The sequence below is a fragment of the Acanthochromis polyacanthus genome, chromosome 20 (genome assembly GCF_021347895.1).
Source record: "Acanthochromis polyacanthus isolate Apoly-LR-REF ecotype Palm Island chromosome 20, KAUST_Apoly_ChrSc, whole genome shotgun sequence".
NCBI classification, from domain to species: Eukaryota; Metazoa; Chordata; class Actinopteri; family Pomacentridae; genus Acanthochromis; species Acanthochromis polyacanthus.
The window spans coordinates 22,590,433-22,662,052 of NC_067132.1; the positions used below are offsets into that span (position 1 = coordinate 22,590,433).

The following is a 71,620-nucleotide window of genomic DNA, read 5'->3' on the forward strand; positions in this document are numbered from 1 at the left end:
GATTATTCAAACATATATAAAACAGCTCTCACCAATGAATCTCCATCAACAACATTATACTTGATTATTCTTGAGGCTCGAACATGTGGAGACTCTTCTATATTACTGTGAATAATTTATGAGTATCGGTGCTATTAATCCCCATCAGCCGGATTCATATTGTTTAAGACCTTTTGGGGCCAAAGGCTGTGCCAGCTGCTCTTTAGGCTAATGGAGGCGACAGCCAGCAAGCACCGTCACATTAATGGTCATCAGGTTGACAGCAGCCTGCTAATGGCCACTGCCTGGCTGACCTTATATGCTCCAAACCACACGCCCGAGGGAATTATAGGACTTATCATTTTATCCAGAATATGTGAAAAACATTCATCAGAGGAATAATTCTTAAAAAAGCCCTTCAGGACGACAGCAAATTGACATCTTTAATAAATGCATTTGTGAAAGCTTTCTCTGCGCTCAGGGCTCATAAAAATGATGTTTATCAACTTCATGGATCAGCCCAAGTAATGAATGTGAATTTAAGTGGCTCTGAAATAACAGATTAGGGTGAGAGATATTTAGGTGTGACGGCTATTGAAAAGAAAAGGCAGGATTTTTAAAGGAATGTGCTTAGATTCTGTCATGAAACAGTGTTAAACCCAGCTTTTCACCAAGAAAACAAAAGCACAGTACTTTAATCCAACATGTAGCATATAAATAATCATATATGACATTAGGTAAAGACGCATATGAAATAAAGTGTTGCAAAAATTACAAAAATGTATCCAATATGTGGAATAACATCAGCAAAGTTCCACAAACTACTGCACATTGCTCATTATATAAATTACACATATTTAATTAAATATTATCACCCATTTCTCCTCCGTTTCTTTTCTGAAAAAAGAAGATTTTGTCTTTAAAACTGTGGAATCACCTTTTAGCTGAAAACTTTAAGGATGTGGATCCATCGTATGCAGTCTGGCGCATTATTTTTTGCTACTGTTATGTTCAATTTAAAGGTAAACGTGCATTTATAAACTGTAAATTCAAACATTTGACATGCAATATGTAGCTTGCCCCTAAATATGTTGAGTTGTTGTCTATTAATGACAAAAATCAATTCAAGAGTGAGAAAAATGATCAAATTAAGATTAAAACAAATCAAAAATACCCTGGCAAAACCTAAATACAACAATTAAATGCTAAATTCTACATGTTTTATCAAGTAAATAAAGTATAAAGACTACATTTGAGCACGTTGGGTGGATATTCTGGAAAAATGTGCACAGTAAGGTGTAGAATTGTCTGTGGATGTTAAGCAGGATTACTTACATAGTGGAAATACATACACATGTTCATAATTTGAAAATATGTTAATGCAAATAAAAGTCCAGTTGAGCTCTTATGAAGGGAAAAACTGATGCCTTAGGAACACGTCAGTAACACAACGATGGACATTATCCAGAGACAGATTCTTTTAAACGTGTTTCATTGAAATACAGCATTAAAACTAATTATAACCTCAGTGCTAAAATCACAGTTTGACTAACACCTCTATGACTGAACACTACAGGCCTCACAAAAAGGATTTGGCGTGCAAAAATCACATATTTACAGCCACTTTCAGCTCATTTGTGGACTTCCTAGAGTTAATTTTTCAGTTTCAAGTACATTTTGTTTCACAGATTCATCTCACGAAAACTCGAGAAGCAGGAAAATTCCCATTTCAGAGCCTGTATTCTGTGGACTATGACTGTGTGCCCCACTGAATCAACACCAGCTGGTGTTTTTGCTCGCTTCAGCGCAGAGGAGGGTTTATTTTTTAGCCTCAACAAGAAAAGTGGTGGGCTGACGGCTGTTCAGAAGAGGCTGATATAATCCAGAACGAGTGACCCCCCCTGACAATTTACAAAACAGAAACTGTACTCTTAACCACGGCAGAGCTTTCACAGCCTGTAAAATCCCCGCAGGCATATGCATTAGCTCAATTTTAGAATTTGGAGAGGAAGGTAAAAAGCGTTCGCGTGTTTATCCCCTCCGATGTGTCACCCAGCCTGCAGCAGAGCGCAAGTCTCGTGTGTTGTAACTTTCCTGTAATGTCAGCCCCAAATAATCACATGAGGTTCATTCAGGCGTAAACTAACCGTGACGTCACCCGTTGGTTTCAACGCCGAGAAAATGAAGCCCGGATTTTGCTACTTCCTGGTCGCCGTTTTGGATTTTTTGGAGCCAGTGACATAAAAAGCGTCATCAAACAGACTGGACCGGAGAGCAACTCGGGGCAGGATTGGCTGAGGACTCTCTTATCCCGCCCACGTTTTACCGCAGAGGCTTCTGTTGCTGTCTATCAAGTATAGCCACGCCCCCTGGCTCCGCCAACTTTAACGATTTATTTAAAATTCAGTATTGATTTATTTTAAGATCGGCCACCTGATCTCTCATTCTGACCATGAAAACTAACGGGAAAAAAATCCTGAGCTGTAGAAAATCAGTCTATCAAATTTTATTTTCTCCAAAAATGAATTGGGGTCTATGGAGAAAAAGTTTCTTGGAGCCAATCCTAGCGGACGGCGTGATATTGCAAGTTTTTGACACTTCCGGGTTGGCTTCAATTCTGGAGCCAGATGCTACGTCCACTATATATGCAGTCTATGGGTTCATTCTACAGGCATTGCATGGGACAAATGAAAATACTGATCTTTTTATTGTTTCCTCTATCTGTGTGTTTCTGATAATACTGTATTTATGTTACGACACAAAGGCTGCATCCATATCTCCACCCTCTGGACTTGCAGACTGAGCCCTCGCGGACTTCAGTCATACGTAATGTGACGTCTATTCCGTCATCACGTAAAGTCTGCAAGAGCGGGAGTCTACAGCATTATGAATGGAGCTAATAGACAGACTTGGAGTCCGTTTCAGTCGTTTCCGTGACACTGTTTGAAAAACTATCATGTATACACTATAATATTAATTAATTTGGGTATTACTTACATTGGAGGACTTGCTTTCGTCCTTTTTCCGCCATTATTTTTCTCAGCTCATGATTTCGGCTTCAGACTGCACAGCTTTAATAGGCCAGACGCAATAAAAAAATCGAAAAATTTAAACGTCACGTCCGTATTGCAATGAATTGTGGGTAATCAAACTGGTGAAGTCTGCAGAAGTCTGCACCCCAAGCAGACTCTCTGGTAGTCTGCAGAAAGTCCGCTTGAGGCCCCTTGTGGACGGGATGAATTGTGGATTTGGACAGCCCTCAGCACTCCCGGACTTCCCGTGAACGCGCCCGCAAAGTCCGCGAGTTCGCAAGTGCGGTGAAGTCCAGAGATTTGGATTCAGCCTAAGTCCTGTCGAGGAAGGGAAATGTCCCTGAAAGATGCCGGTTGGTTTGTTGACTTTGTGCAGCTGATATACAGGATTGTTTTGCACCAGATAAATACCATAAATCCTTTACTAACATTGCATTTAAAGTGCCTCTGGGTGTTTTGCAAGGTTAAGAATCACCGTACAATAATTGCTTCACTACTCAGTTGAACGATGTTGTATTTGCTCCAGTGTAAGATAAGATCAAAACAAGCAGTTTAGATTGACTATATTAGAAAAAACAGGCCCCATAGTAGGAACTTAATGCAGTAAATGTCTTTCTTTACTTAAATTCAAACCTTGTAGGTTTTCTGCCATTCTTAAGAGATGAGAATCTTTTGTTGTTCTTTGTTGAGAGGGTTGTGTCGTTCCACTTCAACCCTTGTGTTGTTCCACTTCAACCATTGTGTTGTTCTGCAGGTCAAATTGACCCATTTTAAAGTTTGAAAATGTGGGGGGGAAAAAAATTCACAGTAAAAATTCTGATGTCCACATCTTCAACATTTTTGGGAAATTTTTGAACATTTTTTGGTGGAAAATAAGAAATGCTAAAAATTGTTTCTTAAGAACATTGACAAAAAAATGATTTTATCATGAACATTCTCAAAGAAAACAAAAGTTTCACTGATATATATGTAATCACTTTACATATGTTTTAAGATTTTTTTGAAGATTTTTACTTATTTTTTGAAAAAATTTACAAGAATTTTCTTGCCAAATTTGGGGGATTTTTTAAAATAAAACTTTTAAGGGAATCTTTTAAGGAATTATTGGAATTTTCTTCCTGAAGGTTTTGCAAATTTTCTGAAATTTGGGGGTGTTTTTTCTGAAGTTTTGGATTTTTTTCAGACAAGAAAACAATATTTTTTGGTGCCCAATAAAGAAGACAACAGGAAGGTTAAAATATCCCACAGGTGTTCTATTGGATTCAGGGCTAGCACTACTTAGACAAATAGAATTGTGTTGTTTGTGTGTCTCTGTTTCATGTCTGAAATTGTTTAAAAAGCACAGAAAAATGTTCCAAAACCCTAACTGCTGCACTCCCTCGACCCTTTCAATCAAGCTGTTAATGTCAGAGGGATTTTCTGTCTTTGAACTATGGTCAGTGCAAAATAAGAAAATCTTAATTAACCAGACATTCAAAAACATGAATTATTCACAGCCTGGCCTGACTCGCTCTCTGCCGGTATGATTGCATTTGGAGTCACCAGACAAATATCTCAATCAGCAGTGCATTATTTATTACTTTCTGACAAGAAACTCATCAGATGTTGACTCAGACGCACAAGCTTCCTTTTTTTTTGTTACTCTGGGCTTTTATCTTTGCTGCTCCAAAGGTTGTGGCCAGAATACTGAAAAATCCTATTTACTTTTCACCTTTTTCTTCTGAATCATGTTTCCCCTCAAGGCTCGAATGTGCTCTGGAAGACAGACCAGCTCTTTACTGGAAACAACAATGAACCCTAACGCACAATCTACCAAGTCAGTCTCGCTGCAAAGAAAACAATTATTAAACTGAGTTCTGGCTTCTCAAAGGCAGGTTAATTACACCATCTCCATCCTGCCTCGAGGTTCCCTGGATCATGCTCAGCTGTTGTCAGTCATGTCGGCTCATTTAGAAGTGATTGAAGCTGACATCCTGTGTGTGTAGGATAAATCACCTTTTCCCTACCATGAGCGAGAAGAAAAGCAAACCGCTATTGCTGCGCCAGATGAAAGAGCAGGGGCTTTAAACGCATCAGATAGCTTCACTTGTTGGCTTCCTCACATGGGACGCCAAAAGTAGTTCAGCAGAGGTTAACTAGAAGCTTTAGAAGTATGAGTCGTGCTTTAGAGAGGACGCTTTGAGGATTGTCGCTCAGTTTATGATACAACGCTGCAACCTTAGATGAGAAATGTTTAAATTCAGTGTGAAGATGATTGTAGCTTTCAAAAAACTAGAAAAGAAACTCAGAGAGCACAGTACTGCACCAAGGCTGCTCAGTTGTTGTACGACTTCCAACGGATGAAATCTTTATTAAGAAATGACCTTGCATTGAGCACAGGAGTGTGTTATGCATGTGTACATTATATATGGATATCGAATCGTGTGATCTAAATATGTAGCGTGCAGCGGGACTTGATGGGGCTCAGAAACACCCCCACAATTTAATCAGTTGTTCCTGATATCATTTTCTATGGATAAGTCCTCTAAGTCCGGATAGCAATCATGTGATCGTCAGCAGGCAGCTGAAGTAGCATTCACTTGTCATTATTAAGCTGTGCTGCTATCTGGCAATACAGAAATCTTTAACAAAACCGTGGATACAGACTTTAAGCCGCATCACTGCCAAAACCTAACGAGGTTGTCCTTATGTCATTTCTGACCTTCCCTGAAAATTTCATCCGAATCTTTTAGTCCATTTTTGAGTAATGTTGCTGACAGACAAACATATGGCGATCGTCACATAACTCCACTGAATTCCCTTGGCGGAGTAATAAACACATGGCATCCCATGAGTGCAAAATACTAACTTTCAGCTGTGACCACAAACTTTCAAATATTAACAAGTGATTTTAGTATCAGTTCACCAACAGAGACGATTATATAGTTAACTTTGAGCTCTCTAGTGTCACAAAAAAATCATTTCTTTTAGGCAGGATTGCACCCCATGATGGTCAACTAACCTGCTGGAGGGTAAGGTAAGTTCACAGGATCAACATCATACAAAAAGGAACAAGTCTACACTTCCAGCTCTAAAAAAAAACAAAACAAAAAACAACTTTTTGCTTTTTATATAGTATTTAACCAGGAAGTCTCTTGAGATTTATTTAAACAAATACACCTGTACAAAATATCAATGTAGATTTAGGTTATTTTTGCAATAACAACAATATTTCCTGCTTTTTGCATAGTATTGTTATTGTAGCAGTTTGTTCTTTTTAACACATTTCATATATTTTTAATTTAATTTTTATGAATTTAGTTTTCTCTTCTCTATGGAGTCACAGGAGTTCCAAATCAAAATATAAATAAATAAATGTGGAAATATAAAGAGAAATAAATAAATAAATGTGGAAATATACAGAGAAATAAATAAACAAATAGGAACATTTTGTCTTTGCTTTTACCTTTTCTGTTTTTTCCTTTTATGTATTTATTTCTCTAAATATTTCCACATTTATTTATTTCTCTTTATATTTCCATATTTATTTATTTATTTATTTATTTATTTATCTTTATATTTCCACATTTATTTATTTATCTTTATATTTCCACATTTATTTATTTATTTATTTATTTATATTTTTGATTTGGCACTCCTGTGACTCCATATTCTTCTTGCCATAGTTTTTTTTTAAAATTTTTTATCCTCTTTCCTTATTTTTAGGGTGACACCAACACCTGGAACCATAATGCTTGTATGTTGTGTACGTACTTGGCCATTAAAGCGGATTTTGACATTTTAATATTGTCTGCACTCGCAGTAAAGAATATTCTACATGTTTAATCGAGAACACTGCTATATTACTTTTCCTGTGCACCCCAGGAAATGTTGAATCCAAATTAAGAAACCAATAAACAAATAACAAATAAAACAGAGGGAACAGGAATACTAACACATTCAGAATCTCAATGAAAGCACCGACTGATAAAGGAGTTCTTTAAAGGGAAAGAGATTAAAAAGCACAAACTTCTAGGAGATATTCCAAGAAAAGTTTGGCTGCCAGTGTGCAGCTTAAATTCATTTTGGCTGCAGGCTCATTTCTTTGTAATGCTGAAGATCACAGCCTAAGACGATGGTAAAATATCTCTATGTTTACACTTTAAGGAGTTTATTTAAATGTTCTGCAAGTCTTGTAATCTCCCATTTTAAAAAGTATTAAAAAAAATACAGACAAAAAGGAAAGAAATGTATAAAATGTCAACCTGCATTGACTGATTTCTGATCTCATTCAGCTGATACGATCAAAAATTTACACTTTGACCAAAAAAAATTGCGCTCGCTTCTTGATGAAGTCCAATCTCTACTCGACTCCAATGATTCCTGAGGGAAATACTGTGGCTCTTTAGATGCCTAATGCTCCACAATGTTTACCAGCTATGGCTGCTAACTTCAACTACTACAGCTTGAAATAGAAGCCAATAAAGAAGTCACGTTTAACTGTAAATACAACTCAGCATCATTAGGCTCAAAAGGCTCCACTGATTCCCAAAGATCCCACAGACTCCCATCCAAAAAGCATCGACTTCTCATGAAATACAAACTAAATAATTTTCTCCTTCACGTCATGACGATTCATCGACCAAATCTCCTTCCTCTGATCAGTGTGCAGCTGTAATTTTTTTTAATTTAATGACTCATTTTGTCATCGTTCGTTGGTTGAGAAGGCAACACATTTTTGCAGTTGTTGGCTTGTTTTAGTCAATTTTCAGTTCACTGCAATTAATACTGGTTTGTTAATTGAGCCAATAGACTCTCAAGGGATTCTATGGAGCTTTTTATGCAGTTAATGGGAATTTTAAATGCACTTTAAATGATAATTTTAGCTTAAAGAAGAACGTGTGCAATGCATCTAACATACTGATTAATCTGCATGTGCTAGATTTGTGTTCCGATCAGGTTTCAAAGGTTGGTCTCCCTGCTCAACCCATGGCTCTTAAATGGTCCAAAAAGATTTCTAAGCCTTAGTTTAGTGACTAGAGAACACAAAATAACAGATTCTGTTTGAAGAGCAACACGAAGCTGCACAATATCTGTCTGAATGTCACAACTGAGGTATATTAAAGGAATTAAAACATCACTGAATGTGACAATTAGCTTGATCCTGTCTGTTTTACATATACTGTACATACACACATAAATATATTTTTATATATTTAAATTAGGGATGGGATATTAAAACATTAATTACAATTAATTACTTACAGAAAAAAATAACGCATTTGATCACACCCTTCTCAGTTCCCTAATTTCTTGCACACCGGTAACACTGATGGACACTCCAGCCCAGTAGGTGGCAGTAATGCGCCTAAAGTCTGTTTGCCAGCTGCAAAGAAGATGCACAGGACGCGATCAGCGCAGAAATGTCGGACCCACATGTCGGCTGGGTCGCAAACTTTTTCTCTTTTATTAAGAAAACTGTTCAGCAAGAAACAAGCTGCTGAATCTGTCCTCGTTTTAGTTTAACGACAGCTAGTTTAGACGTTTAATAAAAATGTTGCGATGTGTCGGACCTCTGCTTCTGCATGAATTAAACTACTTTATGTAAATGAGCTCCGGGGCGACGCACCGTATGTTCACTATGACAGTCCTGGCACAGGCAAACAGCAGCCATCCCATAATAGACACTTTTCATAACATTCAAAGTGCTTTAGTTTACAACCAGTCTCAAAATGTTGAATATAGTCGCTATAATTGCTCTTTGGGTTTGCAGTAAACTGAATGTAGTAGACGGATGAAAAATTGAGATAAATACAAATTAAACATTTTTGTTGTTTAAGTTCACATGTATGTCTATTCAGCGATTCAGTCGTCAACCAAAATGTATTTGAATTGAAAAACTTTGCTTGTTGTGTTTAATTACAAAGCCTCTACTTAGATTACTTTTTTAAATTGCATCCCACCACTTGTTTTTGTTTTCTTCTTTTGTCAGTGCCTTTCTCATTTTCTTTAGTCCATTTAATACATTTCAGTTTTATTGTTTCTAAATTTATCTGCCTCTTTTCATTTGTTTTTCTTGAAATCCACCATCCTCTGTGCTTCGGTAGAATTGTGAACCTGACATTTATGCCAATAAAGCACATTAAATTGCTTTCTACTGTTGATCAGGTTTGCCTGCTGCAGCTGAAAACAACACTGAGAGCAATGAGACTTTAAGCAGTCATTGAAACTACGGTTCATTTATTAGCATACAAATAAAATCACTTTCTAGTAATGTTCAATGATTTGTACTGTTAGAGTACAGCTGGATTATTTTTTTATGCGTTTCAGCAGCAGAGAAGCCTCCAAATGTCCACATTATGCAGTCCCAAAAACCAGAAAGTCATCTGGGAGCAAGCAGAACGTGTCAAAATGTTTCTGGGTGAGAAGCTGTCATTGGAATTAATGATCCACCAAGTTTTTCACTCAGTGTTCAGCAAATCCACAGAATGAGCTCACAAAGGCACACCGGGCGAGAGTGAGTTAGCAGAGCCCAGACTGCAGCATCGCAGATTTCTAGTCCCAAAGTCTAAGCAGGCCTCACTGATTACATTTTAAATTAGAAATCAGTCGATTGGGTGACTCTTGGTAATTAGTTTAGAAGCTTCTTAAACTCTAAAAACACTTCTTCAGCTCTTTTTTTTTAACCTCAGCCTATTTTCCCACATTTATGAGCTGTGATAAAACTTCAAAATAAGATTCAAATGAGCTCCACATGTTTGCTTACACCACATCATGCCCATTAGATTGAAACTGCATGTTTTGCTTCAACTGATTTAACATCCAAGGCGGTGTAAAATTCAATTACAAGTAAGACAGCGATGAAGACGTATTACTTCACCTTTTCCTATAACGAGGTTGTCGTACAACAAAGCTGATGTGTTCTTTGTACTGAGACATGTCCGGAAATTTCCATCTTCTCCTCTATTACTTTCTACGATGTAATCCTGACGCAGCAGCTGTTATTTTCCTGCTTTGATGTAAATCGTCACAAGCAGGTCAGTCTGATCGCTCGCCTTGATTGAAAGACAAGGCAGTGATTTAAATGACAAACAAATGCATACAGGTAGTCTGAAGGAAGAGGTCGATCATTTTCATGTGACTCATCGCCTTGAGTTGCTAGTTTGAAACAAACCTCAATCCATCAGTCACCAGAGAGGCCTGATGTAGATCATCAAAGCAGAGCTCATCGGACAGATCCACCGGACAGAAAGGACTCGGCACCGCGAAGACAGAAGATCAAAAACGCCCCGATTACAGGTTTAAGATATCAAAGGTTCAGATTAGACAGTCACTGGAGATATTTTTCTGCCCTTTTATAACAGACAAAAAGAGGAAGGTAAAGCATATGTAGAGCAGTAATAAATATGGGTTTGTTTCTTTGCAGCTGTTGACTAAGTTGCCTGCTACAACAAGCTAAACAAACAAGTGACTCCATCCACAGGCAGTAAATTATGCATAAATCTCAGCTGTCTCTAACGAAGGTCTGTAAAACTACCTGTATGAAATGGTCCCAGTAGAGGAAGCCGTTGGTGGTGATCTTCAGCTGTCCATCAATGTGAGTTTTCACAAAATCAACCCAGGTTGTCTTCATCTCATCTTTCCTATAAAGTTCATATAAGGAGATTGAGCTGTTCTGCAAATTCTGGCATCCAGAGAAGAAGACATATCTAACAAGCAAACTATTGGCTTTGCAGGTGTAGAAACTCACAATCAAACAGGAGAACTACTGATACTAATGTGCATTAAGTGTTTCATTTAATAGTAAAGGACATAAAAGGTCATGTAAACTACGGCTCCAATGCACGATTGACTCTTGATTTCTGGCTTCCCTCAAAAACCCCTAGAAACACTGTTTCACTATGTAACTCTACAACTCAGTACTAAAGAGTTCACAGACTTTTTGTATTTTTTCAGTATTTTGTGACATTTACAACTTTAAGCAAGACAGTATTGTTTGTAGTCAAATTAATCCAAATTCTCAAAACAAACAACAGTACATCACTGAAACAGTTTTCAATTGATTCATTCTGTTCAAAGATTGGCCAATTACTGCTGCACTCAGTAAACAGGGATCATTACTCACTAAACATATATCTTCCCCATTAAACCAACACCTGTCCACAGATTTAACGACAGAAATGTGTCAGTTTAACATTACAAAATCATAATCACATTTTACACGCAACAGTTCTCTAAAAACTTCAATTAAATTCAACCTGGAACCAGCTCAACAACATCATGTTTATTTACAACTTTGACTTCATCTTCTTTTGGACTTTGTTGTTTTTCTGTTGCGTTTCTCCTCTTTTATATTATTCTCTTACAACATGGATGTAGTCTAGGAGGATTCAGTTTAATTAATATCAAATCTAATATGATTTCTAATTTGCTTTTTTGTGCTCTGCTCTTGTGGGATATATTAACTATGCTTGACTCATTTGAGAAGGGTATTTTTACTGACATTTTATCAATATAAATCCTACCTTATTATAGCTGGTTTGACTAGATTTCTTTCACCTTTTTTGCATTCTGGCACTTTTCCAATTTACTTTCATAGCTGATCAGCAAAAAAATAAGTAAAAATAATGAGAAAAAGCTGCTCAGTTATTGTCGCTTTTAGAGACAACACGCACAGTGTATTTCTCCAAGGATGCTGTATAAAACCAGCCTTATTAGGGCAGATTGTTCTCCTCTTGTGTTTTTATAGCTCACATTAAAAACCAGAGCAGTAAAAATCTGAGTGGATACAATAATTTGAAGTCGGGGACAAATACGCCACTGGCTGTGGCAGTATTTTTAGCCGGTGTGCACTCAGTCCTAACAGGTGTCCAGTAAAACAGACAGTCATCAGATCAGATCTGCTCTGACGGCTCCTCAGACTCTCCCAGGTGTGATGAATTATTACTGCGAGATTTGACTCATCGCTCTCATTTGCTATTGTGTTTAGAGGATTGTTAAAAGCAGCGAGCATTTGAGACACTTTCATTAGGGAGTCATTGGGGAACGAGAATTGCTTTGCAAAATTTCATCGCAGGCTGTAAATCAGTTGTTGAGACTGCCATTAATACAACCACACAAAAGAATAATCAGTTCAAAGGTTGCATTTCTAGAATAGCAGAAGTTTCTCAAAGCTAATAAGGAATTACATTTTTTTTTAGCGTTATTTTAAATTTAAACAACCAAAAAAGAAAGTTGTACGTATAAGACGAATCTGGAACCCTTCCTGGTCATTTCTTTCTCGTATTTTATGTTTATTTTCTTGTCTCTTCCTGTATTTTTGTTATTCTTGTCTGTCTCTGACATTTGCCTCTTGTGTAGTTTGTCTTCTTTCGTGATGGAGAGGAGGTTGTGAGGCTCAGATGTTTTTAGAGGCACCTGGAAATCGCAGCATGTCTATCTCAAATCCACTGTGCAGACTAAAATTAATAATTTATGATTCTGAGGGTTTGTTCAGTTTTTTCCCAGTTAAACATTTTTGTGGGTGTTTTTTGTCCATCCAACTCAAGGGTCTGGATAGAGCATGATGCCTGCTGTAGACTGACTGTAAACACTGCAGAAACAAAAACTCACAGAGGCACATTTGTGAGTCAGGCTTCATAAAAAATAAAAAAAAAACTTGACAGAGAAAATGTGATGAAGTGAAGAAGATGGTGACGTCTTACGCAAAGTTGTGAACAAAGGTTTGCATACATTTGTAAAGACCAAGTACATCATGGCAGTCTTGAGTTTCCAGTGACTCCTAGAACTCTTTCTGCTCAATTACTATATTTATTGCAGGTCTTTTGTAAACAGGACAAAGTCTGCTGGATCAGAAATATCGTCAGTGAGGTCGAGAAGCATGTGGTTTTCACTCAATCAATCAGCGAAGATCCCACTACGTTACAGCACACTACATTGTGTCATTTGACCAATCAGCAGAGGTCTGAGAAGTACCAAACTTACTCTTTTCTGCGACGTTGGAAAAATATGGACTTGCCACTTTGCCCTGAAATATTTGCGGTCGAAACTTAACATTTTATGGTTGAGTAGCTGTGCTAAGTTAGGATATATACATTTTTTTGAATTTGAAATTTTTTTTAACCACTAACAGGCAAGGAACCATATATGGTAACTTTACTGATGTTGAATTTCAACATGAAAATTAAACATTTTGAAAAATGTCACAAAAGTAAAAAAAACAAACAAAAAGTCTTACATCATTCAATAACACTAAATTTTGAATTTCTAAGTATTTCAAAGAGTGAGACGGTAAAACAGTTTTGACTACCGAAGAAGCCGGTCATGAATTGTTTGAGATGAATGTCGGGTTACACTAGCCTTGGAGCAATAAATGCACAGATTACTGAAAGGCAAGCTGTTGTCTCGGGCCTCTCTTCACCAGATTCGGTAATGTTTGTCGGCTCATCAATTATTTAAGTCCTGGTGAAGCGTCTCAGTGGCTCCAAGCATTGTCTTAGCCTCTACAGCAGCAATTCTGTCAAGAAATGGTGTCAAAGATGCAACCAGAAGCACAAAAGGTTGGTTAAGGTCAAAGAAAGGCCAAGGGACATTTAATCAAACATTAGCATTTCTGTATGTATACTTTCGACCCAGCAGACTTCAAATAAATGCATACAAGAACCATAATACATTGTTTTTTGTGACAATGGAGCATGGGTTTAAAGAATCCCATCATAGAAAATTACAGAGGACACTGGAAACTCAAGACTGCCATGATATACATGACCTTTACAAGTGTAAGTCAATTTTTGTTAAGAACTTTACATGCCTGATTTGTGAATGTAAATGTGACACTTGAACCTGCAAGTCCTTATTCCTATAGCAGGGTTTCCCTCAGTGCTTTATAGGCCTGGCAGGCCGCCAGGCTTTTCTTGCCCCCCCCCGCCAGGCTAAGCGTTGCTTGTTTATTTATTGTAAACCACTGCCTGTCTTTACCTGTCTGCACGCTAACAACTTTTACGTGACATGTCACGGAGAAAGGGTCAAAAAACGTTGGACACTTTCTTTTTCCGAAGTCGGAGGAGCACAGGAGGAGACGATGAGGCTGCTTGTTCACCCCCAGGCCAAGGGGGGTGCGTACACGGTGAGCCGACCAAGCCGCGGCTCAATGATGAGGCAGAGCCGGTGCGAGTTAGCACGGATGTTAGCACGTCGTCAGAGCAGCCTTCTGCAACCCACGAAGGTAAACATGGAACTAGCGGATTTAATCCAAAATGGTTAGCTGTCCCTAAATTTAGCGGATGGCTCTACAAAACCAAGTATGGTAAGCATGTTTTGTACTATATTAAAATATTAACAATATTATGCTCGCTAATTTCAAGCTGGTTTAGCAAATTTTGCTATTACATTCAGCACTAGATAAGTCACAGCTGGAGGTAATGCAGGAGCTGGCCTCTGACTTTGATGAGCTGAAGCTCCTGTACCCAAACCTGGCCCAGCTCTCTGCCATTGCACTGACAATTCCTGTGTCAAGTGTCAACTGTGAGAGAGATTTCTCTGCTATGAACAGGGTGAGTATTTTTTCACCTTTTTGCTAGCAGTTTAAGTAGGTACACATTTGTTTAATGTCAGTTATGTGATTATTTTTCAATAGATCAAGACAGACCTCAGGAACAGGCTGCAGGGGAAACGCCTAACTGCCTGCCTCCGCATCAAAATAAATGGTCCCTCTGTGTCTGAGCTTGACTACAATAAGGCTCTGGAAGAGTTATTTGAAAAGCCCAGACAGATTACTTGCACTGATCCAACCTGCACCATGTGCAGCAAAAAGTAGACGAGGTCACACAGTCCAGCCTATACCTCTTCAGCCTCTGAGTTCCCTGTTTTTACCCCTTGGTCATGTTTGCACTTTTTATTTATGTTAATTTATTTTACTTTTAAATGTGAACAGCAATGGCTTGTTTTAAGACTCACTAGGATTTAACTTAAGTGAAAACAATTGATATTATTTATTTTAATTGTATTTTTTTTGTGTTTGTTAAAACTGTATTTTAAGATTGTGCCTTTTTGTAAGACTATATTTAAGTATTGTTAATAAATGGCTTACAATAACACAAAATAGTCATAATTTCAAAATTTCTGTCAACTTTTAACTTTTTTTTTTTTTTACATAAACACAGTGGGCTTCTCTAGTAGCCCAACCACCAGGCTTAGCAAGTTTTCTGGGGGAAACCCTGCTATAGTGCAACAAAACTAAGTCTTTATATATAAAAAAAAAAACATGTATCTTTTTGCCCATAATCATCCTTCATACATAAAAACCTACATTCTTGTAAGATCAGACAATCATTGCTGACAGATTTCTACTCATAGCGGTTTAAAAACAGTCATCACTGGGGACAAAGCTACTTTCTCTGGTTTGGTTGGAGCAGACACGTATTTTTTGGACATGACTGCAGTATTTCTCTGGGCAAAATGTTATGTTGTGCGTTATCACGCTGCACATGTTGCAACAACGAGAAGAGTTTGGAACCCGTCACTCTGTAGGCAGAAATCTTGGCTGCTTTCTTTAATTTAAAAAAAATCACCTCATCCGTTTTACAATGAGTACACTTCTCTTTTGTTTATCTGCTTATCTTGCTTGTACTAATTAAACACCAACTAACTTCTCTTTGTGTTCCTCAGCGGTGAGATACACTGCCTTTGACCTTTTCCATCAGTTTTCACAGCTGTGTTTGAACATTAAAAAAAAACATCTTGTGTAATAGCAAACTTGTGTACTTGTCTTATCTTTTTCACACCTTCAGTAATAGACAGGCAGGCTGCTACAGGGGCTTCTGCATTCATGTACTTTACAGATATGAAACATGGGGTTGTAAAGCAGTTCATGTTCATCTTGGGGCTTTGAATAGAGCTAATTGGAAGACCAACTACCAACGCAAAACGAGTGACCTTTTTAACCTGAATTCCAACAAAAAAGAAAAACAGTCTGAAGAGTCTACTTGAAACAATTCCAAGTGCATTTATTTCTCGCGCTGGTCTCCAGCTCTGACTCATCTCGAGGTCATTGATTCCCCTTAAATGTCTTCAGCATACACAAGGCTTTCACTCTGAGCTCAATCACAAGGTTATTCAACTGAACAAAGACCAGAGGACTGTAGAAAAAGCAACTTCCAGCCTCAACGACCGTATAGGTAACCTCTCCTACCACCTCGTATGGGAATCAGGAAGTGATACGCCACAGATATACTTTGCTATAGTTCACGCTATAGTGTTATATTTACAAAACAACTGCAGAGAAAGATCATACTGTGGTTTAAAGTAAGCTTTTCATTCGGGTTACAGTTATAGAAATATATTTCTTAATTTGTGTATCTCTCTGTGTATGAGTCATCGGTCCTGTTGTACTATTGAATATTTGCTGGTGGATCTGCATAAAACCTCCCAACAAATAAAGCTTAACTAACTAAATCGTCATCATCTCCAGAGAAGAAAAACATTTTAGACCTATTTTTTCATCTGTCAACTGAAATTACAGCGCGTGCATGCAGTAAATGCAGATAGAGAGTTTTTAAAATGGCTATTAATCACAAAAACTCTCAGATGACATTTAAACATTTAAGACCTTAAAGTTCTGGAACTAAAGGAGCAAAGCTTCAAGAAAGATACAGCCGGTTTCAGTCAAATTTTCAAAAAAAAAAAAGATCTTCTACACTGAATATGAGTCGCTCTGACTCAGTGTGGGGGATTTAAACACAAACAATCATGACACCTGACTTCTGCATGCAAAAAAAAAAAAAAAAAAAAGACGTGAAAAGCTTTGAAGTGAAACATTAAGTTGCATCCCTGGGTCATCGCAAAACACAGCCTCTTGCTTTGAATCTCTCTTTAGAGTTTACCTCTTCTACTTCTTGAGGAAAGTTAAAGGGGGAAGATTGATTTAAACCTCAGCAGCAGGAGTAATCCTTTTGCTTTGGGGAGCTGTAAAACTGAAATGTAATTTGTGCCATTTTCATTGGTGACACTCAAAGGGAGTTACAGAATCAGCAAATGCTTCTTTAAAAAATTATATAAAAAAGCTGCTTTTGTAACTTTACAGACATTCCTGTTGTGATGTTAAGATTATGGGCCACCGAGGAGTAAATGACCCGTTGTATGTGTGTGGGCAAGTATCTGCCACCCAGAGTCCCTCTGCTCCTTCTGTCATCAACAAACGGCTGAAAATACAAGGAAAATGCCGACGGTGTTGGCTGTGAATTACCTGCTGTGATGTGGGCACTCACGATGAGGCAACGAGGCAGTTTTCCAGGCAGGAGAATAAAGGATCAGAAGAGCGGTAGGAGCAGTCTTTGTTCCCAGCACTACAGAAGAAAACAGATGAAGAGAAAAAGGTACACATTATTTCCATGTGAAGCACAGAGCAGTAGCTGCATATCTGGCAGATGAAACACATCATGATCTATAAATGTACAATGCTAATGACAAAATGTGCTGAAATAAACAAAGTCTGGTTTAGAAATGTGTGCTTGTACAGAAACAGCCACATAAAAAGTTGTAGCGGTAGGCCTATACAGGGTTCTCGCCAGGAATTTTTTCAGCGTAACGGCAGGGCCTCCTGCACGCGCATGCGCAATAGACGGGAACGGGTCAATCGACAGGAAAGTACGGCTGAGGTGGGGAGACATAAATTAATCTAGATAGGCACCCAGTTGATAAAAACAAACGCACATGGCGTTCTCTGTCAAAATAACAGCGCAGCGGCCCTAATCACAGTGTTAACCCTTCCTGTTCGGCCCCCGACCGTGGTTAGGAAGCCCGGGGTTAACCCCCTTCACTTCATCAGCAGCCGTAGAGGTAAAGACACAGGAGCCCTGCCGTATCGAAGAACACTGCAGCCTTTATTGTCTATAAACAGTGGCTGAACCGCACAGTACCGCCAACCAGCAACTACTCACCTTCTCTCTTCCTCCGACTGCCCGTCTGTCTCACTCGCTCGCTCCCCCCCATCACACACACACGCTGCTCTCTCTCCCTCTCTCATGACGGAGCCACACACACTCATAACAACAGCGTAATCTTTGAAATGCGCTGGCGTCGCGGCCCTAATCACAGTGTAATCTTTTAAACTGAGCGTAACGGGCCGTTACACTGAAATGCGCTGGCGAGAACCCTGCTATATCAGGCACTAACTAGCAGGTATGATAGCCACAGCTAGCTCTAAAGCTAAAGGTCACATCCCTTACTTCAAATCAAAAATATGCATTTTGACGGCAAATTTGGGTAATTCACTTCGTCTTTCCACAGAATAAAAGAGACAGCTGCTAGAATTGTTGCTAGAAGGGTGTAGGAAGGCTTGTGAGCCATGTGGAGGACAAACAATGTGTTTGAAAATCGGACGCCGTTTGTTTGCAATTTTTGAACAAACAGCACATCTCCTGAAGGATGAAAAAGAAGCAAATAAATAGCAAGAGAAAGAAAACTTACAAAGCAACTTTCATAGCTTGCATTCAGCACTCAGCAATGCTGCCTTCTGAACAAAACATTCCCTCAATTCTCTCCCAGAACACCCATACATACCGGGCTTTGCAAAAGTTCTGTTACACTCGGTTTCATGATCTTTAGAGACGTTTACATGTCGGAGTGAAAAATTCCATTAAATAAACTGAAAGTTCTACCTTATAGGCAGGTGTCCTTAATACAAACTTTTTTCTCCGGTGAAGTTGTATCAAGATGGAAGTCAAAAGAGTTGAGACATCTGCTCTCCTTCATGCTGAACATCAGCCGGATGACCGTCCACAGAGTCACGGAGAGGCTAAAGAATGGTGAAGATCTTTCAGGTCTTCACCATTCTTTAAAGATTATCTGAAAGATCTTCATCATTCTTGAGCCTCTCCGCGACTCTGTGGACGGTCATCCGGCTGATGTTCAGCTGCTTGGCTCTGTCAGACTTGTTGTGGCCAGCATGAAGGAGAGCAGATATCTCAACTCTTTTGACTTCCATCTTGATACAACTTCACCGGAGAAAAAAATTTGTATTTAGGACACCTACCTATAAGGTAGAACTTTCAGTTTCTTTAATGGAATTTTTCACTCCGACATGTAAACGTCTCTAAAGATCATGAAACCGTGTAACAGAACTTTTGCAAAGCCCGGTATATAGGGAAGAGGGCGTGGCTTTCCAGTTTAAACTGGCCAATCAGGACACAGCTACAGGAGATCCACCTGCTCTGGGAACCAATTAAAGAGCTGCTCTGAAGGCATGTTTTCCCTGTAACCTTCTGCAAATCTATCACACATTTTTTTCTTTAACAAGCTACTTGCTTTAATCAGACAAATACATTTTTCTAACAAACAAAGTGGTGTATGGTTCATGTCCACCTTTCCACACAAAAGGTCTGCATGTGGTCAGGTAGGGCGCTCCAGCTTCCTGACAAAAATCAATCATGACACAGTAAAAGAAAGTTTAACTCTTGCTAAAACTAACCAGTTTAGCAGTGTACAGCAATCAGTACTATTTTGACTAATGCAGTTTGGTGTTGGTAAGCTTTAAATGTGTTTTAACTTTCAGTATTTTATTGATTTAAATATAAAGACTAGTGCAAGACTAACACCTAAGAATTGCGGTCACTCCTCATTGATCATCAGAAAAATGAAAAATAAAGGCTAATTTTCACCAATTGGCTATGGCTTGTTCTTTTTTTTTTTTTTAAAGCAACCTGAAATTAGATTGAAGTGACTTATCACAATCAATACTTACTGAAAATACCTGCAGGACAATGCACACCCACCAATCAAACAACATAACTATGTTTAAACCAACCTGGAACAGTTTCTCCAAATGGCCACTAGAGGCTAACTACAAAAGTGAATAAATCTCCATAGACAGCCATGTTAAAATGCATAACTTTGAAGCAGAAATAAACATGTTTACAGCCTGGTAGATGAATGGTTGTGGTCTCTATCGCTAATTTTCACATTTAAATCAGTCATGCAGGGTTTGAGTGTTTACACAATTCACCACTTTAAAAGGCATCAAGGCTTTAGTTTAGACAGGTGTTAGCAGACCATTGAATGGCCTGTTATTGGTTCATATCACTACCATACACAGTGACTTCCTTTGCCTTCAAGTCGGCTCAGTAGATCCATTTTGATCACCGATAAATGGAAAGTAACCCCGAAAATGTGGGTGAACTCCTGCAGCAGACAAAACAATACAAACAGTTATAAACAATAAGTTCATTTTTCATGCACAGTCCCTACGAAGTTAGGAAACAATTCAGAGAGATAAAAGAACACACTGTATACATTTTTCTCGCATCAAACTTGGACTAAACACAGTTTGTGTGGCCTAAGACTGCATAAAATGAAAGTCATTTTAATCTTTCTATTTGATCCAGTTTGTTATCTTTTCTGAAAGCTTTGTACTGTTGTTCCTAAACTCCACTGCTTTTTGCCTTTGTTGGGAGTTATAGCTCAAGACAAAGAAACTCTTTGCACATCTTTTTTATGAGACAAGTTTGTAAGAGATAGATGAGATGGATGCACACTGTCTGACTTGCAAAATTACATTTATTCCCAGTGTCTCAGTGCCAGACTTTCATCTTCAGTGTGCAAGAGTGTATTTGAAACTTTCAGAGAAGTATAGCTCACAATATCGCTGCCAAAGAAACAAAGGTCGAGTCGCACACACTCATGATAGAGGAGGCTGCTCTGCATCTACAGTAGTATATCTATCTCCAGTAATGAAGGGTAAAGATAGATCTTTGACAAATCTGAAAATACAAGGCCAGCTGGCATGAAAGGTGTGAAAGGACAGAGACTGGGTTTGTGTTTTACTGCCTCGCTGCAGCTCTATATCAGCAAGCCATCACTGTCTCGCTCCAATTATTTTGGAGGAACATATTCCATTTCTCTCAACCTTCATTTTATTCCTGAGAGAACTCTAATTAGTTGCAGTATTTTTCAAGTCACTGTTCGCGGCGGGGGAGGTAAGCCTTGAAACAGAGTAATAGAGGTGGCAGAACATTAAACCTTAACGGGTTTCCAGACGGATGTTAAAAAAAAAACAGCCTGAGCAGACCTGACTGGCTGTGCAGAGAAGCATCAAGATGTATGGTGTCACTGCAGACTTCTGTTCAGGATGTATGAGCACTGAGAGACTTATAGCAGGCGGAGGATGTGTAACTTCATTTATTCATGACATATCTGTGTTTTTAAATAAGAAACCACAAATGATTTGAGTTTCTCAGGAAGAAAAACACAGAAACTAGCTGTTCCGATGTTTGCCTTTGGACTTTCTGTGGACGGAGTTGCCGTGTGGCGGCGAATGAGGCAAGAATATGAAGCACCTCGGTCCTTGTCACTCCATTACCTGCTCTCTGTGCTTCTCATTACAGCCCCTTCCCCAGGGAAAGCACTCTGACTGCAGGGCTGTTGCACTGGATCACATTATGCTACGTTTCTGCTGTGCTTTGTCCCTGAGTGCATAGACCAGGAAAGGGCACTAAAAGGGAAGAAAGACACAAAACAGAGCTTGGAATCTATATTATATCACATTTATTTAGAATTATTGTTGTATCATGTCATTAGATGATCTATACTCCCCCCAGAATTGTTCACTATTTTGTGAAAATATAAATGGCAGAAATACTTCATATATACATATAAGGGCCAAATGATGCAGGTATCCTCAACCAAGTACTTTTAGCTTTACTGTTTTTCAGCCTTTGATCAGATAAAGGAGAATCTTAATGCTATATGATATATTGTTATTCTAGACCAGTGTTTGAAGCTAAATCTGTCCTCCTGACCACTTACGACAGGTTAGGATCTTAGCGTGGACCTGAATTATGAATAATTTTCATCCTGATATTTGCATCGTTTTTAAGGCAAGAAAAAAGTTAAATATAATTCAAATATTTGTTCACTACTTTTTTGTTCCTTTAATCACTTTGCTGCCCTTCAGAGGTTTCAAAACTAATTTAGAAAATGACCTAAACTCTTTCCTACGGCAGTTTCTTGCCATAAAATAAAAATATAAAGACAAAACATTCTCATTTATGTGATAAAAATCTTGTCTTATAATGAAAGAATAATCTGAATGTTTTTCAGTTAATATATTTTCTTATGTTCTGGTGCACATAAACTGCAGCATTGTGTTGCATAACTTTATTTATATAGAGAGAAAAGTATCTTGTTTGGTTGATTAAACCCTTAAAAATTCATTTCTGTATATCAAAATTCCATATTTAGAAGTCTTTTCTCTTCTCCTTCCTGCCTCGTTTACTCTAGAATGCAGCTCGAGCACACCAGCTCATCTACACTATACTCATACTTCAAAACTACTCTACACAACACAATTACAAGTTGTAATATTTGGGTAATTCAGCCAAATATGTTCAAACCGGAAACGACTTCTAAAAGCTCCACTCAGCACGTTGACAGAATTGCTGCTTTAGATTTGCTACATAAACTCTAAAAGTCAGCATCCGTGTTTTTTACCAATTCCAATGAAGAAACGCTCAACCATGGCATTGACCTGCATATTTCAGTCAAGATACAGATTCTAGCATACAAGCAAACCCCCATATGGACATGTAAACATGGTAAATAAACATGATTTGTACCTGCACGGGTCTCGAATGAGGAAGCTTTGTCGTTTTGTTGACTCTCGTTAAAACAAGTCTGTAAACAAATCTTATTCAAAAGGAAAAACATGTTCCGTACATCTGTGCACCGCCTCTAATTGGTTCGTTTAACTCGGCTGGACTGAAGAAAATATCTGGAATAGGAAAATGAAAAAGCTTTCGTCTGCCATCTTGCTTGCTGACCTGCATCACTGCTTAAGTTTGTCGTAAAGGCGATGCAGTGGAAAATGCAGGCTGGATGTCACGATTCTAGAAAGTCAGTAGGTGTGGAGGAATGTAACTGACCTGCACAGAATCTTGACCTTGACCTCATTCGACACTTTTATAACTTGAGCTCAGCGTCCAAATCCCTGCAGCCAGGTTTCAAAATCATGCAAAACCTGCACCAGAGAGTGGAGGCTGTTTAGCAGAAGCAGACCGTTTAATCTCACTGTAGAGTAACATTTGAGTGTCCTAAACGCTTTTCCACCATAACCAGATGTATCAAACTTAAGAGTCGCAAGAAAAGCAAGAATATGTCACATTTACTGCAGAATTACAGTCCAAAACAACACATAGGGATCAGATCTGGGCAGCAAACATACATTTTAATTCATGAATAAAAGAATAAAGATGCAATACTCTGCTGCATTTCCCTGAAAGGTAATATTCATCATGATGATGCCTCCTCCCTGCTGCCAGGAATCAAATGGATGATGCTCATTGTGTCTGTCAGTGTGCTTCCTTCCACAACAACAAACCAAATGACATCTGCGAACAAAACTTCTGACATCTACGAAGGAAAACAAATTAAAGCACTTCTGAAGTCTTCATTTTACAAAATGGAAGCGTTCGCTGAATGACGACGCCCCACCGCTAAGCTCCATGCAGCCGGATGTTCCTTCTGTTCTTCTGATCCCTGAAGTCGCCCGTGGCTGGTTGAAACTGTCGCAAACCAATTTCCTCCAGTATGGAAACTTTGCTCGGAGTTAAATTGGAAATAGCTGCAATTCACACTGAGGGGGAAATGTGTATCTTTGAGTGCACTGAAGTTCAGCATGGAAAATAAGGTCGCCTTTATAGCAATTGATTATAAAAAGCTGATTTTGGAAATCACTTTGAATTAGGCTGAAATTGATCAAATGTTGAATGAAGGTTGGTTTGGTTATTTTACATGGAAGGAAAGTTTTAGTCCACAGACCAGATTTAAGGTCCAAAATATTCTTTAGAATCATACTTTTACCTGTTTTAAGCCCTTATAACATGCAAATAAACACTTACTAGAATAGATTTTTGTCATAAAATCAATTAAAAATACGGGTTGGTTACATCGATGAAGTTACGGAGATTTATTATTTCAGAGCTTCATAATGAGTGTCAACTTCTTGTTTAGATGTTTGGTTCACAACTTTACAGCTTTGGTTTGATGTTTCTATCTGATGTCATGAAAATGCAACACGCCAAGCCACTTTGCTTTGTAATCTCCTGACTTTAACGCCACTCTTAAGCATTTCACACCTTATTTTCATGGCATAAAACGACACATAAAAAGTCTAAAATGTGTAAAAGCAAAGTAAATTTATGTCTAACGTGAGATAATTAAAAACCTGTCACATACTTCACTCTACACATTGACATGCCAATGGTAAATACAACCTAAATATGTTTTGAATCAAGACAATCTGTTTGACGATTAAATAATGACACTTTCTCACTGGAGTCTTGACTCACTTTGGCCCGAAATAAAAACTTTATAAGAACACATAGCGACAGCGGTTGTGTTAAACCTTTTTTTTTTAAAATAACACGGATAAAAGAACAAAGTAATGTACGAAAAAGTTAAATTAAAAGTTTGAATTAAGTGTTTTTTTAAAAAAGGGTTAATATTAGAAATATCTTCTAAAATTTAGGTTCTATAATTTCACATAGATTTATTTGATTAATGAGAGTTATGTGGTTTCATTAGATAGGATTTCACAATAAAAATGTAATTAATGGGTTTCATTAGCGTATAATATCTATAAGCAGTGGCAATCTGTCAAAATGCAGTTTATTTTATATTATAGTTTCCATGCTCTTATGTGAATTAGGGCAAGAAAACGTGGTTTAAATGTGAAAGATTACTGTATTTTTATGAGTTGGTTACTCTTCATTATTGCATTTTCATACACAGCAAAGTGATTCTAATTAATTTCACCTTTCACAGATGCATCATTAAAGAGATTCACACGGTAATACATCCATAATCAAATTAAATATATTATTCTGAAATGTGACATTCTGCAGAATACGTGTTTTTTCTTACTCATTTGTGAATCTGTTATTTCTACTTTTACCTACAGTCCCTAAATGAAAGCACATCTGTCAGCAGAGGATTAGATTTACCTGCACACACATCCAGAGTGTTGTGGAGCAGAAAACCCTGCAGCAGCCTTCAGGTGATTTCTGCCTGCGTCTCCCTCAGATATACAGCAGACCTGCATGGTCAGTGAAGCCATGGGGCAGTGAGAAAAGTGTTAAAGAGCCAGATAAAACAAGAGGAGGAGTCATTGCAGCGGAAACCTCTGCAGCTCTGAGATAAACTCTGGTGAGGAGCTCCAAGTGTGTAACCGGACTTTAAATTACAGAGCAAAGGAATGAGTGGAAAACAATTACATTTGAGCCGCAAGTCGTTAAAAGATTTTTACCCGCTGCCAAAGTAGGACTAATAACTTGTAGTGAATGGAGCTGCAGACTGGTGAAATGTGAAGCATAATAACTGCACATTCAGAGTATTTCACTCTGCTGGAAGCTGCCTGAGCAGACTGCAGGGTGGCTGATTTACTGGATGTGCTTTTGGAAGGCTTCATCTTTTTTTTGTACAAGGCTACGAGCTCTGAAACTGAAACCATATTGAATTTAAAAGTAACACTCGTCCGGCGGAGCTACATTTATAGGTGCTCACATCCATGTGGAGGGATGAAACGAGCCACACGTGTGCTCATATTTGCAGCTGTAGATCACGGTAGCAGTTATCTCACCAGAGAGCAGGGTCATTTAAGAGGCAATTCCTCTCAAAGATTACTACAGCTCCAAGATGCATGATTTATTATGAAGCTTACAGGGAGAGACTTGCGCGTATTGAATTTGTTTTTATCGCCGCGCCACACATACAAAGTGGAGAAGGGATGCCTCTGCTGCAATCACCACTTAGCATATTTCCACTGTTGTGTTTGCAACTTCAGCTGAAGTGGATAATCTCATTCCACACTGTGTGCCGCACAATGACGCCGGAAAGCGGGAATCAGAAAATGTATTAGGTGTGATTACGGCTTTCCTCGTCTGTGCGTGTTTAGAAGATAGCACACGCTAATTGTGGCTGGTCAAACATGCGGTATGGATTCTGTCCTGCAGCGCTACAAAACTGAAAGTGCATATTCATGAAAGGCCGACGTCGGTCTGAGGCAGCATCCGGATAAATCTGACCTTTTTAATTGGCAAGTTTGAAGAGGAGAAGGCTGCAGCTACAACTGGAGACAGAGATTGTTTCCTTCTTATTCCTTCTGGAAATTTTGAGGCTTTATGAGCAAATAGTGTTACACTCAATATTTAGAAATCAGCTGCAACTCCCATGAGATCCTTTATTTCAGTGTAAAACTCAAGTACTCTAAATCAGAACTCATGCACTCAGAATCTAAGTAAGATCGAAGCATGGAAGTATTAATTATCAGGTGGTATTATAACAGGCAAAATTTACAAAGAACAATAACAGCACAGTGTCTCCACTGTGGAACTACTTAACTCACAAATCTGAGCTGCAACTGTATTTCCCCAGGAAACAAAAAATAAATGTCTAAAATGATACTAAACTCCAGTAACATGAAATATGCAGGTCAACCAAATAACATATTTAACAATAACACATTTAATGTTCAGCACATCAATTTATACCTTTAACAAAGGCAGCTGATTATGCAGCCACAGTTTCAACAGTTTTCAATGTTCAATATTGTGTGTATGTACAGTCAGTTTAAATAGTTTTCAAAGTTCAGTTGTGTGTGTGTGTGTGTGTGTGTGTGTGTGTGTGTGTGTGTGTGTGTGTGTGTGTGTGTGTGTGTGTGTGTGTGTTCCCAATGTTACCAAACGCTTGGGCTTTGTTTATGGTTGGGACTCTTTAGTTGGTGCACAAATAAAAACAAACACTCCTTCGATATATTAATGGGAAAAACAACTCTATTTGTCTCATGGGAAAAGGCTCCTCTTACTCACAAATCCCAGATGCAGATACAAAGCAGGTCTGAAGAGTTTACGGTGTAGATGAAGCAGAAGCAGCAGCAGCAGGCGAGATGCAACAGGTGTCGTCCGTGGGTCCAGCAGGTTCAGCGGAGGGCCCTTCATCACAGCAGTAGCAACATGCTAATTAGCATGCACGGTCCTCTAGCGAAGTCCTCAACTCTCCCGATCGTCTTCAGTGAAAGTGGCGGCTGGTGTTCATAACTAATTGTCTCTGATATCAATGCGTGCTTAAATTTCCACATTTGAATCCACGCCTAGACTTTTTCAAGCTAGTAAAAAAACAACAACCGCAGCTAGCCTAACTGCACTTCACTTTGAACTTCGGTATAGTGAGTCGCTAAATTGCAAGTTTCACGAGACAGAAATCTGTTAAATAATAGTTGTACCAATAATTAAAGTATGCAGGTCTAAAACTTGAATCACCTCGACATTAAAATTGGTTTTCCCTGCTAGTCCTCTGCTGTTCTCTTCAATCCCATGTGTACTTTTCTCCAACTCACCCACACATCAAGCCGTTTTCTATTCCCGTTTCTCCCACGCGCCAATAAGAAGTGTTCTGATTGGCTAAGAGTGTAGCTTTACTGAAAACCCTATTGGTTTATATATACATCACTCAAACACCTTCAAAATACATTAGCGGAGTAAATAAAACATTATACAAGAAAAGAATTGTGGGCAACGTAGTTCTCACTACTTATACATATTGCAAAACACATTTCTTTTAACTGTCTGCATTTTGCAGGTTGTTACAGGTGTATCTGCAAACAACCGACACACATCTAAATTGATAGCAAATGGTCAACAATGCCTGGATTTTATTGTGTTTTTTAGGTGTAGCTTATTGGCAACTACCAATTTCAGCTGTCAAACAAATTCAGTGCAGTAAAAATGCGTAATATCCTTCTGAAATGGACACATCAAACTGTACTACTCAAGTACAATTACTAATTTAAGCAGTGAATGTGACAAGATAAAACTGCATTAATCCCTAAAGAATTTTTGTGTCAGTTATTGCGCAGAAAAATAAACAAAAGACATAATAAATGCAGCTTTTGACAGTGGAAAGCAATAACAAAGTAGTATGTTAACTTCCAGCTACACAGCTTCTCAATTACTGTCAATAAATATAATTGGATGGTTAAATAGAGTAGGTGTGACATAACATTTTAAAGTCAGAAATGTCTAATCGGAGTGGATTTGGCTCCAATGAGGAAGATGTTTCTAAAACCGTGGCTGCAGCGCTGCATGAGGCCAGCTGCCTGTTCTCTCTGCATACGGCTGAATACTGAAGGTCATGACAGTCTGTGTTTGCTCAACAGTCATTTAATCAAGTTTTAGTTCCCCTGACTTGCTCACAGCTAGTTTCCACGTCCCCTGGGAGGAGAATGGGGGGGCAGCTGACAGGACAGGTCTGTTTAAATGGATCACTGCTGCCCTCTGGTGGACTCCTGCAGCCCTGGGCCTCCACTGGAGAGGAGGGGAGGCTGCAGATGCTGAAGGCCCAGATGTTTGAATAAATTATTTAGAGACAGCATCTAACTGTTTGGAGGGAACAGCTTTGCAGTGACATAAATTAAGTAATACTGATGAATCTCTATGACCAAAAAATGACCACATATACACCGAAAAAGACACAAAATGACAACAAGGATGCAAAATATTCACAAAAAGCATGCACAAAATGATCAAAAGGAGGTGCAAAAATATCTATAGACACATAAAACAGCTGCAAAAACACAACAATAGGCATACAATGACCACACAGACACAAAAGAACTGCAAAAAACACAAAAATAGACACAAAATAACTGTAATAAAGCACAGAAAGAGGCATAAAATGACAGCACAGACATAAAACAACTGCTAAAACAAACAAAAAGAGACAAAATGACCCCATAGACGCAAAAATGGATGAAAAAACACAAAAGAGGCATAAAATGACCACGTAGATACAAAAGAACTGCAAAAAATAGACATAAACTCACCATAGAGACACAAAACAGCTGCAATGAAGCACAAAAAGAGGTAGAAAGTGACAACATGTACATAAAACAACTGCAAAACAAACAATAAGAGACAAAATGACCACATAGATGCTAAAAGATTGGCAAGAAACACAAACAGGGGCATAAAATGGCCACATAGACAAAAGAATTGCAAAAAAAACACAAAAAGAGACACAAGATGACAACAAGGGTGCAAAACAACCGCAAAAGCCATATGCAAAAATGATCAAAAAAAGATGCAAAATAACTACAGAGACATAAACTAACTGTAGAAAGACACAGAAAGAGAAACAAAATGACCACATAGACACAAATTAAGAGGAAAATAACACAAAAAGAGACATAAAATGACCACATAAGCGCAAAACAACTGCAAAAACATAAAAAATAGGCATCAAATGACCACATAAGCACAAAACAACTGCAAAAAACACACAAAAGACAGAAAATAATCACAAATCAAAGGGAAAATGATACAAAATGGAGAAAAGACACAAAAACAGCCACAATGCATGTAGAAAATATCAAAACGAGATACAAAAATAAATAGAGACACGAAACATCTGCAAAAAAGACACAGAAAGAGTCTCAAAATGGCCACATAGAGATAAAACAACTGCAAAAATCACAGAAAAAGAGATACAAATTGACAACAAGGGTGCAAAAAAACTGCAAAAGACATCTGGAAAATGATCACAAAGAGATGCAAAGCAACTGCAGAGACACAAAATGACCACATAGACACAAATCAAGAGGAAAATGACACAAAAACAACCATAAAAGTGACCACATAGACACAAAACAACTGCAAAAAACTTTAAAAAATAGGCACAAAATGATCACATAGGCACAAATCAAGTGGAAAAGGATGCAAAAACTGAAAAAAGACACAAAAAAGCCATAGCACATGTAAAAATTTCAAAAAGAGATGCAAAAATAAATACAGAAACATGAAACAACTGCAAAAAGACACAGAAAGAGACACAAAATGGCCACATAGGCTCAAAAACAATTGCAAATAAACACAAAAAAGAGACTTAAAATGACTGCATAGATGCAAATCAAGGGGGAAAGGACACAGAAATAGACACAAAGTGAGTAAAATGAGACAAACTAAATGATGAAAAGACACAAAAACAGCCACAGCATGTGCAAAAAGACAACGAGAGATGCAAAATGGCTGCAAAAGACGCACTAAAAAGACACAAATCACTTTTATTTTCATGCAGCTTTGTAAATAACACCTAATGGGGTTTGACTGAAACAACACAAATCTAGACTCCTACACATTTCCTCACATTTCACTTCAACAGAAATGATTCCAGCTGCATTAAGTCATTGATAACACACCAGCAAGATGCAGCTTATCCCTAAATTAATCATTAATCAATTCTAAAAAATCAAAATGTCCCTCATGTGAGCCGTGCATCAGTCTGCCAGTGTCCTGAAGAAGCCATTTCTGTCACAGTCAGCGCACATTGTGTTCTGGCTGTTAATACTCGGGCGCAGAAAATTCTTTTCACACTTGCAGGAGACGCATGCGCGGAGAGGAAACCAACTGGCTTGTGTCAAGTCGAGGCAGACGGATGTGATCGAGCCAAAAAAAAAATCACCTGTACTCTGGCATTCATGGTGACACAGTGAGTACACATTTATGTGGAGATTTTATTTTTAAAAGCACTCAAATCTGGATCGCATCTCGCGTTTGTGCGTATTTATTTGGGGGAAATAAGGCAATTTCATCTTCCAGGCAGGCTGGAGCATCTTTATGTGGATATTCCAGCAAACAGAAATCGTCTTTTTTTTTTTAACATTTCGTGCGTATTATGAGCCGCACTGAAATGAAAATGTCGCAGACTGAAGGGGAATATGTGAAGATCTGCTTGTTTTGTTGCCTTTAAAAGAAAGAAAGGGAAAAAAATAAGGTTGAGATCTGGTGCGTTATCGGGCTTTCTGATCAAATAATTTCATCATGTTGCTATAAATTGCTGCAAAATTCGCTTCGGGCTTTTCGACCATCCTGTGTGCGTGTTTCCTCCCGAAGGATGCGACTGATGGATGCGATCTGCAGCCGTCCAAGAGTAACGCCTTGTCGCTATCATTACCGCTCAGACAGCAGAGGAGATGAGAATAGAGGAGATGTGGAGGGGGTTCGCTGCTCATCACCTTTGCTTTTTGATCCGACAGACCAGTTGGATGCTCCAGATGTTTGCATTGAGATATGTGGGGCTGCTTGTTGGTGGATCCAGATGTTGCACAGAGCAGAAGTTGACCCCTTGGAGTGGCCCTGCATTCCCCAAGATATGCTCAGTTTTATGCAGCAAATGTAATATATACTCATTTAAGTGGGAGATTAAGGGAGGTTTTGATTCATTTTCTTCCTCTCAGGCCTCCTTGGATGTGTCAGATCTTTAATCTCCTGTGATTTCTCTGATTGTGTTGTTTATGTGTGATGCTCCCCTCCTAATGCGGTAATAATCTTCCAGTGAAACCTCCTCCTCCTCCTCCTTCCTCCTCCTATCTCACTGCTTCTTCTCCTTCTTCCTCCCTTTTGCAGTCCATGGGCTCAGAGCGGGTGGAGATGCGCAAGAGACAGATGCAGGTTCATCAGGAAGCAGCTGCCAGTGTCCTCCAAGCACGCCACAGAATGGGAAACACCCCCACCAACGCCTCGAACGCCTGCTGCTTCTGCTGGTGCTGCTGCTGTAGCTGCTCCTGGTAAAGACACTGATCCCCCCCCTCACACTCCAGATCCACACACATTCATACATCCTAGGGTGAAAATGATGGTTTGGAAGGTGCAAATGCAGAAAAATCTGCAGCTACGTCTTTGCTCAAGCTGTGATTTTCCACTGGGATTAAAAAAAAAAAACCACATTGCAGTATGAGGAGGACCACAAACTCCATCGCTGCTGAAGAATCCCTCTGATGGCTGAATCAAATTCCTTCCGTTTGCATGGCTCACATGTTGTTATGCATCAGTTACCTGCAGTGGAATGTGGTGCAGTTTCCAACGCATGCATGCAAGTCGTTTTTTATTGACAGGCTGCAAAAGCTAGCAAGAAAATCTGAAATGAGAATATATAAATGAATGCAGCACACTCACAGGCATACAGCAACAACCTGGAGTATTGAATCTGTATCTGCTGAGTGGAAACCAGTGAAGCCTGAAAATGACGAAGGGAAACATGTTCACAGTAACAGTGAGACAATATCCATGAATAGCCTGCCATACATGCACAACAGCTGGATTAATACTGGTAAAAAGAACAGAGCGGTACGTTAAAAATGCTAAAATGAAGGAGTAATATGGAAGACATGATAGGAAATAGATGGAAAAATTGATGAAAATGTGCTTCTGGTGCACATGTTTTTGCAAAGATAAGTTGAAATTAATGCATTTTCTGTTACACACGTGGACAAAATTGTTGGTACCCCTCAGTTAAAGAAGGAAAAACCCACAATTCTCACTGAAATCACTTGAAACTCACAAAAGTAACAATAAATAAAAATTTATTGAAAATTAAATAATCAAAAACAGCCATCACTTTTGAATTGCTGATTAACATAATTATTTAAAAAAACAAACTAATGAAACAGGCCTGGACAAAAATGATGGTACCCATAACTTAATGTTTTGTTGCACAACCTTTTGAGGCAATCACTGCAATTAAACGATTTCTGTATTTGTCAATGAGCGTTCTGCAGCTGTCAACAGGTATTTTGGCCCACTCCTCATGAGCAAACAGCTCCAGTTGTCTCAGGTTTGATGGGTGTCTTCTCCAAATGGCATGTTTCAGCTCCTTCCACATATGTTCAATGGGATTCAGATCTGGGCTCATAGAAGGCCACTTTAGAATAGTCCAACGCTTTTCTCTCAGCCATTCTTGGGTGTTTTTGGCTGTGTGTTTTGGATCGTTGTCCTGTTGGAAGACCCATGACCTGCGACTGAGACCAAGCTTTCTGACACTAGGCAGCACATTTCTCTCCAGAATGCCTTGATAGTCTTCAGATTTCATCGTACCTTGCACACTTTCAAGACACCCTGTGCCAGATGCAGCAAAGCAGCCCCAAAACATTACTGAGCCTCCTCCATGTTTCACCGTAGGGACAGTGTTCTTTTCTTCGTATGCTTGGTTTTTGAGTCTATGAACATAGAGTTGATGTGCCTTACCAAAAAGCTCCAGTTTGGTCTCATCTGTCCAAAGGACATTCTCCCAGAAGCTTTGTGGCTTGTCAACATGCATTTTTGCAAATTCCAGTCTCGCTTTTTTATGAGTTTTTTTTCAGCAGTGGTGTCCTTCTTGGTCGTCTCCCATGAAGTCCACTTTGGCTCAAACAACGACGAATGGTGCGATCTGACACTGATGTACCTTGGCCTTGGAGTTCACCTTTAATTTCTTTGGAGGTTGCTCTGGGCTCTTTGGATACAATTCCAGCGATCCGTCTCTTCAATTTGTCATCAATTTTCCTCTTGCGGCCACGTCCAGGGAGGTTGGCTACTGTCCCGTGGGTCTTGAACTTCTGAATAATATGAGCCACTGTTGTCACAGGAACTTCAAGCTGTTTAGAGATGGTCTTATAGCCTTTACCTTTAAGATGTTTGTCTATAATTTTTTTTCGGATGTCCTGGGACAATTCTCGCCTTCGCTTTCTGTTGTCCATGTTCAGTGTGGTACACACCTTTTCACCAAACAGCAGGGTGACTACTTGTCTCCCTTTAAATAGACAGACTGACTGATTATGAGTTTGGAAACACCTGTGATGTCAATTAAATGACACACCTGAGTTAATCATGTCACTCTGGTCAAATAGTTTTCAATCTTTTATAGAGGTACCATCATTTTTGTCCAGGCCTGTTTCATTAGTTTGTTTTTTTAAATAATTATGTTAATCAACAATTCAAAAGTAATGGCTGTTTTTGATTATTTAATTTTCAATAAATTTTTATTTATTGTTACTTTTGTGAGTTTCAAGTGATTTCAGTGAGAATTGTGGGTTTTTCCTTCTTTAACTGAGGGGTACCAACAATTTTGTCCACGTGTGTACATAATCAGGGGAAAAGTGGGAAAGATACATGGAATACATTGAAGGAGATGTAACTGATAAGTGTAAGATGAAAATTAATATATATTTCTGATGCCTAACACAGAAAAAATGCATATTCGGGTTTTAATTTTCAGTCCTGTAAGTAACATTGCATAGACTGTTGTGTTTTATAATTCATGATACATTAAGTATGATATCATAGTCCTGTACTAACTCTAAGGGGTTAATACATTATTCATTGTTAAAGCAACAAAGACATTATCAATGTTGAAGAAATATCAGCAGAAACATAAAAATAAATACAGAAGTTGTAGTTCGTCCATATGTGGATGTTCAATTGTTCAAATTACTCTGGATGTGAAAAAACAATTAATGATTTAATCAGTCAGAGGTTTTCTTTATTTATTTAATTTCCCAGAGTCCATTGTGTGTCTTGAAATGTTTTGTTTTGTCCATCTAAAGGTATTTAATCTGCAGGGACATCAGTCAGAAAATATCAAATCAATGAATCCACAAACTGCCTCAGCTTTATTCCGGACTAGAATGAATTATAAGTAATATTTGAAGGGTTTGTTCAGAAGCAGAAGCAGCTCCTTACATCCCAACAATCATCACAGAAAAACAGAAACTCAGTGGTCATGTGACCTGCGCTGCGCTCTGATTGGTCGGAGGCCTCGGGAGGTTTTCACCTGTTTTGGAATTATTTACTTCCTCTGAGGACACAAACCTGTTGTTCTGTTAATTCACTCCTCTGAGGATGAGTAATGCGATTCGTCTATATGAACCAGCTTTAATGGTCGACTCTTACTCGCCTTTAATTAGTCCACAGCTGCTGCAGAAGGTACTGGGAACATTTTAATTACACAGGTGATCCTCTAAGGAGCAGCCGGACAATTGACACACTTTACTATTTACGCAAACGTTCCCAGTGGATCCACCTGAAGCTGCTGTAGGAGTTCTGTCAACGCAGAGATCCTGATATAATGTAGAGAATCAGTGTGTGGGACTGACTGTTAGATTGTATAAAGAAATGTTGCATCTGCTAGTTCTTTTTTTATTATCTAAATTCACACTATATGGCCAAAAGTACACCCCAGTCCACATATCATTATGTACGGTTTATAGTTCCAAGTAAAGGACATTTAATGCTATAACATAATATCAAAGCAGCCACATATGTTCCACTCCTAGAGAGCAGTACTCCGCCAACGCTGCTCATTCCTCCATATGGCATTGTCAGAAATGCAGCATATTTTTGTAGAATGGTGAACGTTCCCCATTGTGGGGTCAGTAAAATTTATCTTATCTCATCTTAATAATTCTGCATTTTTTATTAGTTGCTGATGATCATTGTGTCCTATTTGGGACATCTTGTACCCGGCTTTTGTTGTTTGGTTTAATTCTTCTGTGTCTCTTTTGTGTATTTTTTTCTTCTTGTGTCTCTCCTCTCTGTTGTTCTGTGTCTAATTTTTGCCATGTTGTGTCTCATTTTTCTCATGTCTCGTTTGAGGCATTTTTTGTTCATTTTTTGTACTTCATTTTAGTTGCTTTGTGTCTCATTTGGGGTGTTTTGTGTCTGTTTTTTGTTGTTTAATCTCTCTTTTGTGTCATTTTATGTCTCTTCTTTGTGTGTTGTTTATGCTGCTTCATGTTTCATTGTAACAGTTTGTCTCTTTTGTGTCTTATTTTCTCATAATGTTGTTTTGTGTTTAGTTTGTGTTGCTTTGTGTCTCATTATTCTTTCGGGTTGATGCTACAGGTACAGGCTACAGGTACGGGTCCGTATCTGTAGACACTACCATTCTTTAGTGTCTCATTTTGTGGTGTTCTGTGTCTGCTTTAGTCATTTCATGTCTTGTTTGTGTTGTTTTTTATCAAATCTTTTTTTTTTTTTCCGTTCACATTATCAGTTTTTACCGCAGATTGCTTTTCACTTTCACTCTTATTTTGGCTCAGAAAAGCGTCAGACTTCACCATTTCAACAGTATTTTAGAAAAACGATAAACCACTGTTAGAATTGGGCCGTATTTTTACAGTAACTCATTACAGTGTATGTCTTTCAGCCACGCTCCTAGCTGCTGTAGCTTGGGCTCCATTTGCATTGTTAGGGTTGCATCCTTCTCATTACTGCTGGCTGACATAAAACACATCGCAACCAGTGAACCAGCTGGGGAATATGGCCACAGAAAACAGACTGTAATCTCCACCGTGCTGCAAAATACAGAAAGAGAAGTTCTGCACTAGAAGTCAGCAGTTCTTTATCTTCTTCTTCTTCTAGAGGGAATGTTAAAGGCCAGGAGGGATGAAAATATCCACATTTTTGCAAAAAAGCATAACCTGCAAAAAAAATCTACATGGTTTATTGTGGTTTTCAATCATTTTGTGATCCCTCCGACTGACCTCGAGAGCCCATGAAGACACTAGGTTTACTACTTTGTGGCAACAAAGTCTTTATGGACGCTTAGTCTGGTCCATAAAGACATATTTTTCCTAGATTGGTGTACAAGAACTTGGCCGGTCTGCACAGAGCCGTGACCTCAACTCAATTTAACACCTAGAAGAGCTCGGTCTTATCACTAAATATCAGTAATTCTCTTGTGGCTGAATAGGAGTGAATCCTTTCAGAACACCACAACAGTGAACGCTGTTAAAATCCTTCAATAAAGCCATGCAATCGGGCAACACAATTTATGTGTTGTAAGAAGAATTTCTGTCACCATTTGGGACAGACAATAAAGTCTATCTATCTATCTATCTATCTATGTTTTGGCCATGCAGCTTATTATAGATTTTGTCATTTGTCATTTTTTAGTGTTCCTTCTTTCTACCTTCATGCAGTATTTTTAGCAAGAAAAGTTTACATCAAAAGACTGCAAAGCTATTTTAAATGCTCAGCTCCAGTTTCCGGATGGAAAAATCAAACTCGGTTGACAAGCTTCTTTAAATAGCTCAACGATCAAAACAAAACATTTCTCACTGTGTGTTTTTTTCTCCAAGTTTGACTGTTCGGGGTGAAGATGAAACAATACAGAGGACCACATTCGAGCACAGGACAGAGGGAACCATTAATTGTGAAGAAAGGTAACGTGACGCTTCCGAGAAACACTTCAGCAAAACAAAATCTTTGGCATTACAGTGACGATTCCAAAATGAGCCAGTATGTCCACTATTCTTTCTATTTTTAAGCCCGAAGCCCACTCTGGAAGACGCTCGCTCCTGGGCAATGTCATTTGAAAAGGTGATGAAGAGTGCAGCCGGGCGAGGCTGCTTCAGGCAGTTCCTGAGGACAGAGTTCAGCGAGGAGAACATGATGTTCTGGCTCGCCTGTGAGGAGTTAAAAAAGGAGACAAACAAGACTGTGGTGGAGGAGAAAGTACGTCAAATTTACGAGGACTTCATCTCCATCCTTTCTCCTAAAGAGGTGAGACAACAAAGCCAAGTATACCACACATTACAACAATTACACATTACAAAAGGTCTGTCTGTTGTAGATAAAATCATTTTTTTAAGAAAGCAGTTTGGTCAATCCCGTAATAACTGAACAATCTTAATTATGATGGATCAATGGTCTGGTTTCAGGTTTTCAAATGTCAGGACATGATGATTTTCTCTGCTTTAAATTTACTACAGTGAATATTTTTGGTGGTTTTGGACTGTAAATGTAAATACTTATCTCATCTTGATGTTTTCCCTCCACATTTTTAGTTTGTGTATGAAATACACATTCTTTAAATTGTTTAATAATGAGATCTGGAGGTACAGTATTTGTTGAGTATTTTTTCAAATTTGGACACAGCAAAGCTAGTTGTTTCCCTCTGACTCCAGGCTATATGCTAAGCTAAGCTAACAAAAGGCTAACAGTCTTCTGGATTTAGCTTGATTTTTAGTGTATAGCTGTAAGCGTGGTGTCAGTCTTCTCTACTAACTCTTGTCACAAAAGGGATAAAGAACATTTAACTTAACATCAAAGTTTATTTTGCAATTGAGCTATTTGAAAAAAGCCAGTCTCACAAGCATGAATCATTTTCCTTTTCCAAGTTCAATTTTTTGTCAAATCATGGCTAATATAAGCTTCTTTTAGTGTGTGGGTGTGCTGAAAATAGTCACCTAATTTTTTGGCAGTCTCAAAAAAAAAGGCTCTGCAATGGTTCCTCAAAGCACTGCCACCAGTTGAAAAAACTCTTTAATTAGATTTAATTTTTTAATGAGAATTAGGTTAAAAATGTACCTTATGAGGTTTTAAGTACTAAAGGTTCCTCTTTTTTTATTGTAGTTATTTGATTTAGTGCTAGGTAATGATACAACATTAGAGTCATTTAATTTGTTCTATAAAACATTAGGAAATTGGGAGAAATGCCTGTCAGAATTACACAAATCCCAAGCCAGCATCTTTCTAATGTGTTGTGTCTGACCAATAGAATGGAAAAGATGCAGAAATTTGACCTTTTTTTTTTTTTTTTGCTTAAAAATTACTCAATTATCAAACCCTTTTATCAAAGCAGAAGCAGGTGGGTCCACCATAAACTATTTTGAAAATGGTTCCTTAAAGACCCTTTCCTGCCAGAGAGTGCTATACACAGTGGATATAGGAACCATTTTTTATATTTTTTGAGGCACTTTTGGGGGTTCATTACTTCTGCTGCTCTAAACCAGCTTGTATGTTTCTTCTCTGAGCTCAGTTAAGGTCCAGTCCCTCAGCAGTTGTGGCAAAACAACCAACACACATAAAACATTTAGTTTGGAGCTAAAAGTGACTAAAGCAGGAGTAATCAGTCTACCCACTACAATTTTTTTTTAAAGATTGTGGCTTGTAGGAGGCAGGCTGAAATCAGGAGTGTACGCCGGCTTTTATGTCCTATTGAAAACCCAGTAGATGAATCACTGTGGCTGTGCTTACATTTAATCTCTTCCATCTCCCCAGGTCAGCTTGGATTCCCGCGTCCGAGACGTGATCAACCGCAATATGCTGGAGCCGACCTCGCACACGTTCGACGACGCTCAGCAGCAGATCTACACGCTGATGCAGAGAGACTCGTACCCTCGCTACATAAACTCGTCGGCGTACACGGATCTGCTCAAGAGCCTGGAGGAGCCTCCCTCCGAGCCATAAGACTCCCCACTGCCACACGATTAGCTTTCCGGCGCATGCATCCCACTCAAAGCAGTTCTGTGTTCATGTTGGAGTCCTGCTATGTAAAGAAAGACAAGACAGGAGAATGAACACTACTTTAAACCGGTCTTTATCCAGCTGTAACTGCTGTTTATTTTACCATTGTTAGCTTACCAAAACCCTCGGAGCAAACAAGAACAAATGCTAGTCCAGCATCAGTTACTTGTTCAAAAAGCATATCTATATTTTTATATATTCCCTAGCGCTTGACATTGCACTTTTCTACCTTGTTTATTGAGAGAAAGCATGTATCTGTGAGGACTGCATTTGTATTTAGGTATATCGTGAGCCTTAATGCATATTCAGTTCTTGTAGAAACGGGTAGGTTTTATTTAATAGTAACTGAAGAAGAAGGAAAGTGCCTTGGAATAAGATCTTCTACACACAAATGCACCTTTGGTCTAACGTGAATGGTGCCACAATGACTTCACATGTTGGTGCTTTCAGCTCTTCTCAAAGATAACAGTTTTTACAACTCGACGAGCTGATTCCCGGAAATAGATCTTGTCTGTTGTGTTTCAATACTGTGATTATTAGTCATATGTTTAATTTCAAGAAGACAGGGAAAAAGAAACTGAATACATGACCATGACCACTGATATATTTGTGTATTTAAAGAGGAATTTGTGTGAAATAGCTATTTGAATTCTCACAAATTAAATAAAGCACAATCATATGTTGTTTTTGCTGTCCTGTGTCGTGAACATTCACAGAAAATTCTATGCTTTCTTAAGCGAACAATTCCTCGTTAGACATGTTTCATGCATGGATTGCATATTAAGCTGCATATGTGCTTTGTTTGAAAATGCTTTTGAGGTTTGTTGAGAGAATTATTCTGCTCATTAGTGCAGCTGAAAGCAATTATTTCCTTTTTCAGAGTCAGTTTTCTCTGTAAGATGTTAAAAATACTGAAAAATACCAAACTCGTGTCTATTAGTTGGTTGTTTTGTCTGTCAACAAACCCAAAATATTATATTTACACTCAATTTAAAAAAAAAAAAAACAGCAAATACTTAAAGTTAAGAAGCTGGAAGCAACATATATTTGGTGGTTTTGCTTGATAAAATGCCTTAAATGAGCTAATTTATCAACTTATTTCATCACTACGCCACATAAGTTACTTAAATTGAAAAAAAAACATGTAACAACAGGCCATTTATTGTGAGACAGTAGGTATTAAACCATAATGTGTAGCCCTAGTTATTATAATACATACGTTTCCTGCAAGAAATGGCTCGTCCCAATGGCAATTAGCTTTACAATCAAGCAACTAATGTTACTCTACTGTAACACTGAGAGTGAGTGGCTCCAGGTCAGGATGCAGCATCGGTTCACTCATGCTTCCCCCGGGGCTGAACGCGTTAGCAGCCCCAGTCCTGTCTGGATCTATGAGTAGCAGCGTGGGTTTATTGTCAAGTAAGTCTGTGGTCCTCCAGTCCAAGGAGTCTCACTGCAGTCGAGCCCGAAGGACTGTTGATGCTGAGCGGCTGAGCGGACACTCTCAAGTTCATTCGTCGCTGATGGGAGGAAGCTGCTTCTCTATGAATCGCTTGACATCCACCATTTCCTGCAGAAAGAAGGCCAAAAATAAATCGAAGATAGCAAGTAGAAATCACTGATATGGGTGGGGTTTTTTTTAAGAGCTGATAATGCCAATTATTGATAATCAAGAAGTGCCAATAGCCAATATTTGGAACCAATAATCATTAAATATAATGTTTTAACAGCATGTGGCAGCAGAGAACTGGTCATTTATACCTGGGCTTCCTCATTAAAAAGGGTGACGAATAACTAAACATGTAAAATACAGGGTGGGCCATAAGCTTCCATACATAGGAAAATGTAAAATGTATATTTTTTATGTTTCAGATACCCTAGAAGATGTGTTTGACGCCATCCTTGGGGGCACTTGAAGGCCATGGTGTATCAGTTGAAGATACGAGACATAAATCATCTCAAAGAGGGTATCACCAACGCCATGACAAGCAGAACTTCAACTGTGCTAATGCAAGTTCATCAACAGTGGAAAACACGTATAATGTGTTTTCGAAACAATTGTAATCATACAGAGCACGTTATATAAATAAAAACGGTTGTCCAACACACAATGTTTATTTTTCTGATGTGTGGAAACTTATGGCCCACCCTGTAGAGACAGGAGTGATTAAATTAGGACGTTCTCCTGTTTAATCGACTGAGATTGATCACTTTGTCTGCTGCAGTTCTGTCTCCTGTTCTTCTCCATTTTCTCATTGTTTCACTGTTCTACCGCTTGCATTGCCCACTGAGGTTCATATCTTAAAGGATTATTAATTATTGTTTTCCAGACTCTGTTTCAGATTAATCTGTGGCTAACTTAGCTGCTAGCCGTTAGCATAGCCTTAGACACTGTAAAAGAAGAGAATTTTCTGATTTGTGGCAGCAGCTTGTGTTTCTTGTTCAGCTTTTGCAGAGAGGAGGCTGCATCAGACCTGAAGTAGAGCATTAAATCCATCAATAATCATCCAGTAAAAATGCCAAATATTGACTACAATAATGGGCCAGGCCAGTAATCCATCTATCCCTAGTAGTGAGACAACTGGAGCTCAAGTGTCAAACGTGACCACATCCACACTGACCTCTGGACAGGCGCTGTGAGGTAGACCCCGGTACGACTTGAAGGTGATGTTTGCAGGATTGATGAGGCTTTTCATCTTCTCTGCTGTCTGGCTGCCAAATAGGAACGGGACCAGGGGGTCGGCGTCCCCGTGGCACTGTAGGACGTGCATGTCCTTGTTAGCACTGTTGGCAGACGCCTGAGAATAGAAGAGATTAGGATTATTCTACTCATCTGATTATAACAGATTATGAGCTGGTTATGGGATACCCCTGTTGTGTAATTCAATGAAAGGAATAGTTTGCAAAAAAAAGGAATATTAAAGTCTATTTTCCAGCAACTAAATAATAAATGAAGTTTCCACTGGCAAACAAGATGATGAATTTAAAATTTCCAGTGCACAATTTCTTTAATTTCCTCTTCAACTTCTAATAAATTTGCATATCAGATGCTGAAAATAGCACCGGTGCGGACTTGTCGGTGTCGTGTTTCTCCTACCTGAGGGAAGGACTTGCGGAGAGGAAGCCAGCAGCTCAGAGCGACCACACCGCCGAGCTTCTGCTGAGTAGTCAGAGCTGTGTAGAGAGACAACGCTCCACCCTGGAAAAACAAACCCACAGAGCAGTTCTCACCCAGATCCTACGCATTTATTAATAGAGACGCCGAGCAAGGCAGAATATGAATCACATCAACAACTAACAGGGTATTACAAGTGTGGAATGCAAGAAGAAAACAGCTCCTACTACCTACTTTTGTGCTTTTATCGCCGTAAAACCAATGAGGCATTTGTCCATTTTCATAAACGCTATGACTTCTGTTGGAGTTGCTGTGTATTGATTTTGTGATATATACTGAAAGGAACAGTTCAGGAGGTTGTGAGTTTCACTATTTCTTGTAATTTCCTGAAGCCTGCCTACAGTACTGCATATAATGTAACGTTTAAACTTTCATTTTTTACAACATTTCCCAAAACACTGACCTTTAAAGAACTTAAAGGCACCTTCTAATGAAAAGTTCTTTTGTTTTTACCTTGTTAACATGTTCTAACAATGCTTTTTATGTGCTTGAAGGCACATCATGAGCAAAAAATAAAGCAGTCAACACCATTTTTAAGCAATTCTACTTTGAAACTGAAGTGACAGATTGAATTAAATGGATTTTTAGGCTCTAAGTGAGAGATGTCCCTCTGCTCTTTAGGTTCCAGCAACACAATAACTCGCTTTTTGTTTAATATAAACTATCACCATGATCTAAAGAGACTTTTTTTTAGCAGAAGTCACTGTAGTATTTTGTTTATGGGTTGTGACTCCTTTTAAAATTTGACTTTTGAAAGCTGCGGAAATCATCTGAAAATTACTCCAGTCAATAGAATAGAGTTTTATCGTCACTTGCACCAACACATTGGAATTCTTTGTGGGTTTTCTCGACTAAGTTTTAAATACAAAGAAAAACATAATAAAATAATGAAAAAGACAAGAGCAGAAGCAATAAAAACAGAAATACAATACACATTATCAAAATAAAATCAATACACATTATAAAAAGAACACACTTTGTGTAAAAAAAAAAAAAAACATATACCCTGAGACGTAAATTGCACATATTTGTACATGTTGTAAATCTTTAAAATAACTCTGCCATGTAAATATGCATTTATATGTCCATACTACCCACTGAGAGGTGCACTTGCATGGGTGCATCGTTTGAATTTAAGCACATTTGTTCCATTTAAATGCATTATCGCTGTGAAAACGCTGTTATGTAACACATCATCTGTGCACATGCCACACTAACCTGTGAAAATCCACCCAGGATAATTCTGTGCGAAGGAATCCCGTTTTTCACTTCTTGGTCTATCAAGGCTTTAACTGCGGTGAAATCAAAGAAAACCCTTGATGTCAAATCTGAGCGTTCATTCTGAAGACGAGTGTAAAATTTCTAAACCTTTTCATGGACGTACTGTTCTCTGATGCTCTCTTAATACCAGCCTCATCTTCATCTGCATCTGGACTCAATCCATAAATATCGAACCTGTAAATGAGAAAATACATGTAAGACTTACTGTATATGTTGGGCCAGCACAAGCGTGACGATAAAACAGGCAAATAAACTCAAATACATCATGCCTTAGGAAACATTATTTACTCCAACTTAAAGGTTCCTGGACACAGTTTAATTTTTATTTTTGACTTTCTTCACAAGACGGCAAATATGTTGACATGTAGGCTTCACACGTGCACAGCAAAATGGCCGATGAACAGGAGAACATTGAAAACGGGGGATTTTTATGGTGTCCTGTGATTGTTGCCACTGATCATTTGAATCAGCACCACAAAAATGAGTATCGCAAGTGTAAAGCCAGATCTGAATGCCGTCCAAAGCAAAACCAAATTATTTTGGATGCCTTTGCAAGCGTTACATAATATAAGAAATGTTCCAATTTTTTATTTTTTTAGCTTTAAAAAGATTTTTTTACATTATTATTTTAACTGCACCTCCCTCGAAGAAGACTTTAATATTTTTCAGACTGCGAGATGTACACAATAAAAGCAATATTCCAATGTAGTTCTTTCCAGTCCTAGTACATGTGAAAGTGTACTGATATATGCTAGCAGACTGTGACACCTACCAGGAAGGCATAGACATCCTCATGTTCAAAGAAACAGGCATAGTGGGACTGTGGAGAGAAAAAAAAACAGCTGGGATTATCTCAACAAATCATGAATGATAATGAAACTGTCAACAGGTTTGGACACGTTCACACTCTACTGTGGAAATTACAGTGGAAGACAGGAACATTTTGAAGTCTATATGAGGGCTTAGGCACTTGTAGACTTCTTAAAAACTTTCTGCTGTAAATACTTACGCATGTGGACAGATGTATTTCACATGTGGTATCCTGATGCCTGCAAATGCTTCAGCCCAACCATGTCTAAAATGTCATAATACACACAACAAACCAGTTTACACTGAGACAAACTGTCTTGGAGAGTGACAGATGCTATTAGTTTTGCACAAGAGCTGAAAAACAAAGCTGTCTTTACGTACCCAGTATCACCAAGGCCATGCAGAAATATGACCTAGAAAAAACAAGCACACCTATTTGCACAGGCTAAACACGTCCGAATTTAAAAGGCGTTTTGTGTCCAGCTCTACAGTGTTCGTTTGAGCTGCTTTTGAACTTGAAATGAGACATAAATGCACTGTGCTGTCTTGCTAACTCACCGCTGCAGTGGCTTTCCGGGCAGCAGGCACAATGGCAGGTAAAGGCGCTGACATGTTATTGCCGCACATACAGCGCTGAGGCAGCTGATATGTAGTGAGAAGTTAGCTAATGTTAGCTAATAACGACACCCCCCAACTGTCAATCTGTGTCGATCCCGATCCAACTCCGGCTGTCGGATACAAAACCGCTGAAGGACAAATAACCGACCGGCGAAGGAGGTCACGGTAACACTGCCTCCCGTTACTGCGGGCAGAATTTCTTGAATTTCTTTTTTGGAAGTTGAATTTTGTGACAATTTAACACACCGTCGGATCACACTACCCGCTAGCACATTACTCGCAGGGTACACCGACTCGCCGCGTCGTCCCGTCCACTTTGCTTGCCTGATTGGCTGTCATTAGCGGTTCTTTACAGATGCAAAGCATCCATTGGTTCAGTGAAATGTCAATGAGCGGCGTGTAAATGACCGTTAAATCCGAGACCGCAACATCAAAGCACACTTCGGTATCTCTGAAAATATTAATAATATTGTGTAAAAAATATGATTGACAACTTAAAAAGGTAAAGTAAATGCATACTTTAAAATATTTAGAATAATGCATCATGACTTTTGATTCACATTTTAGTGTCTAAAACATATTCTCTTTGCTCTGTTTTCCGATTCAAAAATAATGAAGTAGTAATATATTATTTTTCTACCGCTACACTGCTAAAAACACACACAATCTACATATTTTAATGGTTCACATCAATTGTGTGCATAAACCAAACGTCGTTAGGCAACAGAGAAGTACTTCCGGTTCACTATCGTGTCACGTGACCAGCGTGTCCTTGGTTTGCTAACTTTGACATGTGAGCAACACAAACATGTCTTTCCCCAAAAAACCCGGCGGAAAAGCACTAGATGTTTTGCAGAACCTGCCGCGGATTTCTTTAGCAAATCTGCGGCCTGAACCAGGAGCCAGACAAGACGTGAGTTTAACGAGTTCCATTTTTATTAGCTTTCTTTGGCCGCACACACTTTAGCCAGCATAGCTTATTAGCCTGGTAGCTAATGTAAGCCAGTGGAGACAAACGCTAACCTTCTGTCAGCTGTTTGCATGTCAGTTTTTCTAAATGCTGCTGTGTTGTAGGGCAAACGGCGGGGCAGAGGACAGCACCATGGCAACAGAAGCGGCCGAGGACACAAAGGAGAGCGACAGAAAGGAACCCGACCTAGGCTGGGTTTCGAGGGGGGTAACACTCCCTTCTATCTGGCTATTCCAAAATATGGATTCAATGAAGGACACAGGTAGGAAGAAATTGCAGTGTTCCCCACCTTCTAAACTAACCAGTGAATCTTGGAAAGAGCAAAATTGTGTTTTGTTGTTGCACAAATGCAGAAATTGTGTTGTACAATTCCTACTCAGTCACCTTAATTTAACAGTCTAAGTCCCAACTGTTGCTAACCGGGCAGAGGCTAAGTTCCACTAGTTCACAAGTGTACACTGCCATCACTATGCCCTGCACAATAAGGGAGATAACACATTTGAAAACGTCCTAATGTGATTATTGTCACAGTAAGCAATTAATATCATTTCTTGAGCCTGCCTTGCCTCAAAACACCACCCATAACTAACATCTCAATGCAGCAATTTCATTTAGCAGACGTTTTTATCCAAAACAATGTACATCTCAGAGCAGATACAACACAAGCAAGGATAAGTGCTATAAAACAAGTTCAAGTGTGATAATAGGACCGTGGTACCTACAGGCAGTGCAGGATTCTGTTTTTGCAGTCGGTCAAGTGCAAAGTTGTTCAAAACAGGCACTTGAATGTCCACAACTCCACTGTTTGCTGTGTAAGAAAGACAACTCTGGAAGGCCACTTCTGAGAATGTGACGTCCCCCAAAACGTTGCCAATTCCCCCAGCCCTTCGTGAAGAATGGGACAACATTCTACAAGCAGTATTAACAGTTTGACTTCAAGTGTGTAGTACTATGCATTGGTGGAGATACTGAAATTTTAATTTCCAGTCTGTGATCCTCCCATTATCGCTTACAAAATACTTGTTGTCCCATGACATCTACTCTGTTGTAGTGATGCTGTGTGTCAGAACAACAAATTCTTAATCCTCTTTTTTTTGTTCAGTATAGTTAACATTAATAATGCAGGATCAGTTTATAAGTAGTTAAATACTGCATTGATGCTTTAGTTAAATAGATCAGATGGTTTCTGTATTAAATTTTCAGGTGTTAGTTTTTACCCCATTTCAGCACTTTATAGTGAAAATTACCTAATGAAAAATAAGTGTGTATTTTTGTACATCTTTTCAGTCGCCGTCCACAGTACCAGCCTCTGTCACTGAAACGACTGCAGTACCTGATTGATTTGGGACGAGTCGACCCCACCCAGCCCATAGACCTGACCCAGCTCGTCAACGCCAGAGGACTGACTATCCAGCCTCTGAAGAGGGACTATGGAGTCCAACTTGTTGATGAGGTAAACACTGCACACTTACATGCATAAAGTTCTAAGAGAATCACAAAGTTGTTTTCTCATCTGGTGGTTAAAAAAAAAGAGTAAATCTCTCTCTCTCTTAAAAAAAACAGCCACACTCTGGCGCATTCAGTTTCAATGGGAAAAGCAAGACTGGAGAAAATTGTCATTTTTGTTGCAGTTCATAGCAGAATCAGCCGTTATTATTTGAGGGAGGTTGAATGTTTTACTACAAAATACAGGAAAGTTAGTCATTTCTCCTTCCCTGAAGAAGACAGCTGAATGGAGAGACTCATTTATTCGAGTTAAAAGTTTTCTGTCTTGTGCTATCACCATAATGCAGATATCTCAATTACTACCAAGTGCAGAAAGGAAAGTGTTTATACGGAAATTATCATGCAAATATATTTTCTACACTGCCACCAGCAGAGGTGCATGTCGGCCTCATTATTTCCAGAAAGATTAAGCACTGCATTGTGCATTGTACTGCACAAATAAGAATTCTGTGAGAGAATGAACACCTTCCATGTGGTTTCAATTTGAATAGAGAACCAATTTCAGCACAAGACGAGAAAACTGTATGTTTTAATTGCTGAATAATGAAACCAGACATTTAGGACTCATAACAACAAGCTCTTGGGTCAGCTCAAACCAGCAGGTGGCACCACATGACAGCATTCTCTGTGTGACCAACAACAGACCAAGGTGCTGTTGTGTTGACCCCTGTATGTTCTCTTGCAGGGTGCTGACATTTTTGCAGCAAAAATCAACATTGAAGTTCAGAGAGCATCTGAAGGAGCCATAGCTGCTATTGAAAGGAACGGAGGCGTCATCACGACCAGTTTCTATGATCCTATTACTCTCGGTAATGAATACATGAGAAGTCTGATGCACTTATCCAACTCATAGCCTTTTAATCTCTTGTGCTTTTAGATGAAAGGCTTGAAAATGTATTCTTACTTTTGCAGCGATTCTCATTAAGCCCGTCCCGTTCTTCATGCGTGGGCAGCCGATCCCAAAGCGAATGTTGCCCGGGGAGGATATGTTATCGTACTACACCGGTGCCGAAAACCGAGGTTACTTGGCAGACCCGGAAAAAATCCAGCAGGCCCGGCTAGCCCTGGCACAGAAGTACGGCTACGTTTTGCCAGATATTTCAAAGGATGAACTTTATCACATGCTGGCCATGAGGAAGGATGTTCGACAGATCTTCTTTGGCCTCGCTCCAGGCTGGGTTGTTAACATGCCGGAGAAGAAGATCCTGAAACCAACCGATGAGAAGCTGCTGAAATATTACAGTTCATAGGGGTTGGGAGGAAAAGAGCGTCAATATACAGTTTCTCTCAGCAAAAATCAGCAAAGGACTGAGTTTTGCTTGATGAAAATCTTATCATTTTGTATGAAAAACAGCATTCAGTGTGCCGTCATTAAACTTTATCTTGAAAACTACTCTTTTCTGATCATTGTTGCTTAAAGGATTTACATTTTGAGTTTTATATTGGGGTTTCTGAGTGACTCACATCTGACAGCCTCGTGTCCGAGCGTAGCCGGCCCGTGCTGCATGATGGAAGGAACGTGAACTGTAACAGGTGAGGGGGAAATAAGGAAAATAAGATAACTCAAAGAATGAAAACAGGAAACAGATGCCTGGTGATGTGTGTTACTTGTGAAATGGGTTGCCTCAGCCCTAGAAGGGGAGTTTGAAATTAGTCATAGGCAGCTGTATCCTGGTGTGGACGTTCAAAAGATCCCTCCCCCCCCCCACTTGGAGCACAATCGCAGGCAAAAACATACATGCAGCTTTGGAGACACAAAAAAAACACACTTTTAAACACTGAAAGGACAATAACACAGGTTCATTTCCCAGTTTCGACACTTTCCACTGAAAAAAATCCAGATTTGTTTTGCTGTAGTCTCATTAAGAGTTCTGTGATGTTAAACTCAACACCCTCCCAGCACCAGAATGTAGTTTAGAAGGTTTTTGTTGGATAAGGCTTTTTGTATTTCAACCCTCCGCAACGCTCATGTTTATTTTTGAAGTCAAAATGGCACATGCACTAAAAATAACTTGGTATTTTACGCTGATATTGTCTTAAGGGACGCTGCCATAGAATTTGTGCTGGTATAAAAACACTTTATCAAAGGAAGCATATGTTTGTGTGCAAGACCACGAGCATTGTGTTTCTATAAAATCCCCTCTGCCACTTTGCAGGCAGGTCTCAATTATGCAAGAAGCCTAAAACGAAAAGAGGCGATGCACCAAACTGGGAGTTAAATATAAACTGTTTTATTGAGTCGGATTTTGCATTTAATTTAAAAGAAACCATGTTTAAGGTGAAATTCTTCCAGTGTTAGATGATGTGATAATAATCTGAGTCAAAGGTTTCACTTTGATGATTTGCTTGTGGTTCCCTGAGTGTTTTCCTGAAGCTCAAGTGTCCAATAAGCTGCACAAGTAGTGGACTCCAACACAGCCGGCCCTGCCAGGAAAACCAGCCCAAATCCTTACAGCATAATACTTTAAATAAATCACGCCACAGGAAAGAAACAGCACAATCACTGTTTATGGCAGAACCACAGCGCTTATCTTCAAAGCCGCAGATCCTTTTGAATTTGTATCAGGTCTCAGACGAGCGACAGAGAGAAAAGGAGCGAGCTAAAAGTTTTTGTATGGAGGCACAAACATCAATCCCGCGAGTGTGAAGGTTTGCATTCGACAATGGAGGAAAGGAATTTCTCCGTCAATTCATTTAGGCTAAAAAGATTCGTCAGCTGCTGGTTTTCTGTTCCAAATAATCTAATGTGTGAGTCTCACCAGTTCACGCTCTTTAATTAAACATTCAGACACTTGCTGAGGTTGAGGAGACAGATTGTTTTGGTTATCTGCCACCTTGAACGAGCCGTTTAGTACAGACAGATCTCATGTCTCACAAGTCTCTGGCCAGTTCCAGTTAATAATTTGAGTTAATTACAGCTAAATGAAGATCTGTCTGTGCTCCATCTGCCCAGGACAGACGTGTGGATGAGGCCTGGGATCAAGATCAGCATTGAATCATGAGAAAACAGCGTGGATGTTATGAATAGTCTGCCATGCTAACATCCAGGGCTAAGACTTTGGAAGACCTGCAGATAAGACTCTTATCAGAGGAGAATACAGTTCCTAATTTACACAGAATAGTGCTGTTTTGGCTGCATGAGTGGAGCTTTGCCTCATTAGCTGGTCTCAGTCTGAGCAGGTCTGAATGACAGACCAATGAAATTAAACTAGAAAACACTTTGATCACAGATAGACTAAAAATTTGATGGGTGTATTCTTAGATCAATCAAAATTGTGAAAAACACATCACCAAAACATGCACTCTGGTACTAAAGAATGAGTAAAACTACACATTTTAAATGATGCATAGCTACAAATATTGGTTATTTTCAGTATTTTGTTTAACATTCGTCCAAACAATGTCATTTAAAACAGAAAAAATGTAAAAAAAACAAAAAAAACTGCATAAACTGACAAGATTTCTAAAATTAGCGACACTTAGTCATTAAAACACCTTAGAAATTTTACTCTTTCACACTAGTTTGTCCCATATTCTTGACAAATGTAAAAAGTATGTTGTTTAACTACTACCTACTGTACTTCTTAGTTTAAGACAATTATTTCATTCTATGTTAACTTTCTCCAGCTCTATTTTAAGAAACTACGTTTTATATGAAGCCTGTTGATTTTTTTATTCAACAAATAAAGTGAAAAAGGGTTCAAGGTGTCAAAGCTCACGTCTTTGTTTTGTCCAAACATGCAGATATTCAAGAGATAAGACAGAGAAAATGCTCACATTTTTACATTTTTAACGGCTGGAAATAGCATTTTTGCATACTAAAAGACAAAAAGGATGACAGAAGGTAGTTAAATCCAATTTAAAGGTGCTTTGGCTCTTTTTAGTTTAGCCTGTTCCTGTGCTGCAGCTTGGACTGAGCTCGGCCTGTTATCTCTGCTCAGAGGTGGGACCATCATTGTGTTCTTCTAATGAGACCACATTAAGCCTGTCACTCCAGGGGGCATGTAATCCTCTCAGCTGGCCTGACGTTAGGGCCGGGCAGGGCGCTGTTTACACGGGGAGTGCGGAGGCCGACACTCAGGAGGCCGCAGGCATCAAGCATGTGATTATGAGGTGGAGGCGGATCCCGCTGCATTGAATGCTGTCTGAGACCTGACAGAGTATATCTTGATGCTGGCCTGCTGTGCCCATACAATACAACACAATGCAATACAGACCCTCGCTGCGAAGATCATGGTCACCTGAGACAACAGTGTTATATCCTCTTCACACCTTCCAGCTATGAAACAATGCAGCACTTTATGAATGAGCCACTGTGAGAAACTTTAGTGGGATGGCACTGGAGCCAAGGTGGAATACAGTGGTTCATTAGGTTACAGGCCAAGACACCAGCCTCCTGTAGCTTTCCTATGTGAAGAGGGGACTTCAAGTTGTGCAACCAACGCTCAAATAGCTCAATATCCAGAACAGCAGGAGAAAATATACAAAACTGTTGTGGCATCGTCCAAAAAACACACTCCAGATGCAGAAAACAACAAATATCCAGCTCAGACTGCATCCAAGATCCTTCCACAAATCCTGCAAAGCTCAGTCGTCCCTTCATAAGTTTGTATCCCTGCAGGTCCTCAGTGCACAGCTCTACCTGTGCCACCTCGCTCACCACTGATCCACAGTGAAGAAGCAGAGGACTGTCCCATATATGAGTTCTGTCCAGTACAATGGCACATTGTGATCAGAAAGCCGCAGAAAACAATCCCCATTCAGACAGCATAGTGGCCATTCAGCAGCACACAAACACTGCACTGATACCCTACTGTCACCTCACAGATTAGGATTCTTTAAGAGTCACAAAAAAAGGACGATTTACACATTTTCCACAACAACTAAACTTCTCCAAACGTCCTGGTGCGTAATGGCGCACACAAAACGTTGGTGACATGATTAAAAGCCCAAAATTTACAATCACATTCAATACACACACAGGTTGTTTAGTGTTAAGCCGATTCTATTCACGCAGAGGGTCAGCCGAAACTAACGTTATTGTATTCACGCTGCGCCGTTCAAGCTAATTGATTAAATCTATTAGCGCTTCTCACTGCGCATTGGAGCGTGCGTCCCGTTTGACACCGCGGATGTGGATTCAGTCTCTAATTCTGGCAACCTGTGAAACAAGGACGCACACAACACCCCCAATATACCCCCCCCCCCCCCTACCCAAATGCCAACAAAATATGCACATTTACTTGTAGAAATGAACAATCCTGATTTAAAAATGCCTCGTAACATAGACTTCTCGGTGTTTTCAGTATCGATTTCGCACGTTTTTACTGTTATCTCCCTCCCACAATCACATGCCAGCTTATCAGCCTCCACTCATGCTGAAGCTTTGTTGTCAAAGAGGAACACTTAATCACTTCTGTTATCTTATTTGCCACTGACGCAGTATAGATCAGGCATTTTTTTCATCAAGATGTGCGGCTCCATGGGGCCTCACGAACCTCTTCTGCACCAGTTAAAGTCCAAATTATCGATCAAACTGCGCATCATTTCAGTTCTTTGTGACTCCTGTTTATTCCAGCAAAACGCTGTTCTTAGTTCTGTTCTTAAAGCTGGATTTGCAATCTAAAGAGCCTTCATAAGTGATTCGTCTGCAGGGACAAAGCAGTGCAGGTGCAGCTCTCACTGTTAGTCCGTGTATTGCACATTCAACAATTAAAGAGGATCACAGGCCTGCAGAGTTTCTGTCCTGGATACACAAAAATATTCAATAACTCCTCTTATATTTGTACTAAAGTCCTCAATGTCCAATATAATGTCACTGCATGGATTTACACTGGAAAAAGGAAATTATTGGATCAACTTAAATGAAGTAACATGCAACTGAATCAAGTTAGCACAATTAAGTAAGACAAGGCAAGGCAGCTGTTTGTTCAGCACATTTCATGCACAAGGGCAACTCCCTGTGCTTTACATTAAAACATTAAAAACATTGGGAACATTTAGGCAAGCATAAAAAGCACAATTAAAAATTCTAACCATAATACATAGAAAAGAATAGGAAAATTAGAAATATATTTTAAAAATACAATTTAATTTGCATTTAAACCAATTTAAAATAAGTTATTACAGGAAAGCAGTGGCAAGCAAAAAGTTTTGTGCTGTGATTAATAAAAAATAGTAAACAAGTAATAGTAATGCCACTGGTTTAAGTCAGATTAAGTCATTTGAATGCTCTTAAATTTTAGGGAAAGTTGACTTAAGGTTTCTGATCTTTTTCGACTTACGTGTTCACTTTACCCGAGTTCAAAACATGATTTTGTCACAGTGTTCGTCTTTATTCTGTAATCGTGCTACAGTAGAAGAAACGAGTTGCAGCAGAAAACTTTAAAGAAAAACGGATGTGAGATGCACAATGTTCAATTTGTAATACCACTTTAAAGGGGGGAAATAATTTCAAGTTGACAGAATCCACAAAAGCATAAAGACAACTGAAATTTATCCAGTTTTCACTTATTTTTCACACTTATCTACAGTACTTTACTTCTTTATTTGAGTTTAAATGCATGTTTTACAGTGTACAATAGTGACTTTGTAGTGTATTAGACATTTTATGTGTATATCTAAAGCTTTATGTCACCCATAATTTATGATAACAAGTGATATTAGTGATCGATGTGAGTTTATTTCTCTTCATATGATACAGAAGATAAAGTTATGACCAAATTAACTTCTATTTATTTTAATATTTAGGAGAAAATGAATTAAATCAAATGTGTATTCTTCATATTTGAGGCGTAAGCATTGAAATTAGATAAATACTGTGCAGAAACTGGTAACAGCAATTTTCCAGATGCAGTTTTATGCATTTCAGGCTTAAATTAAAGAACAAAGTGCCAACTACAACCAGCACCATCCTGCTGCTGCTGGAGTTTCTATGAGTCTGAATCTCCACTGATTTCAATACACTTTTGTGTAGCTCCTTTTGTTCAGTCTCTGCTTCTCATCATTTCGGCCGAACTGATAAACGTGACAAAGTTATTTCTCTTTTTTTGAAGTCCTGGAGCTAAGCTCATCACGCCCCCTTAGTGCGCCCCTATCGGGCAAATATTTGTGCCGGTAATCGTGTAATAAACGCGCCTTGATCATGTTTGTTTCAGTCCTGTAAAATGTACTTTGATAAAGACGGTGGAGATAAGAGCTGAGAGGCACAATGTAATTAGTAACCGGAGCTGCCCGCTGGAAACGTTGATCTTCACCGATATTGATTTTATCTCTGCTAAAGGTAAAAGTTAATCAGGGCTAAAGGTCAGAAACGAGATGTATTTATACCACACATTCAAATGTGTAATCAGACGTTACTTTTGTAAAAAGGGGTGATGAATCTAAACGAATACATTTGATTTCCTGAGGTTGATTTATCTTAATTCTGTTGTTTCTGTTGTTAGAATTGTGTTTTTATAACTATATAAAAGCCCAGTTGTGTGTTTTATTACAGATACACGACTCTCATCTGCAGTTTCGTGAGTTGGCTGATTGGGGCGTAAGATTGGCCCATCACTGACCTGAGAAAACACCTGGAATTCACACCTTAACCCCCCCCCTCCGGCCTCCCATTGGTGCAGAGGTCGTATAAATCCGTCGGATTTATACGACCTCCAGGAGACAGGAGAATGCTTGAAGCCCTCAGCAGACGCCAACCAGCAGCATCCGCAGCATCTGCAGCAGCAGCATCTGCAGCTATGCCCTTCAGCCACGACTCCTCTGAGCTCCAGCTGTGCGCAAACAGCGCCATGCTAGAAGGCGACGAGCAGACGAAGGAGGTGCGCTCCCCGACCTCAGGCCCCTCCAGCCCGCTGTCCGTGAACTCGGAGTCCAGCTGCACCAGCCCGGAAGACAAGTCTGCCTCCGGCCAGCAGAGAGTCCGGAGGCCCCTGAACGCCTTCATCATCTGGACCAAAGAGGAGCGCAGAAGGCTGGCACAGCTCAACCCAGACCTGGAGAACACGGATCTGAGCAAAATACTCGGTAAGAAATGAACTCACAGCTCGACAGTGTCAATAAAAAAAACCCAATATTCTTAACAAAATAAGAAGTTTACGGACCTTTTAAAATATTAGCGGCTAATAAGAGCTCCATAGGGTCGCATGTTTCACTAGTTTGCTTAAAACAGCACATTATGGCTCTTGTTTTACAGTTTTAGCAGCTGTTAAAGGTCAGTTTCACCAAACCAGTCAATGCACACATCGTTAACCACTCTGTGTTCCTGCAGGAAGAACCTGGAAGGCCATGTCCTTGACTGAGAAGCGTCCATACATGCAGGAGTCTGAGCGTCTCAGAGTCCAGCACACCATCGACCATCCCAACTACAAGTACAGGCCCCGGCGGAAGAAGCAGCAGAAGAAGAGCTTCAAGCAGCAGACTGGAGAAGCATCTATGCCTTCTCTCTGCAGACCAGGCTTCAATGTGCCGTACAACCTGGCACACCTGCTCCAGAACCAGCAGCAGACCTTCCCGAACACACCTGCTTTCCCACCTTCCACAGTTAACGTGAACACTTTCACAAACAGCCCGGTGTTTCCAGATCCAGCAGCAGACACTTTCCCAAACAATCCAGCCATGTACTCAAACCCTCCTCCCTACCCTGCAGAGCCTCAGCCGTATTTTGGCAGTCAGCACATGCAGCAAGGTTTCTCCAGCTCTGCAGTGCAGCAGGAACAGTCCAGGGTCTACAGGGGTCCACAGTGCCCCGCCGCACCCTCCCTGGAGTTTTACTTGGAACAGGTTAAGGTGGACATGCTGTACGATCTGGACCGCAGCGAGTTTGAACAGTACCTCGGTCCAAACCGTCACAGGCCCGAGTCAGTGGATCCCAGCAGCTACCAGCAGCAGAACAGCCACAGAGACCCGCACTCACTGTTCTGAAGCTGCTCCAAATGGTGTATTTATTTACATGATTCCAGCGCATCTTTGTCTTACTTGATAACAATTGCTGAAAGTGTATGAAGCACATTTGCTCTTTGACAAGTTGTTCTGAAATAAGTATATTCAAATATGTGTTATAATGTATCAATAAATATATTTAATTCAACCTCTGCCCTCTTGTGTTCTTATCAACAGGCATGTTTACATCGCTGTGAGAATCGCACATTAAAATGACAAGTTTTTTAACTTTGAGAGATTTTAAAAAACAAAAAACAATACTGCAGTCAAGGCCCAAAAAACTGCACCAGTTCATCGGTAAACTATGGCTAAAACACTGGATCCTACACTAAATCCTATAGAGGATAATGTGCATTTAATTTCCAGCTGTAAGCTTAAAAAGTTTTTGGAAAAAAATCCCAATACCGAATGTTAATATTATAATTTAAATGAATTATGACACTCACCATAAACTTGAGCGAAAAACAAGACACCTGGGCTGTAAATTTGGGGACATTTCAATGTCAGATAAGTGCTCAGAGATCAACTTAATCTGCCGTTTAGCAAACAACAGACACAGAAAGAGAGTGCCTTCCAAAATCCATACTACCATACTATGTAGCATGGAAGAAAAAGATCGAGTACCACCCGATACATAGTGTGTCAGATGTAGTTTGCCAAAAATAACCGGATGTCCAACTATAATCAAAGTCACATTATTACAATTAAACAGCCTGTCCTGATTATATGCATACTTGTGCACAATAGTTGTACATTCTTCCTAAAGGCTGCTGTCGTACACACTTCAAGTAAGAACAACACCTTCTCCAGGAAGTGGACAGGGACAGCAACTGCTTATTGGTTTTCAGGGTGAAACAACCCGTTTAGAACACGGATAAAACCAGGAAGTATGGATCATTCCAGACTTGGAGTAGAAGCTATAGCGAGCTGTTGCTGCTGACCAAGAGGACAAACCTGCTGCTAGAAAAAAGAAAAAGGTAAAAAGAAATTGTCTTATCTAGATAATATGCATAACAGGGTTGCATGAGGTAGAATGACACATTCAGTCAAGGCTCACAATGTTATGAAAATATGAAAAATAGAAGAGAGAACATAGCTTTGCTCTTGTCATTCTTTTGGAAAACTGATGATGTTAACCCTCGTGTCGTGCTGCGGGTCAAAATTGACCCATTTTGAAGTTTGAAAATGTGGAAAAAAAAAATATATACATATATATATATATATATATATATATATATATTCACAGTGAAATTTCTGATGTCCACATTTTCAACATTTTTGGGAAATCTTTGAACATTTTTAATGGAAAAAAGAAATGTTGAAAATGTTTCTTAAGAACATTCACATAAAAATGAACCACAATCGAACGAATTTCACTGGATTTTCATTGACTTTTTTTTGAATGTTCTTAAAAAACATTAGAATTTTTACTGATATATATGTAATCCCTTTAGATATTTTTAGGACTTTTTGAAGATTTTTACAAATTTTTTGAAAATATTTACAAGAATTTTCTTGTCATATTTGGGTTTTTTTTTTTAAAATATTTTTTTAAAGAGAAACTTTTACAGAATTTTTGGAATTTTCTTCCTGAAAGTTTTGCAAATTTTCATAAATTTGAGATTTTTTTTGCTGAATTTTTGGATTTTTTTCAGACAAGGAAACAATATTTTCTGGTGCCCATGAATGAGGAGAACAGGAAGGTTAATTCCACTGTTTCATGTGATTCACTGTTTTCTTCTTCTACCAGCTAAAACGTTTACGTTAACAGGGTCGCCATCCCATAATAACTATTTAAAATATTATGTTTATTAAAAAAATTCCCACAATTGCAAGAGACATCAATGGAAAAACAAAACAAAAAAAGGAGACTTAAATTTAATGTTAACTGTTTTAATTGAGATTCTATTTGATCACCAGGTGGGTGGGAAAAGAGAAAAATGGCATTTTAGGGGGAACTCCAGACTTATTTAGTATTTTAAAAAATACTTTCAAACATTATTTTCTCCTAGTTTTTAAAGATTTGGTCTCAGGACAAGTAAATTTACACAAAAACTGCATGCTTTGAGATTTTGTACATGGATTATTGGAAATTTGATGGGTGGGACATAAAATGTCCTCCAATTCTGGAATGATCCTTATACTGCCATGATGGTGAAATGAACCATTTTTCGCAGTCTTGTGACATAAAACATTAAAACACACTGTGAAGATGTGCATTCAGTTTGCTGAAAAAGGCACAGGGTATGGGGTCTTTTACATGAGCTGAACAAATGAACAGCTGACAGTTCACTCAACTCATTAAACAAATGTTAGGAGTAACTAAACGAGCAAATAAGACTTACAGGGATTATTAAAGGGCTGCCCAAGTGACTCTTCCTTCTTGCACAAAACAGTAGACAGTTTTAACAATTAACAATCTAAATTCTCAATGTGAAATGAAGAAGAAACTCTTCAAATGAAGAAAATGAAAAAGGAAAGCAAACCTCTCTGAAACCACGGTATAGTTGACTCAATTTAATATTGTGACTTTACTAAACTTGTTTTCTTGGGTTAAGTTCACTTTCCTCAGGTAGTTTTACAGTTTACAGCTCATAAGACAACTAGTAATTATCTGAAGTGCAATTAAGTTGTATTTTTAAGGCAGCAGAATCTCATAAAAGCTGTGAAACTAATGAAGTTGTATGAATTGTGACTCTTTCTTCTGTAAATCATATGTTGTCATTGATGGTTATCTAACATTACAAGGAGATTGGACCAAAGAAGAAGAAAGACAGCCTCAGAAAACACATCTTCTTCCACAGTACGAGCCCTAACGATAAATGCAGAGATCCTAAAATAAAGCCAGCAGAGTTCCTCCTATAGATGGCTGCAAATTATTTAAAATATCTGTTACATCTAAACAATGTCAGCGCTATACAAGCCTCCCTCCAGCGAACTGTTGACACGCTGTTTTATCTCCATCCACATGTCCTTCTTGGCTCAGCGAGGGAACAGGGTGGGCGCCAGCGGGGGCATAAACTTTGCAGCTTCCTGTTTCATTTTAAAACATTTCACAAAGACTCTAAAAATATGCCCCAAAATCGACATATCTCCAAACTCACCCGACTTTGGCTGCCAAATGTTTACCCATTTAGGAAAATGTTTACTTCCCTGTCCCATATTTTCTGTGTCACAGCGTTGAGGCTGAACTCTGTCCTGGATGGATGGAAGACGACAGAAGCTTCAAGTGTCTCCAACGTAACAGATGCTGCATGGATCATCATCCCACCCTGTAAATATACGCAAGAAAAGTGTTATTTTTTGCATTTTTTTTATAACAGTCATTTTTAGCTGAATTCACGGTTGAATAATGAGACAAAACGTCTTCATGTTACACCTCTCTGTAAGACTTTCTGAAGTGAGACAACATTTTTACCTGCACTGAAAAACAAAGAAATGAAAATAACTAAATGTTTGATTGTGTGGTAAACAAGGTCTGACCTGTTAATTTGAGTTTACATGATGGATCCTCTCTGTTTGACAACCGCTTGCTGACTTTAAGCACAATAAAATGTGACTTTTTCCTACAGATGACAGTCTGGACATACTGTATACTCTTTAAAAGAAGTCGCACCACGTTGATAAGAGTAAGGCTTATCAATATCCACATTTATCAACGTGCTTTATTTTATCACAAATACTAAAAGTACCACTGCACACTTTAGCGCATCTAAAAACTGTCAAAAAAGCAGAATGATGTATCAATATCAACTGTGCAATGTTTTGTCATTTTAGCAGCAATTTATAATCGGAAAATTTTATATTTCATCAGTTTTTTCAGTAGTTTTCCTGTCTTGTGGTATATATCAAAACAGCAAACTCATATTTACCTCCTTCTCAGTCAGTAACAGCTTGACCTGCTTTAGTATCTATTCAGATCATTCCAGACTACACTAATTATCTGATGTCCATCCATCCATCCATCCTCTATACACCGCTTTAGCCTCACTATCGGGTCGCAGGGGGTGCTGGAGTCTATCCCAGCTGACTCGGGTGAAGGCAGGGGACACCCTGGACAGGTCGCCAGTCTGTCGCTGGGCTATTATCTGATGTGCATAGACTAATACAAGTACAGTTAACATTTTGGGTACAGCAGTAACCACCAATCAGAATATCTCATTAGAGCAGGTGCTGCAGTGCATTTGACAGGAAAAATCCATCAACAGGCAGAGTTTATTTCTCATTTCAGCAAACACCAGACCAAAGAATACTTTGCCTCAAAGTTACTATTGGGATTACTGCAGCCAAAAAAAATTAAATGTGTTTTTATTGAATTTCCCTTCAAGGAAAAATAAAGTTCTTGTATTGTAAAATGAGTATATCAAATAAATAGAAAAATAATAAACATTAGGGTACAATTGGTTGCTCTTCAGTGCAAAAAAGGTTTAATAGCATTAAAAAATTCAAAACCATAAAAACAACATTGTCTTTCTCTTTATCCAAAGTTATATTAATCGAGAATATGCCAGTATAACAAGCAAAATCAGCTTTAAACACTGAACCTGAAATACTGGAACATTTCACACAGAAATGATAGAACTTAAATAATAAAAACACTGGAACAAGTAAATGTATACAAATGTTGCTGTGTTGTGCATCAGTTCATAAAATTGCTGTCCTGTGACCCAGTATTTACAGATTCAAACTGCCATTGTCAGGTGTCAATCACATGACTCTGTTCAACAATGTTTATTTTCAAAATGGTGTCACAGCAGATGAAAGCAGTTATTTTCAAAGAACTCTGATGATGTCATCAGAGTTCTCTGAAAAGTTTACCAGTGTGACTACTTAGTGTTCCAAGGGCTCAGTATTGAACCAGTTCATCGAGAGTACAGTCTGAAGCCAGACTACACCGTGATCAACACAACAGCTTTGAGCAAAAGGCAACCAAAGAAAGAAACCGTGATATCAAAGGATATCCAGGCTAGATTAAACAAGCCGGAGGTCAAAGTGTACACCACACAGCAGGTGGTAGACATGCAAGTTGCGACGATGGAACAGAGAAGGCTGAAGGAGAAAAAAGGATTCGTTGGCTTGCAGTGGTTGAAGGCAAAGAAGGAGAAAGAAGCAGCCCCACGCCTCGCCTACAAGGAATACTGTGACAGAATGGTCGAGGAAGAGATGGAATTTAAAAAGCAGGAGAAACAGAAGGCGCTGGACAGAGCCGCTGACATACAGTTTCAGAGACGTGACGATGTTAAAAAGTTCAATGGCCAAATCCAGTCCACATATGTCCAACTGGAAAATGAGGCACTGCTGAATTTACGGAGAGAGAAGTTGAAGAGAGTGGAAGACGACCGCAGACGGTATGAGGACAGAATGAGATGTCGACAATTGGAGGTTGAAAAGCAAGAGCAGGAGAAAGCTCGCCAGCAACAACTTAGGATTTTTGCTCTCGCTGATGAAAAACGCACACAGCTCCAACAGAAAAAACTATTGGAAGAAGCAAAAAAATGTCAGGAGAAGCAAGAAGAAGAAAGACTCGTCCAGTGGCAAAAACAGCGTGAACAGGAGGAGCTAAACCAGATTAAAATAAGGGCAGAGACTTTAGAAAGACTGAGAAAAGAGCAAGAAGAACAAATCTCCAAGAGACACCGCCAGAGAGAATTGGAGGTTCAACAAATGATGGCAGAAGAAGAGAGAAAACGTTATTGGAGTCATACGGACGAAAAACAGCGGCTGATCCAGAAGAGGCAGACTGAAATCGTAAAACGTCCGCTGGCCTTAAAAGAAAACATGGTGAAAGACCAGGCAGCCATGAGGGCTCAGGAGGAGAAGAAGAAGGAGAAGGAGGAGGAGGAGAAGAGACAAAGAGCTGTGGAAGAGGACAAGAAAAGATTGGCAAGGAAGAAAGAGAAAGACGACAGGAAGAGGCGTGCAATGAAAAAGTCCATTTCAGACTATAATGAAGAAAATATAAGACAGAAGAATGAACAGAAGAAGGCTGAGCAAAAAGCCAACCAGGACTGGCTCAAGAGCCAAATTGAGGCTGACGATAAATACAACAGAGAGCAAGAGGAAAAAGCTCGAAGGATACGTGAAGAAAAAATAAAAGTCAGTGAGTACAACTTTGCCATGGCAGCGCAAAAACGTGCACGTGACGAGCAGGAGAAGAAAAACAAGGAACGTCCTACGATGAACACTAAATACAAACAGCCTACTCCACCTCCCATTTCAAACACGAGACCACAGAGAGCACGGTTGGCTGCTCCACTAGTCCACCGCGCAACACAGAACGTTCTTCCACCCATCAACACCAAAAACAAGAAAAAGGCCATCCCGCCAGCTCCTACAAGCGAACCCAAGCTCAGACAAAACGTTCTACCAGCCATTTTCAGAAAGTAGACACCTGGTGTGACGAGGTCTGATTACCATCTAAAGACCTCCTTCCAGGATAGTCAGGCTGGAACTCAACACTTTCTTGAGCTCAATTTTTTCAATTTTCTTTTCTTTCATTCAGTTTTCTTTTCTTCAATTTTCTTTTCTTTCATTTTCTTTCATTTCATGCTATTATTTACTAGTATTTTTCAATTTATTTGATGTACTCTGTCATATATTTTATAGGTCTTTGATTTATTATATTTTTCTCCCTTTCCTATCCCGTCTTGGGGATTTTACAAAGCTGTTCTTTTCCTGTCTTTCAAACTTCACGATTCATTTGCTGCTGATATGAAGCATGCTTTGAAAAAGTGCAATAAAAATTACAGCAGCAAGTCTTAACATCAGTACAGACAGACCACCTCAAGAAGTGAGTGTCACAGATATAGAACCTGCAGAAAATATCATGAAAGAAGACCAAAACATGCAAGAAGATCCCTCAAATATAGAAGCAAAACCAAAAAAGAAACGTTTCAGAAGGATTCAAAGATTCTTCTTGAGGGTGATTAAGTGCTTCACTTGCTCCTTCACTTGCTGTCGAGGAGTTGATGATGACTGAAAACAGAGTTCATCACAGGACGGGTTCATCTTGAAGGAAGGTCAATGTTCTTCTACTTTCACTTTCTTTTTTCTTTTACTTTCACATTCTTTTTCTGTACTTTTATTGCTCCACGTGTGATATTTTCTCACTCTTTGTCCTTATTTTTCCTTCCAGACCTTTTTTGCTATAAAAATAACAACCCCTTCTGCCTCCATTCTCCTCACCTCTTCAACCTCTGTTACCCTCATCCTCTTTATTTCTTCCCTTTCCTTCCATCTTTTCCTTTCCCTACTACTCTTTCTTTCTATTCCTCCTTTCCTTTTCTTTCCTTTCCTCTCATGTCGTGTGTCCTGTCTTGCATCCTGTCCTGTGTCCTGTCTTGTGTCCTGTCCTGTGTCCTGTCTTGTGTCCTGTCTTGCGTCCTGTGTGTTCAGTGTTCCCCTCTAAAGAATCGTCACCTTATCGCGGTGGAGGGGATTGAGCGTCCCTGTGATCCTGGGAGCTATGTTGTCTGGGGCAATAGCCCCTGGTAGGGTCTCCCAAGGCAAATTGGTTCTAGGTGAGGGACCAGACAAAGAGCGATTCTGAAAACCCTGATGACAAAGATGAAAGCCGCTACCTCGTCCAGACTAGGGAAACCGGGGCCTCTCCCTGGAGCCTGGTCTGGAGGGGAGCTCGTCACAGAGCACCTGGTGGCCGAGTCTTTGGGCCCCGTGGGGCTTGGTCGGGCACAGCCCGAAAAAGTGACACGGGGTCGCCGCCTATATATTGCACAGATTTTATCTATATAAAATGGGTCTCCCAAGGAACAGATTTTATTTAAATAAAATCTGTGCCACATAGATAATAATTTGTGTAATCTTGATACTTATGTCAACATTTCCATTTGTAAAAGAATCTATGCATTACCATTGGTGTGTGCAATAATGTTTTTTCTATAAGCAGTACTTTTGTATATCTTGTATTATTTTGATCATTTTTTTAAATTTTTGAACTACTTTTTCAAAATGTTTCTGCTGGAACAATTCAAATGTCCCCCCTGCTGGATTAACAAAAAAATGTCTCATTTTATCTTCTGAGATATTTATTAGGGTCCGAGCGCCAGTGGTGCCTAGGACCCTATTGAAACCCTAGGGTTTATTATTATTCTTTGTCGGCCTCGAAATTGGCCTTTTTGACACCCTAATTAAAGCTGCAAGCAGCGTTGGACAGGTCCTCGCATACCAGCGGCCCGGCTGGCCCGACTGGCCAACGCGGTTCCACTAGATGCTGCTAAAACTGAGAGTGTAAATTTTCAGCAAGATTGGACCACATACAGGTTAATTACACAGCAGTTCCTGTTATTGGAAATTTGATGGGTGGGACATAAAATGTCCTCCAATTCTGGAATGATCCTTATACTGCCATGATGGTGAAATGAACCATTTTTCGCAGTCTTGTGACATAAAACATTAAAACACACTGTGAAGATGTGCATTAAGTTTGCTGAAAAAGGCACAGGGTATGGGGTCTTTTACATGAGCTGAACAAATGAACAGCTGACAGTTCACTCAACTCATTAAACAAATGTTAGGAGTAACTAAACGAGCAAATAAGACTTACAGGGATTATTAAAGGGCTGCCCAAGTGACTCTTCCTTCTTGCACAAAACAGTAGACAGTTTTAACAATTAACAATCTAAATTCTCAATGTGAAATGAAGAAGAAACTCTTCAAATGAAGAAAATGAAAAAGGAAAGCAAACCTCTCTGAAACCACGGTATAGTTGACTCAATTTAATATTGTGACTTTACTAAACTTGTTTTCTTGGGTTAAGTTCACTTTCCTCAGGTAGTTTTACAGTTTACAGCTCATAAGACAACTAGTAATTATCTGAAGTGCAATTAAGTTGTATTTTTAAGGCAGCAGAATCTCATAAAAGCTGTGAAACTAATGAAGTTGTATGAATTGTGACTCTTTCTTCTGTAAATCATATGTTGTCATTGATGGTTATCTAACATTACAAGGAGATTGGACCAAAGAAGAAGAAAGATAATAATAAGAATAATAATAATAAAAACACTGGAACAAGTAAATGTATACAAATGTTGCTGTGTTGTGCATCAGTTCATAAAATTGCTGTCCTGTGACCCAGTATTTACAGTTTCAAACTGCCATTGTCAGGTGTCAATCACATGACTCTGTTCAACAATGTTTATTTTCAAAATGGTGTCACAGCAGATGAAAGCAGTTATTTTCAAAGAACTCTGATGATGTCATCAGAGTTCTCTGAAAAGTTTACCAGTGTGACTACTTAGTGTTCCAAGGGCTCAGTATTGAACCAGTTCATCGAGAGTACAGTCTGAAGCCAGACTACACCGTGATCAACACAACAGCTTTGAGCAAAAGGCAACCAAAGAAAGAAACCGTGATATCAAAGGATATCCAGGCTAGATTAAACAAGCCGGAGGTCAAAGTGTACACCACACAGCAGGTGGTAGACATGCAAGTTGCGACGATGGAACAGAGAAGGCTGAAGGAGAAAAAAGGATTCGTTGGCTTGCAGTGGTTGAAGGCAAAGAAGGAGAAAGAAGCAGCCCCACGCCTCGCCTACAAGGAATACTGTGACAGAATGGTCGAGGAAGAGATGGAATTTAAAAAGCAGGAGAAACAGAAGGCGCTGGACAGAGCCGCTGACATACAGTTTCAGAGACGTGACGATGTTAAAAAGTTCAATGGCCAAATCCAGTCCACATATGTCCAACTGGAAAATGAGGCACTGCTGAATTTACGGAGAGAGAAGTTGAAGAGAGTGGAAGACGACCGCAGACGGTATGAGGACAGAATGAGATGTCGACAATTGGAGGTTGAAAAGCAAGAGCAGGAGAAAGCTCGCCAGCAACAACTTAGGATTTTTGCTCTCGCTGATGAAAAACGCACACAGCTCCAACAGAAAAAACTATTGGAAGAAGCAAAAAAATGTCAGGAGAAGCAAGAAGAAGAAAGACTCGTCCAGTGGCAAAAACAGCGTGAACAGGAGGAGCTAAACCAGATTAAAATAAGGGCAGAGACTTTAGAAAGACTGAGAAAAGAGCAAGAAGAACAAATCTCCAAGAGACACCGCCAGAGAGAATTGGAGGTTCAACAAATGATGGCAGAAGAAGAGAGAAAACGTTATTGGAGTCATACGGACGAAAAACAGCGGCTGATCCAGAAGAGGCAGACTGAAATCGTAAAACGTCCGCTGGCCTTAAAAGAAAACATGGTGAAAGACCAGGCAGCCATGAGGGCTCAGGAGGAGAAGAAGAAGGAGAAGGAGGAGGAGGAGAAGAGACAAAGAGCTGTGGAAGAGGACAAGAAAAGATTGGCAAGGAAGAAAGAGAAAGACGACAGGAAGAGGCGTGCAATGAAAAAGTCCATTTCAGACTATAATGAAGAAAATATAAGACAGAAGAATGAACAGAAGAAGGCTGAGCAAAAAGCCAACCAGGACTGGCTCAAGAGCCAAATTGAGGCTGACGATAAATACAACAGAGAGCAAGAGGAAAAAGCTCGAAGGATACGTGAAGAAAAAATAAAAGTCAGTGAGTACAACTTTGCCATGGCAGCGCAAAAACGTGCACGTGACGAGCAGGAGAAGAAAAACAAGGAACGTCCTACGATGAACACTAAATACAAACAGCCTACTCCACCTCCCATTTCAAACACGAGACCACAGAGAGCACGGTTGGCTGCTCCACTAGTCCACCGCGCAACACAGAACGTTCTTCCACCCATCAACACCAAAAACAAGAAAAAGGCCATCCCGCCAGCTCCTACAAGCGAACCCAAGCTCAGACAAAACGTTCTACCAGCCATTTTCAGAAAGTAGACACCTGGTGTGACGAGGTCTGATTACCATCTAAAGACCTCCTTCCAGGATAGTCAGGCTGGAACTCAACACTTTCTTGAGCGCAATTTTTTCAATTTTCTTTTCTTTCATTCAGTTTTCTTTTCTTCAATTTTCTTTTCTTTCATTTTCTTTCATTTCATGCTATTATTTACAAGTATTTTTCAATTTATTTGATGTACTCACGATTCATTTGCTGCTGATATGAAGCATGCTTTGAAAAAGTGCAATAAAAATTACAGCAGCAAGTCTTAACATCAGTACAGACAGACCACCTCAAGAAGTGAGTGTCACAGATATAGCACCTGCAGAAAATATCATGAAAGAAGACCAAAACATGCAAGAAGATCCCTCAAATATAGAAGCAAAACCAAAAAAGAAACGTTTCAGAAGGATTCAAAGATTCTTCTTGAGGGTGATTAAGTGCTTCACTTGCTCCTTCACTTGCTGTCGAGGAGTTGATGATGACTGAAAACAGTTCATCACAGGACGGGTTCATCTTGAAGGAAGGTCAACGTTCTTCTACTTTCACTTTCTTTTTTCTTTTACTTTTACTTTCACATTCTTTTTCTGTACTTTTATTGCTCCACGTGGGATATTTTCTCACTCTTTGTCCTTATTTTTCCTTCCAGATCTTTTTTGCTATAAAAATAACAGCCCCTTCTGCCTCCATTCTCCTCACCTCTTCAACCTCTGTTACCCTCATCCTCTTTATTTCTTCCCTTTCCTTCCATCTTTTCCTTTCCCTACTACTCTTTCTTTCTATTCCTCCTTTCCTTTTCTTTCCTTTCCTCTCATGTCGTGTGTCCTGTCTTGCGTCCTGTCCTGTGTCCTGTCTTGTGTCCTGTCCTGTGTCCTGTCTTGTGTCCTGTCTTGCGTCCTGTGTGTTCAGTGTTCCCCTCTAAAGAATCGTCACCTTATCGCGGTGGAGGGGATTGAGCGTCCCTGTGATCCTGGGAGCTATGTTGTCTGGGGCAATAGCCCCTGGTAGGGTCTCCCAAGGCAAATTGGTTCTAGGTGAGGGACCAGACAAAGAGCGATTCTGAAAACCCTGATGACAAAGATGAAAGCCGCTACCTCGTCCAGACTAGGGAAACCGGGGCCTCTCCCTGGAGCCTGGTCTGGAGGGGAGCTCGTCAAAGAGCACCTGGTGGCCGAGTCTTTGGGCCCCGTGGGGCTTGGTCGGGCACAGCCCGAAAAAGTGACACGGGGTCGCCGCCTATATATTGCACAGATTTTATCTATATAAAATGGGTCTCCCAAGGAACAGATTTTATTTAAATAAAATCTGTGCCATATAGATAATAATTTGTGCAATCTTGATACTTATGTCAACATTTCCATTTGTAAAAGAATCTATGCATTACCATTGGTGTGTGCAATAATGTTTTTTCTATAAGCAGTACTTTTGTATATCTTGTATTATTTTGATCATTTTTTTAAATTTTTGAACTACTTTTTCAAAATGTTCCTGCTGGAACAATTCAAATGTCCCCCCTGCTGGATTAACAAAAAAATGTCTCATTTTATCTTCTGAGACATTTATTAGGGTCCGAGCGCCAGTGGTGCCTAGGACCCTATTGAAACCCTAGGGTTTATTATTATTCTTTGTCGGCCTCGAAATTGGCCTTTTTGACACCCTAATTAAAGCTGCAAGCAGCGTTGGACAGGTCCTCGCATACCAGCGGCCCGGCTGGCCCGACTGGCCAACGCGGTTCCACTAGATGCTGCTAAAACTGAGAGTGTAAATTTTCAGCAAGATTGGACCACATACAGGTTAATTACACAGCAGTTCCTGTTATTGGAAATTTGATGGGTGGGACATAAAATGTCCTCCAATTCTGGAATGATCCTTATACTGCCATGATGGTGAAATGAACCATTTTTTGCAGTCTTGTGACATAAATCATTAAAACACACTGCGAAGTTGTGCATTAAATTTGTTGAAAAGGGGACAGGGTATGGGATCTTTCACATGAGCTGAACAAATGAACAGCTGACAGTTCACTCAACTCATTAAACAAATGTTAGGAGTAACAAAACTAGCAATTAAAGTTGCAAGCAGCGTTGGTCAGGCCCTCGCATCTGAGCAGCCCGGCTGGCCCGGCTGGCCCGGCTGGCCAACGCGTATCCACCAGGTGTTGCTATAACTGAGAGTGTAAAGTTTCAGACAGATTGGACCACCTACAGGCTAGTTGCACAGCACTTCCTGTTTCATGGCAAGAAATCCAAAATGGCCGCCAGTTGTCATTTGGATGTGATTAGGGCCCGACTCTGATGACACTTGTAAAATTTGAAGCACATGGACCACATATTGGGTAGTTACACAGCACTTCCTGTTTCATGGCGAGAAATCCAAAATGGCCACCAGATGTGGCATGTATGTGATGAGAGCCGGACTCTGATGACACTTGTAAAAGTTTGAGACAGATTGGTGCATGTACAGGCTCGATAGACACCACTTCCTGCTTCATGGCGAGGGATTCAAAATAGCTGCCAGGTGGCGCTATGACTCTGAGTGTATATCAACCTATGAATGTGATTGGGGCTGGACTCTGATCACACTTGTAAAGTTTGAGGCAGATTGGAGCATGTACAGGCTAGTTAGACAGCACTTTCTGTTTCGTGGTGAGGCATTCAAAATGGCCACCAGGTGGCGCTACGACTCGGAGTGTATATCAACCTATGGATGTGACTGGGGCTGAACTCTGATCACACATGTAAAGTTTCAAGCAGTTTGGAGAATGTACAGACTAGTTAGACAGTACTTCCTGTTTCGTGGCGAGGCATTCAAAATGGCCGCATACCATGGGTCGCCATTTCCACGCCCTCAGGCTTTTGCGGAGCGTTTTGATAACTTTTGATCACCCATGACTGGAGTACATCCTGGCCAAATTCAAGCTCTCTCTGTGTTCGAGGGTTTGAGTTTATCGCTTTTGAAAATGTCCAAAAATGACAAAATCGTCCAAAATATGCATCATATGTCAAAATGGCCGCATTCCGTGGGACGCCATGGCCACACCATCAGATTGTTGTGGACCATTTTGATAACTTTTGATCACCCATGACTGGTGTACATCCAGACCAAATTTCAGCTCTGTAGGGGTTACACTGCTTGCTTTAATAATTTTTGAAAATGTCCAAAAATGACAAAATATGAATCCTATTTCAAAATGGCCGCATTCCGTGGGTCGCCATTTCCACGCCCTCAGACTTTTGCGGAGCGTTTTGATAACTTTTGATCACTCATGACTGGAGTACATCCTGGCCAAATTTCAGCTCTCTCAGTGTTTGAGTTTATAGCTTTTCAAAATGGTCAAAAAATGACAACTTTGTCGAAAATATGAATATATTCAAAATGGCCGCTTTCCGTTGGTCGCCATGGCCACACCATCAGATTGTTGTGGACCATTTTGATAACTTTTGATCACCCATGACTGGTGTACATCCGGACCAAATTTCAGCTCTGTAGGGGTTACACTGCTTGCTTTAATAATTTTTGAAAATGTCCAAAAATGACAAAATATGAATCCTATTTCAAAATGGCCGCATTCCGTGGGTCGCCATTTCCACGCCCTCAGACTTTTGCGGAGCGTTTTGATAACTTTTGATCACCCATGACTGGTGTACATCCTGGCCAAATTTCAGCTCTCTCGGGGTTACGCTGTTTGAGTTTATAGATTTTGAAAAGTATCCAAAAATGACACAAAATTGTCCAAAATATGATTCATAATTCAAAATGGTCGACTGCCTATTGGATTATGGCTAATGGTCCAAAAGGCTTTTTTGTGTGTCTTGACGAGTTAGATATCCATCCATCCATCCTCTATACACCGCTTTATCCTCACTAGGGTCGCGGGGGGTGCTGGAGCCTATCCCAGCTGACTCGGGCGAAGGCAGGGGACACCCTGGACAGGTCGCCAGTCTGTCGCAGGGCTACATACACAGACGAACAATCACACTCGCATTCACACCTACGGGCAATTTAGAGTTATCAATTAACCTCAGCATATTTTTGGACTGCGGGAGGAAGCCGGAGTGCCCGGAGAAAACCCACGCATGCTCAGGGAGAACATGCAAACTCCATGCAGAAAGATCCCAGGCCCACCCCAGGATTCGAACCAGGGATCTTCTTGGTGCAAGGCGAAAGTGCTAACCACTAGACCACTGAGCAGCCCCAAGTTAGATATGCGTACCGAATTTCGTGGCTCTAAGTGAAAGGCTGTTCGGGGGCTGAATTTTCTTAATTTTCTAGGGGGCGCTGTTGAGCCATTTTGGCACGCACACGTGCCATTCCCCAAAAATATAAAATTTTTCGCAGGTCCTGATGTGTGTGGCGATTTTGATGCCTTTTCAAGTATGTTTAGGGTATCAAAAAGGCCGATTTCCCGGATGAAG

The 71,620-nt window shown here is 39.5% G+C and overlaps 4 protein-coding genes across 4 annotated transcripts; 3 read left to right on the top strand and 1 right to left on the bottom strand.

Annotated features, from left to right (window-relative positions):
• The first annotated feature begins 30,376 nt into the window (after positions 1 to 30,376).
• On the top strand, positions 30,377 to 39,778 carry LOC110952606 (regulator of G-protein signaling 20). Its single transcript, XM_022196221.2, has 5 exons — positions 30,377 to 30,518; positions 31,436 to 31,596; positions 36,925 to 37,008; positions 37,114 to 37,348; positions 38,849 to 39,778. Exons 2-5 carry the CDS (start codon positions 31,439 to 31,441, stop codon positions 39,035 to 39,037), a joined length of 666 nt encoding a protein of 221 aa, XP_022051913.1. The 5' UTR covers positions 30,377 to 30,518; positions 31,436 to 31,438; the 3' UTR covers positions 39,038 to 39,778.
• A 461-nt stretch (positions 39,779 to 40,239) lies between these two features.
• On the bottom strand, positions 40,240 to 45,315 carry lypla1 (lysophospholipase 1). Its single transcript, XM_022196220.2, has 9 exons — positions 44,919 to 45,315; positions 44,742 to 44,773; positions 44,560 to 44,625; positions 44,323 to 44,370; positions 43,654 to 43,724; positions 43,488 to 43,561; positions 42,192 to 42,293; positions 41,716 to 41,892; positions 40,240 to 40,664 (listed from the first exon to the last, which is right to left on the bottom strand). The coding sequence occupies exons 1-9, from the start codon at positions 44,985 to 44,987 to the stop codon at positions 40,605 to 40,607; spliced, it is 699 nt and encodes a 232-aa protein (XP_022051912.1). The 5' UTR covers positions 44,988 to 45,315; the 3' UTR covers positions 40,240 to 40,604.
• Positions 45,316 to 45,709: 394 nt separating this feature from the next.
• On the top strand, positions 45,710 to 48,847 carry mrpl15 (mitochondrial ribosomal protein L15). Its single transcript, XM_022196219.2, has 5 exons — positions 45,710 to 45,891; positions 46,053 to 46,210; positions 47,236 to 47,401; positions 48,140 to 48,263; positions 48,367 to 48,847. The coding sequence occupies exons 1-5, from the start codon at positions 45,787 to 45,789 to the stop codon at positions 48,702 to 48,704; spliced, it is 891 nt and encodes a 296-aa protein (XP_022051911.1). The 5' UTR covers positions 45,710 to 45,786; the 3' UTR covers positions 48,705 to 48,847.
• Positions 48,848 to 54,943: 6,096 nt separating this feature from the next.
• sox32 (SRY-box transcription factor 32) lies at positions 54,944 to 57,448 on the top strand. Its single transcript, XM_022196211.2, has 2 exons — positions 54,944 to 55,479; positions 55,724 to 57,448. Exons 1-2 carry the CDS (start codon positions 55,125 to 55,127, stop codon positions 56,374 to 56,376), a joined length of 1,008 nt encoding a protein of 335 aa, XP_022051903.2. The 5' UTR covers positions 54,944 to 55,124; the 3' UTR covers positions 56,377 to 57,448.
• The last annotated feature ends 14,172 nt before the right edge of the window (positions 57,449 to 71,620 follow it).

What these genes read in the sequence shown, in the direction of transcription:
- lypla1 (XM_022196220.2), bottom strand. Translation starts at nt 44,987, where the DNA reads ATGTGCGGCAATAACATGTCAGCGCCTTTACCTGCCATTGTGCCTGCT. An exon ending in AAATACATCTGTCCACATGC is followed by an intron (nt 44,371 to 44,559) that starts GTAAGTATTTAC and finishes TTCTCTCCACAG; the next exon opens with TCCCACTATGCCTGTTTCTT. An exon ending in TCCGCAAGTCCTTCCCTCAG is followed by an intron (nt 41,893 to 42,191) that starts GTAGGAGAAACA and finishes TTCTATTCTCAG; the next exon opens with GCGTCTGCCAACAGTGCTAA.
- sox32 (XM_022196211.2), top strand. Translation starts at nt 55,125, where the DNA reads ATGCTTGAAGCCCTCAGCAGACGCCAACCAGCAGCATCCGCAGCATCT. An exon ending in GGATCTGAGCAAAATACTCG is followed by an intron (nt 55,480 to 55,723) that starts GTAAGAAATGAA and finishes GTGTTCCTGCAG; the next exon opens with GAAGAACCTGGAAGGCCATG.
- LOC110952606 (XM_022196221.2), top strand. Translation starts at nt 31,439, where the DNA reads ATGGGCTCAGAGCGGGTGGAGATGCGCAAGAGACAGATGCAGGTTCAT. An exon ending in ACCATTAATTGTGAAGAAAG is followed by an intron (nt 37,009 to 37,113) that starts GTAACGTGACGC and finishes TCTATTTTTAAG; the next exon opens with CCCGAAGCCCACTCTGGAAG. An exon ending in CCATCCTTTCTCCTAAAGAG is followed by an intron (nt 37,349 to 38,848) that starts GTGAGACAACAA and finishes CCATCTCCCCAG; the next exon opens with GTCAGCTTGGATTCCCGCGT.
- mrpl15 (XM_022196219.2), top strand. Translation starts at nt 45,787, where the DNA reads ATGTCTTTCCCCAAAAAACCCGGCGGAAAAGCACTAGATGTTTTGCAG. An exon ending in AACCAGGAGCCAGACAAGAC is followed by an intron (nt 45,892 to 46,052) that starts GTGAGTTTAACG and finishes GCTGTGTTGTAG; the next exon opens with GGCAAACGGCGGGGCAGAGG. An exon ending in CTATGATCCTATTACTCTCG is followed by an intron (nt 48,264 to 48,366) that starts GTAATGAATACA and finishes TTACTTTTGCAG; the next exon opens with CGATTCTCATTAAGCCCGTC.